This window comes from Nicotiana tabacum, chromosome 7, assembly GCF_000715075.1.
Source record: "Nicotiana tabacum cultivar K326 chromosome 7, ASM71507v2, whole genome shotgun sequence".
Classification (NCBI taxonomy): domain Eukaryota; kingdom Viridiplantae; phylum Streptophyta; class Magnoliopsida; order Solanales; family Solanaceae; genus Nicotiana; species Nicotiana tabacum.
Genome location: NC_134086.1, coordinates 137,493,942 through 137,566,030, shown reverse-complemented (window position 1 = coordinate 137,566,030; position 72,089 = coordinate 137,493,942). Strand labels below are relative to the sequence as shown.

At 37.7% G+C, this 72,089-nt stretch overlaps 3 protein-coding genes across 4 annotated transcripts; 2 read left to right on the top strand and 1 right to left on the bottom strand.

Annotated features, from left to right (window-relative positions):
* Nucleotides 1-15,319: 15,319 nt before the first annotated feature.
* LOC107830040 (protein HASTY 1) lies at nucleotides 15,320-30,896 on the top strand. Of its 2 annotated transcripts, none has more exons than XM_016657521.2 (22): nucleotides 15,320-15,690; nucleotides 17,994-18,095; nucleotides 19,204-19,347; nucleotides 19,461-19,541; nucleotides 19,644-19,713; nucleotides 20,158-20,228; nucleotides 20,303-20,466; nucleotides 20,760-20,831; nucleotides 20,919-21,150; nucleotides 24,268-24,330; nucleotides 24,426-24,704; nucleotides 25,669-25,782; nucleotides 25,876-26,002; nucleotides 26,090-26,259; nucleotides 26,354-26,455; nucleotides 27,114-27,217; nucleotides 27,302-27,590; nucleotides 27,676-27,920; nucleotides 28,707-29,210; nucleotides 29,316-29,610; nucleotides 30,384-30,567; nucleotides 30,681-30,896. In XM_016657521.2, the coding sequence occupies exons 1-22, from the start codon at nucleotides 15,583-15,585 to the stop codon at nucleotides 30,758-30,760; spliced, it is 3,600 nt and encodes a 1,199-aa protein (XP_016513007.1). In that variant the 5' UTR covers nucleotides 15,320-15,582; the 3' UTR covers nucleotides 30,761-30,896. The 2 variants fall into 2 exon arrangements, with proteins under 2 accessions (XP_016513007.1, XP_016513008.1); XM_016657522.2 differs by having other exon boundaries at nucleotides 15,327-15,690; nucleotides 19,465-19,541.
* Nucleotides 30,897-31,836: 940 nt separating this feature from the next.
* LOC107830038 (uncharacterized) lies at nucleotides 31,837-32,940 on the top strand. Its single transcript, XM_016657519.2, has 2 exons — nucleotides 31,837-32,303; nucleotides 32,744-32,940. The coding sequence occupies exons 1-2, from the start codon at nucleotides 31,837-31,839 to the stop codon at nucleotides 32,823-32,825; spliced, it is 549 nt and encodes a 182-aa protein (XP_016513005.1). The 3' UTR covers nucleotides 32,826-32,940.
* A 2,882-nt stretch (nucleotides 32,941-35,822) lies between these two features.
* On the bottom strand, nucleotides 35,823-57,994 carry LOC107830039 (uncharacterized). The gene is made up of 15 exons (XM_016657520.2): nucleotides 57,440-57,994; nucleotides 56,911-57,141; nucleotides 52,032-52,343; nucleotides 51,453-51,560; nucleotides 49,104-49,293; nucleotides 48,198-48,460; nucleotides 47,197-47,326; nucleotides 45,734-45,804; nucleotides 43,438-43,695; nucleotides 43,272-43,348; nucleotides 40,363-40,454; nucleotides 39,602-39,684; nucleotides 39,165-39,236; nucleotides 36,665-36,790; nucleotides 35,823-36,392 (listed from the first exon to the last, which is right to left on the bottom strand). Exons 1-15 carry the CDS (start codon nucleotides 57,587-57,589, stop codon nucleotides 36,354-36,356), a joined length of 2,202 nt encoding a protein of 733 aa, XP_016513006.1. The 5' UTR covers nucleotides 57,590-57,994; the 3' UTR covers nucleotides 35,823-36,353.
* Nucleotides 57,995-72,089: the final 14,095 nt, after the last annotated feature.

Sequence of the window (72,089 nt, the reverse complement as noted above, 5' to 3'; positions counted from 1 at the left end):
GTCGATGTTGTATTGAAATTGTTTGACAAAGGCCCATGCCATGTCATCCCAGACGTACCAGCAAGATGTGTCTTGATCCAAAAACCATTCAGATGCTACACCCGTGAGGCTTTCCCCAAAATAAGCTATAAGCAATTCTTCATTTCTTCCCACACCTCTCAATTGGTTGCAATACCTTTTCAGGTGGGCTATGGGGTCTCCATGTCCATTGTACCTTTCAAATTTGGGAACCTTGAAACCAGGCGGCAAGTGGACATCGGGGAACATGCATAGATCTCTGAAAGCAACGCTCTTTTGACCTGCCATTGCTTGCGTGTTTTTCAACCGTTGTTCTAATCTTTTCACTCTTTGGGTTATTTCTTCATGTACCCTCTTTCGGGAAGGCTTCTCGATGTTTGCGGGAAGATCAAACGAGTACAAGTGGTACTCGGGATAGTGGTACTGTTCTTGTTGTGTAGCAAATTGTGACTCGTGACAAGGCTGTCCTTGGCCATTGGCCCAGGCTTGACACATTTTGGTCATTTGTTGTTTCAGTGTTCTATTTTCCTCAACCACAGTAGACCCTTGTTGAACCCTCTGACCCTGAGTCTCTTGAGCACTCGTAACAGCTTCGATGTCAGTTATCATTTTTCCTCAGATCTTGTGTTTCCAGCTTACCACAAACCAACCACCTCAACTTTCTTCACAATTCAAAATAAAACATGTTAGAATGGATTGGGTCGGTCTTCATTATTCACAGCATCTTTTCCCATTTTTTCAATTCTTCTTTTCTATTTTTCATTTTTCATTTTTTTTTGGTTGCGGTCGAATCCTATGTGGATTGCCTACGTATCGTGACCCCACACGAATCAGACCAGGCGTAGTTCGTGCAAATAAAAGGTAAACGACAATAAAACTTTTTTTTTTGGAATTTTCCATTTTCATAATAACAACAAAACTAACCAACTTAACGATGAAATACAGACTCGAAAATCAAACGACCCATATACTCTAATCAAAAGAAATACAAACCCCAAAATGATAGGTTCCTTCCTCTATATGCCAATTTTGACCCAAAATCTGAACGGTATTCATTTGACCACTAACTCTTTTTCTTGTTTTTTTTTTCAAATTAAAATAAATGATCCGGTATTGCAAACACGGCCTTCCTGCGCCTCGGGGGAGAAGATTTTAAGGCCGTGAGGGTCAAAAATCAAAATACGACCAAAGGTGGCTGTTTATGCAAAGTCAGCCTTCCGGCGCAGAGTCTAGGGTTTTTGGGTTAAGGGGTGTGGGCCTAGGAGTTATGGGCTTGACAATTGTGGGCTAGGTCCAAAATTAGGCCTAAAGCTGGGTCGCTCGAGCCCAAGCTCTATTATTTTGCCGCGAATGAGATTAAAAATACGCGCCCATTTATTAATTAGTCCTACTATTAAAATAATTATTAAAACAAAACTGACCATTAAAACAAATCTATTTTTTTGTATTTCCAAACATTATATTAAAAATAAAAATACGATACTATTTTTATATATTTTTTAGATTAAGAATGACTACAAATATTAATGAACTTATTATTATATTATTATTATTTTTTGTTGTAATTATATTATTATATATATATTTTTTGTTGTAATTTTTGTTTTCTTGTACTAAAATAAAGTAAAAGAGTCAAAATTACTTAAAATATCTATATTATGCCTAAATTAAATATTTTACGCTAATATATAAAAGATCTTGGGGAGGGTCAAAAATCACATGTCTACAAATGGTAGGGGTGTTTTTGTGCTGATAGTATAACGAATGATAAAAGCGATCATTTTCTCATAGTAGAGGGAAATATTTGACCCTCATTCGTTGATACTATGCATATGAAATATATGTTGCTATTTGCTTTACAATAATCTTATTTTATGATTAACTAGTACTGTTTATATAATACTCTATTTTATGTGGTATCACTTTCTTGTTATTATATTTAAAGAATGATGACATATTTCTCTAGTTGAAAACTGTTTAAAATTAGCATACTAATTTATCCTTAATGACATAATTTACCTACTTGATAAGAATTTCATACTTTTTCTTTATACTAGTCTTAGGATACGCGTTTTACGCGTGTATCCTATATTTTTAAAAAATTACGTATATATTATTAGATTAAGTGTTTGAGTTATATATAAAATATAAAAAATAAAAATAATAAATATCGTTTCTATTTAGCTAGCTCAATAAATGAAGAAGTTCTGTCGCACAAAAATTTTCAGATGTCTTGTTGTAATTTACGAGGATTTATGTCGGAAAATTTTATGAAAATTATTGTTGTTTATATGACCTAATACTAAAAGTCAGATTCTGATCCGGAAGTGTATAACAAGCCATAATGTGACGACCCAAGGGGTCATCACCGTAATTCTTCCTTGTTTCGTGCTCCCGAGGCCTTGAAAACCTCGCTTTTAGTTGCCTCGATTGGCGTGCGCAGTTCGGGCGCGTAGCCGGAAAGTTTTTATGTTAGAATATGTGAATTATGTGAAACATTTGATGAATTTTGGTATTAATATGCATAATGTTGACTTCGGTCAACATTTTGGGTAAACGGACCCGGACATGTGATTCGACGGTCCCGGAGGGTTCGTAGAAAAATATGGGACTTGGGCGTGTGCCCGGAATCAAATTCTGAGGTTCCAAGCCCGAGAAATAAATTTTTGAAAGAAATTGTTTTTTCTGAAATTTGATATGAAAATTTGAAATGAAAAGGAGTTAGAAAATATAGGTATCGGGCTCGTATTTTGGTTTCGACGCCCGGTACAAGTCTTAAATATGTGTTAAGCACTATCTGTAAAGTTTGGCTAAAAACGGACGTCATATGATGTGTTTCGGACTAAAAATGGAGAATTTGAGTTATGAAAGTTGAAGAAAAGAAAATCATGTGTTTGAGGCTTGAGCCTATGTATATGATGTTATTTTGGTGATTTGATCGCACGAGTAAGTTCGTAAGATGTTTTTAAGGTTGTGTGCATGTTTGGTTTGGAGCCCCGAGGGCTCGGGTGAGTTTTGAATGGGGTCCGGGAGGTCTTGGACTTAAGAAAATGCAGGTTCAGGTGTTGCAGACACCAGCGCGGCCGCGGTCATTTCTGCGCAGTCCGCGCTGGAGCCGCGCGGCCGCGATGCATTTTTTGCGGTCCGCGTGGCTGAGTCTGAGGGCTAGGGTTTCAGGTTAGCCAGCGCGGCCGCGCACCAAAACAGTGCGGTCCGCGCTGGAAGGGTTCATAGAAGCCCCACTTTTCTCCCACTCGGCGCGGCCGCAACACATTTTTGTGCGGTCCGCGCCAGGTCCTCAGAAAGGTATACAAGTTCGGAAATCTCAGTCATTTTTCAATTTTCAAAAAACCCAAAACCTAAGAGGTGATTTTCCAAACAACTTTTCTTCTCCAAAACGATTGGTAAGTGATTTCTAACTTAATTTCTTTATCCCTTAACTTCTTTTAATATAATTTCAACTTCAAATCAAAGATTTTCATGGGGAAAATTGGGTGTTTTGGGTAGAATCTAGGTTTTCTACAAATTGAGAAGTTGGACCTCAATTTGGGGTCCGATTTAAAAACAAATCATATATTTGGATTCGTGGGGGAATGGGTAACCGGGTTTTGGTCCGAACCTCGAGTTTCGACCACGTGGGTCCGGGGGTATTTTTGACCTTTTTGGGAAAAACCTTGAAAAATCTATTTTCATGCATTGGGGATGATTCATTTAGTAATTATTAATGTGATTAAGTAACTTATGACTAGATCCGAGCGGATTGGTAGTGGAATCAAGAGGTAAAGCTATACTAGAAGCGTGAGTTGATTTTGAAGCATTTGAGATAAGTGTTTGTTCTAACTTTGGCTTGAGGGAATATTATTAGGATGATATTTGCTACTTGCTAATGTGGAGTACGGTGTATAGGCATGGTGACGGTTATCTATGCACCGGAGTCTAGCATGACCGTGAGTCTTGATTGCTTTTAATTCGAATAATGTGACACAAGCTCCTTGTTTATTTAATAAGTTTCATATAATGTGAACGGTTGAGGAAGAATGATTTAAAAGGAAAATGTGTTGTGAATACGCCCTTGCCGGGATGTGTAGACTGATATATATATTCTCCCTTGTCGGGATATTTTGGGCTGTTAGCTGTACCCTCGCCGGGTTAAAGGTATTAAGTTGTTATTCTCCCCTGAAGGGGTCTACTATATGAAGTCAGATATTATGAACTATATTGTGGGATCGTGTGGCACGCCGTCCACTTATATATGATATTATGGGATCGTGTGGCACGCCGTCCACTTGGTTATTGGCCTCTGTTGCCGGTGACATATTGTGCACTGTGATAAAGATGAATTGGGATCGTGTGGCACGCCGTCCACTTATATATGATATTATGGGATCGTGTGGCACGCCGTCCACTTGGTTATTGGCCTCTGTTGCCGATGACATATTGTGCACTGTGATAAAGATGAATTGGGATCGTGTGGCACGCCGTCCACTTATATATGATATTATGGGATCGTGTGGCACGCCGTCCACTTATATATATATGATATTATGGGATCGTGTGGCACGCCGTCCACTTATATATGATATTATAGGATCGTGTGGCACGCCGTCCACTTATATATATATATATACATCATGGGAGTCCACTTATATATATATATATACATCATGGGAGCCGGAGTCTCTTCTGCTTATTTCCGATATTTCATTTTTATCTGTTACTCCCCGATAGCATGTCCCCTCCCAACTTTACTTTGTATTATCTTGTTATTGTTTTCTTGCACTTGTTGTATATATATCTGTACAGGTTAATTGTGGTAAGTACTGTCTAGCCTCGTCACTACATCGCCGGGGTTAGGCCAGGCACTTACCAGCACATGGGGTCAGTTGTGCTGATGCTACACTCTTTGCATTTTTGGTGCATAGATCAGGGAGCAACTTACGGACCGCAGCAGTAGGACTTCTGGGAGCTATCTTCAGTCCAGGGACTCTCGAGGTAGCCTAGCTGGCGTTCGCAGGCCGAAGTCCCTTTCCATGTTTTTTTTTTCCGTTTGTTCATCTTGTATCAGACAAACATGATGTATTTCCTTTTCAGACATTGTTTGTAGTATTCTGCAGTAGTCCGTGAGCTAGTGACACCAGACCTTGGGTAGTGATGTGTATTAAACTTCCGCACTTTTGGTTTTCAGTTGCTTTAGATTTAAAGTCTTCTGCTTAGATTTTGTCTTGTTTATTATATTGTTTGAAAGAAAGCAGGAAAGGTGTTTTGAATATTTGGCTTCCCTAGCTCCGATAGTAGGCGCCATCACGACACCCAATGGTGGGAAATCCGGGTCATGACAAGTTGGTATCAGAGCTCTAGGTTACTTAGGTCTCACAACTCACGGACAAGCTCAGTAGAGTCTGAGGGATCGGTACGGAGACGTCTATATTTATCCCGCAGAGGCTACCGAGTTAGGAAAACATCACCTTGTTCATTCTTGTCGTGCGATTCTATTTCTCAAGTACCGATTGTCCTTCCACTCTACTCTTTCGCAGATGGCGAGGACACGTGCTTCCTCTTCTACTGTGCAACAGCCTGATCCCCCAGCAGCAGCCCCTATTAGGGGCTGAGGGCGAGGCCGTGCCAGAGGCCGAGGCCGGGGCAGGGCTCAGCCCCGAGCAACATTTCCAGCGACGGAGCCTCAGGTCGATTTTGAGGAGGAGGTTCTGGCCCCAGCTGTTCCAGTGGGCCCAGCTCAGGTCCCAGAGGGTTTCATAGCCACTCAGTGCTTCAGGACGCTTTGATCCGACTGGTAGGCTTTATGGAGGGCATTTCTAGAGCGGGTTTGCTTCCCGCAGCTCCAGCCATATCTCAGGCTGGGGGAGGAGTTCAGACTCCCGATACTCGTACTCCAGAGCCAGTAGCTCCTCAAGCTCAGGTTCTAGCAGTTCAGCCAGCTGTGGCAGCCCAGCCAAGTATTGCGGCTCAGTCCAGTGATGGTGCGGCTATGTCCGCGGATGCTTTGTGAAGGCTTGATCGTTTCACCAAGCTCTTCACTACTACATGTAGTGGCACTCCCTCAGAGGATGCTCAGGATTTCATATTCAGCTGTCATGAGGTTCTACGGACTATGGGCATTGTAGAGACCAATGGGGTCGACTTCGCCACTTTTTGCCTGGCAGGATCCGCCAAGACTTGGTGGAGGGATTTTTGTTTAGCCAGACCAGCAAGGTCGCCATCATTGACCTGGGATCAGTTTTCAGAGTTATTTCTGGGGAAGTTTCTTCCAGTTACTCAGCGAGATGCTCTTCGCAAGCAGTTTGAGCGTCGCCACTTTTTGCCTGGCAGGATCCACCAAGACTTGGTGGAGGGATTTCTGGTTAGCCAGGCCAGCAGGGTCGCCATCATTGACCTAGGATCAGTTTTCAGAGTTATTTCTGGGGAAGTTTCTTCCAGTTACTCAGCGAGATGCTCTTCGCAGGCAGTTTGAGCGTCTCCAGCAGGGTCCTATGACGGTCACCCAGTATGAGACCCGGTTCATTGATCTTGCTCGTCATGCCATTGTGATACTCCCCACCGATAGAGAGAGGGTGCGGAGGTTTATTGATGGGTTGGCCCAGCCGATCCGTGTTCAGATGGCCATGAGTGCCGGTAGTGAGATTTCATTTCAGGAGGTGGCAGATGGTGCCCGCCGGATAGAGATGGCACTTGCTTAGGGAGGTGGTCATGGGTCTAATAAGAGGCCCCGTCATTCTGGTAGATTCAGTTGTACCTCGTCTAGAGGTAGGGATTCTTATGGTAGAGGCCATCCTTCGAGGCCCTTTCAGTCAGCTCTCCAGGCTTCTCATGGTACACCAAGTGGTCGTGGTTCTCAGCCGCAGTATTCTGACCAGCAGCTCTTCAGTTCACCATCAGCACTTATCAGTGCACCACCACTTCGTTATTCTCAGCAGCCGAGGGCTTGTTATACTTGCGGCGATGTGAGTCATATTGCCAGTTATTGCCCTCGAGTTTCCAGCAGCTCGCAGCAGCAGGGTTCTCGCTCGATGATCCATGCACCAGTTGCCCCACAGCCTGCCCAGCCAGCTAGAGGGTAGAGGACATAGAGGTGGAGGTAGAGGACATAGAGGTGGAGGTAGAGGTTTTAGAGGTGGAGCTCAGACCGCTAGAGGTAGGGGTCAACCAGCAATAGATCATCCCAGGGATATGATTCAGGGAGGTGTGCCCCAACCCCATTGTTATGCTTTGCCAGCCAGGCCGGAGGCTGAGTCATCAGATGTTGTGATTACAGGTACTATTCCGGTTTGTGATAGGGATGCTTCTGTGCTATTTGATCCCGGATCTACGTATTCATATGTGTCGTCCTATTTTGCACCATATTTGGTTATGCCTAGTGACTCGTTGAGTATTCCTGTTTATGTGTCAACACCGGTGGGTGATTCTATTGTGGTCGACCAAGTTCATCGTTCTTGTATCGTAGTGTTTGGGATTCTTGAGACCCGTGTTGATTTGTTGCTTTTGGACATGGTCGACTTTGATGTTATATTGGGGATGGATTGGTTATCCCCGTACCATGCTATCTTGGATTGCCATGCCAAGACCGTGACCTTAGCCTTACCGGATTTACCCCGTTTAGAGTGGAGAGGGACTTCTAGTCATTGTACCCATAGTGTTATCTCGTATGTGAAAGCTCGCGGTATGGTCGAGAAGGGATGTTTGGCCTACTTGGCGTATGTTCGCGATTCTAGCGCGGAGGCCCCTTCTATTGATTTTGTGCCCGTTGTTCGGGAGTTTCCTGAGGTTTTCTCTTCAGACTTGCCGGTATGCCGCCCGACAGGGATATCAACTTTTGTATTGATTTGGCCCCGTGCACTCAGCCCATTTCTATCCCGCCATATCGTATGGCCCCGCCGGAGTTGAAAGAGTTAATGAACAACTGCAGGACTTGGTTGAGAAAGGTTTCATTAGACCCAGTGTTTCGCCTTGGGGTGCGCCGGTGTTGTTTGTTAAGAAAAAGGATGGTTCAATGAGAATGTGCATCGATTACCGGCAATTGAACAAGGTTACAATTAAGAATAAGTATCCACTGCCGAGGATCGATGATTTATTCGACCAGCTTCAGGGTGCGAGGGTGTTTTCAAAGATAGATTTGAGATCTGGCTACCACCAGCTGAGGATTAGGGCGTCTGATGTCCCTAAGACAGCATTTCGCACTCGGTATGGGCACTATGAGTTTTTGGTCATGTCATTTGGATTTACTAATGCCCCAACAACGTTTATGGAGTTGATGAACCGAGTGTTCAGACCTTATTTGGACTTGTTCATGATAGTCTTCATTGACGATATTCTTATATACTCCCGCAGTCAGGAGGAGCATGAGCAGCACCTCAGAGTGGTCCTTCAAACCCTAAAGGATAGTCAATTGTATGCTAAGTTCTCAAAGTGCGAGTTTTGGTTGAGTTCGGTCGCATTCCTGGGTCATGTCGTATCAGTAGCAGGTATTCAGGTAGACCCGAAGAAGATAGAGGCAGTCAAGAACTGGCCTCGACCAGCTTCAGCTACGGATATTCGGAATTTCCTGGGGTTAGCAGGTTACTACCGTCGGTTCGTGGAGGGGTTTTCATCCATTGCAGCCCCTATGACCAGATTGACCCAGAAGGGTGTCCAGTTCAGGTGGTCGGACGAGTGTGAGGCGAGCTTTCAGAAGCTCAAGACGGCTCTGACTACGGCACCGGTATTGGTTTTGCCCACAGGTTCAGGGCCATATATGGTCTATTTTGATGCGTCTTGTATTGGGCTTGGTGTAGTGTTGATGCAGGAAGGCAAGGTCATCGCTTATGCTTCGAGGCAGTTGAAGATCCACGAGAAGAATTATCCGGTTCATGATCTCGAGTTGGCAGCCATTGTTCATGCCTTGAAGATCTGGAGGCATTACTTATATGGCGTGACGTGTGAGGTTTACATTGATCACAAGAGTCTTCAGTATCTGTTCAAGCAGAAAGAGTTGAATTTGAGGCAGAGGAGGTGGTTAGAGTTGCTAAAGGATTATGATGTTACTATCTTATACCACCCGGGGAAGGCCAATGTGGTGGCCGATGCATTGAGCAGGAAGTCCGCCAGCATGGGTAGTCTTGCTTATATTCTAGTCAGCCAGAGATCGCTTGCTTTGGATGTTCAGGCCTTAGCCAATCGTCTTGTGAGGTTGGATATTTTTGAGCCTAGCAAAGTGTTAGCTTGCACGGTTGCTCGTTCCTCACTATTAGAGCGTATCCGCGAGCGGCAGTTTGAGGATCCCCATTTGTGTGTCTTGAGAGACACGGTGCAGCGTGGAGGTGCCAAGAAAGTAACCTTAGATGATGATGGTGTATTGAGATTGTAGGGGCGAGTTTGTGTGCCCAATGTTGATGGGATTCGAGAGTTGATCTTAGCGGAGGCCCACAATTCTCGGTATTCTATTCACCCGGGCGCCGCGAAGATGTATCAGGATCTAAAGCAGCACTATTGGTGGTGTAAGATGAAGAAAGACATCGTTACGCACGTGACTCGATGTTTGAATTGTCAGCAGGTTAAGTACGAGCATCAAAGACCTGGTGGTCTATCTTAGAGGATTGCACTTCCCGAGTGGAAGTGGGAGAGGATTACGATGGATTTCGTTACTGGACTTCCGATGACTCGGAAAAAGTTTGATGCAATTTGGGTCATTGTTGATAGGCTGACCAAGTTAGCGCATTTTGTTCCTGTTGCAGCCACCTATTCGTCCGAAAGGTTAGCCGAGATTTATATCAGGGAGATTGTTCGCCTTTATGGGGTGCCGCTATCTATCATTTCGGATCGGGGTACGCAGTTTACCTCGCATTTCTGGAGAGCGGTTCAGCGAGAGTTGGGCACCCAGGTTGAGTTGAGTACAACATTCCATCCCCAGACGGACGGTCAGTCCGAGAGGACTATTCAGGTTCTTGAGGACATGCTCCGAGCCTGTGTCATTGATTTTGGAGGCTCGTGGGACCAGTTTTTGCCTTTAGCAGAGTTTGCCTACAACAACAGCTACCAGTCAAGTATTCAGATGGCTCCATACGAGGCGTTGTATGGTAGGCGATGTCGGTCTCCAGTTGGATGGTTTGAGCCGGGAGAGGCTCGATTATTGGGTACGGATCTGGTTCAGGAAGCCTTGGACAAGGTCAGGATTATTCAAGATAGACTTCATATAGCTCAGTCCAGACATAAGAGTTACGCAGACCGCAAGTTCAGAGATGTTGCCTTCATGGTTGGTGAGCGGGTATTGCTCCGTGTATCGCCTATGAAGGGCGTGATGAGATTTGGGAAGAAGGGCAAGCTCAGCCCTAGGTTCATCGGTCCATTTGAGATTCTTGATCGTGTGGGAGAGGTGGCTTATAGACTTGCCTTGCCACCTAGCTTGTCAGCTGTGCATCCCGTGTTTCATGTGTCTATGCTCCGGAAGTATCGCGGAGATCCATCGCACGTGTTAGATTTCAGCACTGTCCAATTGGACAAGGATCTGTCATATGAGGAGGACCCGGTGGCTATTCTAGACCGGCAGGTTCGACAGTTGAGGTCGAAGAGTTTTCCTTCGGTGCGTGTTCAGTGGAGAGGTCAACCTCCTGAGGCATCGACCTGGGAGTCCGAGTCCGATATGCGGAGTCGTTATCCTTATTTATTTCCCGACACAGGTACTTCTTTCTTTTGTCCGTTCGAGGATGAACGGTTGTTTTAGAGGTGGAGAATGTGACGACCCAAGGGGTCATCACCGTAATTCTTCCTTGTTCCGTGCTCCCGAGGCCTTGAAAACCTCGCTTTTAGTTGCCTCGATTGGCGTGCGCAGTTCGGGCGCGTAGCCGGAAAGTTTTTATGTTAGAATATGTGAATTATGTGAAACATTTGATGAATTTTGGTATTAATATGCATAATATTGACTTCGGTCAACATTTTGGGTAAACGGACCCGGACCTGTGATTCGACGGTCCCGGAGGGTTCGTAGAAAAATATGGGACTTGGGCGTGTGCCCGGAATCAAATTCTGAGGTTCCAAGCCCGAGAAATAAATTTTTGAAAGAAATTGTTTTTTCTGAAATTTGATATGAAAATTTGAAATGAAAAGGAGTTAGAAAATATAGGTATCAGGCTCGTATTTTGTTTTCGACGCCCGGTACAAGTCTTAAATATGTGTTAAGCACTATCTGTAAAGTTTGGCTAAAAACGGACGTCATATGATGTGTTTCGGACTAAAAATGGAGAATTTGAGTTATGAAAGTTGAAGAAAAGAAAATCATGTGTTTGAGGCTTGAGCCTATGTATATGATGTTATTTTGGTGATTTGATCGCACGAGTAAGTCCGTAAGATGTTTTTAAGGTTGTGTGCATGTTTGGTTTGGATCCCCGAGGGCTCGGGTGAGTTTTGAATGGGGCCCGGGAGGTCTTGGACTTAAGAAAATGCAGATTCAAGTGTTGCAGACACCAGCGCAGCCGCGGTCATTTCCGCGCGGTCCGCGCTGGAGCCGCGCGGCCGCGATGCATTTTTGTGCGGTCCGTGTGGCTGAGTCTGAGGGCTAGGGTTTCAGGTTAGCCAGCGCGGCCGCGCACCAAAACAGTGCGGTCCGCGCTGGAAGGGTTCATAGAAGCCCCACTTTTCTCCCACTCGGCGCGGCCGCAACATATTTTTGTGCGGTCCGCGCCAGGTCCTCAGAAAGGTATACAAGTTCGGAAATCTCAGTCATTTTTCAATTTTCAAAAAACCCAAAACCTAAGAGGCGATTTTCCAAACAACTTTTCTTCTCCAAAACGATTGGTAAGTGATTTCTAACTTAATTTCTTTATCCCTTAACATCTTTTAATATAATTTCAACTTCAAATCAAAGATTTTCATGGGGAAAATTGGGTGTTTTGGGTAGAATCTAGGTTTTCTACAAATTGAGAAGTTGGACCTCAATTTGGGGTCAGATATAAAAATAAATCATATATTTGGATTCGTGGGGGAATGGGTAACCGGGTTTGGTCCGAACCTCGAGTTTCGACCACGTGGTTCCGGGGGTATTTTTGACCTTTTTGGGAAAAACCTTGAAAAATCTATTTTCATGCATTGGGGATGATTCATTTAGTAATTATTAATGTGATTAAGTAACTTATGACTAGATCCGAGCGGATTGGTAGTGGAATCAAGAGGTAAAGCTATACTAGAAGCGTGAGTTGATTTTGAAGCATTTGAGGTAAGTGTTTGTTCTAACTTTGGCTTGAGGGAATATGATTAGGATGATATTTGCTACTTGCTAATGTGGAGTACGGTGTATAGGCATGGTGACGGTTATCTATGCACTGGAGTCTAGCATGACCGTGAGTCTTGATTGCTTTTAATTTCGAATAATGTGACACAAGCTCCTTGTTTATTTGATAAGTTTCATATAATGTGAACGATTGAGGAAGAATGATTTAAAAGGAGAATGTGTTGTGAATACTCCCTTGCCGGGATGTGTAGACTGATATATATATTCTCCCTTGTCGGGATATTTTGGGCTGTTAGCTGTACCCTTGCCGGGTTAAAGGTATTGAGTTGTTATTCTCCCCTGAAGGGGTCTACTATATGAAGTCAGATATTATGAACTATATTATGGGATCGTGTGGCACGCCGTCCACTTATATATGATATTATGGGATCGTGTGGCACGCCGTCCACTTGGTTATTGGCCTCTGTTGCCGGTGACATATTGTGCACTGTGATAAAGATGAATTGGGATCGTGTGGCACGCCGTCCACTTATATATGATATTATGGGATCGTGTGGCACGCCGTCCACTTGGTTATTGGCCTCTGTTGCCGATGACATATTGTGCACTGTGATAAAGATAAATTGGGATCGTGTGGCATGCCGTCCACTTATATATGATATTATGGGATCGTGTGGCACGCCGTCCACTTATATATATATATATATGATATTATGGGATCGTGTGGCACGCCGTCCACTTATATATGATATTATAGGATCGTGTGGCACGCCGTCCACTTATATATATATATATACATCATGGGAGCCGGAGTCGGAGTCTTTTCTGCTTATTTCCGATATTTCATTTTTATCTGTTACTCCCCGATAGCATGTCCCCTCCCAACTTTACTTTGTATTATCTTGTTATTGTTTTCTTGCACTTGTTGTATATATATCTGTACAGGTTAATTGTGGTAAGTACTGTCTAGCCTCGTCACTACTTCGCCTGGGTTAGGCCAGACACTTACCAGCACATGGGGTCGGTTGTGCTGATGCTACACTCTGTGCATTTTTGGTGCACAAATCAGGGAGCAGCTTACGGACCGCAGCAGTAGGACTTCTGGGAGCTATCTTCAGTCCAGGGACTCTCGAGGTAGCTTAGCTGGCGTTCGCAGGCCGAAGTCCCTTTCCATGTTTTTTTTTTCGTTTGTTCATCTTGTATCAGACAAACATGATGTATTTCCTTTTCAGATATTGTTTGTAGTATTCTGTAATAGTCCGTGAGCTAGTGACACCAGACCTTGGGTAGTGATGTGTATTAAACTTCCGCACTTTTGGTTTTCAGTTGCTTTTGATTTAAAGTCTTCCGCTTAGATTTTGTCTCGTTTATTATATTGTTTGAAAGAAAGCAGGAAAGGTATTTTGAATATTTGGCTTGCCTAGCTCCGATAGTAGGCGACATCACGACACCCGATTGTGGGAAATCCGGGTCGTGATAATTTATTAAATAACATAAATTGAAGATTGAATCTTTTGGTTTTTAGAGATTGGAAATGTAAATATTGGAAATGAAAAAATTAATAATGACAATGTAAAATTTAAAAAATAAGCATAATTATTAAGTTAATATTTTACATTATAACTTAATATAACAAATAATATAATGAGATGTTTCTTTGTTGGACCAAATGCAAATGACAATTCATTTATATTCTATTACTTTATCCTAGTTGGTTAAAATTTATTAATTTGGCTTTTTTATACTATCCTATAATTGATTTTGCTCAATATTCTTCTTGTCGTAAGGGTTTTGTCAACTTGAAAAATAATTTTATTTATATGATAAATTTAGAAATAATTAAATTGGATTCATTTGCTAATTAGTTAATTCAAAAACTTAATTATTTATTTCATAATTAAAAGAAATGATAGATATTTTTAGACCATTTATTATACGTCTACAAAAAGAGGATATACAACAACTTCCTCTATCTTATATTATATTTAGTGAAGATAAGTTGATATTTGAATTCAGTTTGATTTTTTTTAGGCACTAACTCTTGCCTTTCTTATTTCTTTGGGACTCATAAAACCATATAGATTAACGTCTTTCAATATGTTATGATAGCTAGAGTCTAAAAAGTAGGATTTCTTATTTAGTTCACTAAGGAAATATTTAATAACCAAAATATTAGGTGATTTAAATGTCCTAAATATTAGGAAAGTAATTTAAATTATAATTATATCCAATATAATTTTTTTTATAGGGTAATAAAGTTCATTTCGTTAAAGGCATTCGTGCTTTTAATATAGTATAAATATAAATATAGCTAGATAATAGAAAAAATAAATAAAAAATATATGGATCTCAACACCACTCATTTAATTTATTAGCAAGAGCAATTTCGGTACCTTACATATATTTATCTTATATGAGAACATCTTCCTTTATTTCTTAAAATGAGACACAGAGGGTATTTATTTATATTTACTTCTTATGAAAAAAAATATCATATGACTTAGAAATTCGTAGTTTTTATTCAACTCAGTCATAGTAATATTACATAAGCTTAGTCAATAATCCGATATATTTAAACTAGTAGATTTGTTTGAATAATAACTCTAAAGCTGGGGGATTGTTAACACAATCTCGTGCAATTGTAAGTGTCTGTTTGGCTACTCAACCAAGTTTTGAAAAACAAGAAAAAAGCCTAAATGCCGGCATAAGATCGCACTCTTTTATTATTTATTGCAATAAAAACCTGTAGCGATACGTTAGCTAGTACATCATAATACTTTTGTGTGGTTTAGAAGTAAATCAATTATGCAGGAATTAATAATGTAAAAGTTAAAATACAGATATGCAATATTTTTGTATAAATTAAAAATATTTATTCATTTCTAACAATTAAAATGAAGTTCATTTTGTGTCATATGAATTGTAAATGCATTCATTACATTAATTATGAAAAAAATAAAATTATGAAGCAAACGTCAATAACATTATTATATTTTACATGAAAAAGGAAAAGAGTTATTAAACGTTATAAAAAATAGTAGTACTAGATTCAAATATATAAGAAAGTTAAAGAGCAAATCATGAGAAGATTCTTAATATTAAGGGGAGAAGAAGAAAATAGAAAACAATGGGAGGACCTGAGTAAACAATTCAAACCAAAGGAGAAAGAAAAAGAATACCCAAAATTACTCAGCACCTTTCCTCTCTCCCCACTCTGTCCACCATCGCAGAGTGCAAGTAACTGACATATTTGCTAAAACCCTTTTTCAAGTTTTTTTGAAACCCTTTTCAAAGCTGAATACTGTATAACTTCAAGAATCTATTGAAGCATTAATTAACAGCTAAAAAAGATGGAGGAAAATGGCGTAGCAAGCAATGTAGCTCGTGCTATTGTGGCTGCCCTTGATTGGAACTCTTCTCCTGATGCTCGTAAAGCCGCTTATTCCTATTTAGAATCCGTAAGTATCTCATAGTTCATTTTTTTAACCACAACCTACTTTGTTGTATTTGAATTTCGTGAAAGTAATGGGTTTGTTTTAATTTTTTATTTGCTCCATTTGAATTGGGTATTAAAAAGTTTGATTTTTAATGGAATCTTGATTTTGAGTTTTCAAAATTACCATCTTGATTTTTGAGCCATGATGTTTTTGTTAAAGGGAGGAGAAACTGTGATTCTTGATCACCCTTTTTGAGTTGTATGAAGTCTTCTGAAAGAGTTGGGGTGTTTACTTGCTAAATGTTTATATGTGTCTGTGGGTTGTAGTTTCACCATATTGCATTGATTTTTTTGAAGAAAAGGTAGGGTTTTGGTGAGCTTCTGGTTTATTGAGCTACTGACTATGAAAAGGCAATTCCTGCTAAACGATATAGGGAGTTCTGCTGATAGAAATTGGTTGGCTTTAATAATTTTACTTCATCTAAAAAAGGCTTGAATATGAGTATTCGAAACAGCAGTTTGATCTTTGAGTATTAGGGTTCTGCTGAGGGGTTTAGGTTCATGTGGAAGGGAGGAAGGAAGGGTGGTTTTTGATCACTTTTCTTGTACTTTCCTTCTTACTCGAGTTATTTGTAGGCCTCTGATGAAAATTGGGGTGTTTCAACTGCATATATTTATTATTTTATTTATGTAGCTTCAAAATATTGGAATTATGATATTTTTCCAATGACCTTTTCATTTTTGAATATTTTGAAAACGATTATATGGGTTTGTAGAGTCTTATGAGTTACTGAATATGAGTAAGTGCAAATCATGCTAAAATAGGTAAATGAGTTTTGCTGATAGGGTCAGTTCCATTTCATGGGATTTCACTAGATAAAAAGAGAAACGAGTTTGCTTTTGATGCAGTTGAAATTTCATTAAAAATAGTCATTTTGGGTATTGTAAGATATACCTTGCAGTTTTCCAGGAGTAAAAAGAGTTGTAAAGCAATTGATATGGAACTTCTAAGGCCACTTTGTGGGATGAATGGTTCTCAAAATGAGATTTGGGTAGGATGTATGTCTGTATTGGTGAATATATTGATTCTCTCATTGGCCCCTATTGGTCTCCTTTTTTCTCCCAATATCAATCAATCAGCTATGCTCAATTCCAAACTAGTTAGCGTTGTCTTTATCAAATCCTCTATATTTCTTCCTCTATTTTCGAGTTTATTTCATTCCAATACTGGTAAACAACTTCCGTTTAAAGGCAAAGTAGATATTCTCTAACTCTTTCACTTATCTGTACTTGGGCCTAATGTAAGTGTGATAACAACAACTTAGCCTTAATCACAATTGGTCTGGTATTGCCTATATGGATCATTGGCTTTCGTGTTCTCTGTTTTGTCAATCTACATTAATTACTAGAGGTTACAAGACTTTTGAGATACCTTCCATTCATATGATTTTAAGTTTATCTCATATCCTTTGAGCAAATTCAATCATCATGGTACTTATTGATTGGTGTGTTTAGAGGTCTATATACCATATGACCGAACCATCTTACTCAACTATACCTTATCTTATCTTGCACCCTACGTATGATATGATCATTTATGATTTTGTTCAATCTTTTATTAATTCACGATGTATGCATTTCTACAATACTCATATCCATATGCTGGATCATAGGGGACAACATTCACTTCCATATAACATTGCTAGGCTTGTAAACATTCTACAGAAGTTAATTTTCATTATTTTCTTTTTGTTTGGTATCTTCCTATCACATAATGCTCTTGATGCAATCCTTCATTTTATGATTTTAACCATCCTATTTTGATTTTGCGTTACATCTTTATCTGTCATTCCATTCTCTTAGAAGATTGAATCTAAATATCTTTTTGTCGAAGGCTAAATCTAAATATTGAGGCATTTTTTGTATTTAGGCACTACAATCCCATCATATCTCACTGCACTTTTGTTCTTCTCATGGAGGCTAATCTTGTAGCCCCGATTCTCCATCGTACTTTTATTTATCCTAAAACCTATCTCTCTAGGTTGCTCCTCAAAGTTATAGTTTTTTGTTGACTCTTTTGCTATTTTTGTCAATTAATACAATATCATTGGCTAATGACATGAGCCACGAAGTCAGTCCTATTTGCTGTTGGTTAGCTCATTGTTAACTAGGGTACGCAAATATAGTCTCAAAGCGGATTACTCTTCCCTAATCCATCCATTGATCTCCCTAATTATTACTATCACAACACCATTATGGCTGAATTCTATTTTTATTCCTTATTTTAGCATTTATGTTGCTGATAACTTTCTATATCTTTTGCAGATAAAAGCAGGGGATGCACGTATCTTGGCGAGCACATCATTTATTTTAGTAAGGAAAGATTGGTCTTCAGAAATACGACTACAAGCCTATAAGATGCTCCAGGTTACATTATGATAACTCTGCATTTAGTTTCTTAGCTTTTTATCTTTAGTTAGGCCAGCCAAAAAAGTGGGTAATGTTGTGATAAATATCACATTATGGTGGATGTCTACTCTTATTCCATGATCTTCATCTCAAATGCTTAATGACATATTCAATGATATATTTTGTATGTTCAATGACATATTCCATGACATATTTTCTTCACTTTTTATGCCTATATTAAGGCCTTGTAATAGATAGGAAAATACACACAATTGAAGAAAAAAATCTCTTCCTGCTCTCTTTCTCTCTATATCTCTTAACTTGTTTTTCCTTGTTCTATATTGTTATTTTTGAGCTACAATCTTTAACAGGTAATCTTTTTAGCTTTTCTTTTCACAGTGTTTGTCTATTTTTTTTCTTCCTGGAGATTAAAAAAGGTAGAACTTAATTTCTATTAGTAACATTCTTCAATAATGAATTAAAGGGATTCATTCTCTTTATTCAAAAGTGGACGCAGATTTACAAAGTTACGCTTTTAACCTTCTATTGTTCAAGGAAAGAGAAAAAGACTCTGGTAATTAGCTTTTGTCTTCTATACAGAGGTGAATAAATAAGGTTTTAAAGCTCCACTATGCCCTATCCCCCCTTCTATTGTTCAAGGAAAGAGAAAAAGACTCTGGTAATTAGCTTTTGTCTTCTATACAGAGGTGAATAAATAAGGTTTTAAAGCTCCACTATGCCCTATCCCCCCTTTATACTCATGATATCCTTCTCCAGAAAATTTAAGCCCACCTGTCCGTAGAACAGAGGACAAAGATTAGCTGCTGGGGAAATCATAATGTCCTGTCCTAAGTGAGCATAAAGTACTTGACAACAAACACCAAATCTAGAAGAAAAAGGCAGAGTTTCTTTGCTTCAATATTTTTGTGATTGAATTCTGCAAAGAAGGCTTGCCACTTATCCTTATATATAAGGATTGTAAATGTCGACTCAAGTGTCCTTTACGCTCTTCTTGTTGAAATTTCATACAAGTCCACTCTGTGATTTATATGTCCAAGTATTGCCTGCAGGACTTAAACATTGAGCTCCTTCTATCCTTGTTCTCAAGTTTTAATTAATTTTGTAGCATTTGGTGCGGTTGCGATGGGACGAGTTAAACCCTGACGAGCGAAGGAACTTTGCAAGTGTAGCTGTTGATTTGATGTCTGAAATTACAAATTCCATTGAAGAATGGGCTTTGAAAAGTCAGACATCGGCTCTTGTTGCCGAGGTATTCTGCTGTTTCTTCCTCCCTCCCTCCCTCCCCTCCCTCTCTTTCTCTCTTTAAATTTTAATTTTGGTCAGTATATAGTTCTTAGGATCAATCAATTGTACTTGTTTCAGATAGTTAGGAGAGAAGGCTTAAGTTTGTGGCAGGAGCTTTTTCCATCTCTAGTATCTCTTGCTAACAAGGGTCCTGCACACGTAAGTTTCGTCTTTTTCCTGCTTGGTTCTGTAGTATATCTTTTTCACACTTATTTGAGGTCTGCCTCAGTTAATGCAGCTGGATTTTCTTTCTCCTTGCAGGCAGAACTGGTATCAATGATGCTAAGGTGGCTTCCTGAAGATATTACTGTCCATAACGAAGATTTAGAAGGTCTGTGCTATCCTGTGAACTGAATACATATTCAGCAACTTAGTTCTTGCAAGTAAAAGAGGCAGACTACATAGTACTGTTATTTCCTTGATTGGGGTGCTTAGGTGGGTGAGACATGGTGTTCAATATTTAGGATGTTGTAGCTCAACTCATTTCCGCTGCATGCCAATAGCAAAACTAGTGCCGGCAATATGAATGCTCTGTATCCATTCTGCTCCATATCCTGCACATCGATATTGTATTAAAAGGATTAATCATAGTTTGACTCTTTTTACAGTGACAAATAACCTACGGTAACCTTTCACCTTTACCCTGGCTTGGGACTGTCATATAGGCGGAGTGTAGAATGTTATTGAACGTAGTGTGTGTTTTATGCTGGAAAAAAGCTTGATATCTTAATTATATCCATTTTCTTATTACCTGGTACCTTTTTTGTTGATTCAGGTGATCGCCGTAGGCTATTATTACGTGGACTTACTGACTCTTTGCCTGAGATTTTTCCCTTACTGTATAGTGTAAGTCTTTGGCTGGGATTTTTTGTGCAGTTGGGATATTCTTGCATCATTCTAACTCTTTTTTCCATAACCAGTTACTAGAAAGGCACTTTGGAGCTGCACTAACTGAAGCAGGAAGACAACAATTAGAAGTTGCAAGACAGCATGCTGCAGCTGTAACTGCCACTCTAAATGCTGTTAATGCATATGCTGAATGGGCTCCCTTGCCAGATCTTGCAAAACATGGAATAATACATGGGTATGCTCTCCGCACTTGCAGAGTGAATAATACTCACTCCGTTTCAATTTATGTGAACCTATTTCCTTTTTAGTCTGTGCCAAAAAGAATGACCTCTTTCCCTGTTTGGAAACAATTTACCTTTATGCAATGATTTATAGCCACACAAAATATATGTGCTTCATTTTACACCACAAGTTCAAAAGTCTTCTCTCTTTTCTTAAACTCCGTGCCCAGTCAAATGGGTTCACATAAATTGAAACGGAGGGAGTATGAGTTTGGCAATAGTGTATTTATTCCTCTTTTTCAAATAGCTGTGGAATCTTGCTCTCCTCACCGGACTTCCGTCTTCATGCATGCGAATTCTTCAAGCTTGTCTCTCTGAGGTATGTTGCACTAATGCTATCTGGTACTATGTGAACATACATGTTTAGGTCAAGCATTTATAAGTTATTTCCTGAAACTACTTCCAGGAAAAGACCAACTGATGCTGCTGTCGAGTTTGATTCTGTGATGAGTAACATTTTTCAGATTTTGATGAAAGTCTCTGGAGACTTCTTGCAAAAATCTGACTCTGGTTCAGTCATTGATGACAATGAATTTGAGTTTGCTGAGTACATATGTGAGAGCATGGTTGCTTTGGGTTCTTACAACTTGCAATGTATAGCTGGTGATAGTTCAGTTCTATCGTTTTACCTTCAACAGGTGATTAGTTGTTTCTTATATTTTACTCTGACTGCAACATAACTTGAACTCATTGGGACCTCAGTTTCAATTTCCTTAATCTGTTCTCACTTTCTTTTGGTAGCGGGTGGGGGGTGGGGTAGAACTTGGTTTGGCTTCACAATTCTGGATCATCTTCTGGTTGACTGGGTTGTTCAATGTTATTTTTAAGGCAAAGAGGATGCCGGATGAGTGGAGGTGGAGTACGATGGTTCCACTGTATAAGAACAAAGGTGATATCCAGAGTTGCAACCATTATAGGGGTATCAAATTGCTTAGTCACACTATGAAAGTGTGGGAGAGGGTGGTTGAAGCGAGGGTGAGGATGTCGGTGTCTATATCCGACAACCAGTTCGGGTTCATGCCGGGTCGTTCTACTACAGAAGCTATACACCTTGTTAGGCGGTTGGTGGAACAGTACAGAGATAGGTAGAAGGAACTACACATGGTGTTTATTGACTTAGAGAAAGCATATGACAAGGTTCCTAGGGAAGTTCCTTGGAGATGCTTGGAGGTAAAAGGTGTGTCGGTTCCCTACATTATGGCGATTAAAGACATGTACGATGGGGCTAAGACTCGGGTAAGGACAGTGGGAGGTGACTCTGAGCATTTTTCAGTTGTTATGGGGTTACACCAAGGCTTTGCGCTCAGTCCGTTCTTATTCGCTCTCGTGATGGACGCGCTGACACACCATATTCAAGGGGAGGTGCCATGGTGCATGCTATTCGCCGATGACATAGTTCTGATTGATGAGTCGCGTACCGGTGTTAACGAGAGACTGGAGGTTTGGAGACATGCTCTTGAGTCTAAGGGTTTCAAGCTGAGTAGGACGAAGACGGAATACCTGGAGTGTAAGTTAAGCGTTGAGCCGGGAGAAGTAGGCGTGGATGTGAGGCTTGACTCACAGGTCATCCCTAGTAGATGTAGCTTCAAGTACCTTGGGTTGGTTATTCAAGGAGGATGGGAGATCGACGAGGATGTCACACACCGTATTGGGGTAGGATGGATGAAGTGGAGGTTAGCATCTGGTGTCCTGTGTGACAAGCGAGTGCCACCGATACTCAAAGGTAAGCTTTATAAAGCGGTAGTTAGACCGGCCATGATGTAAGGGGCTGAGTGTTGGCCTGTTAAGAACTCACATATCCAGAAGATGAAAGTAGCTGAAATGAGGATGTTGAGGTGGATGTACGGGCACACTAGGATGGACAAGATTAGGAATGATGATATTCGGGAGAAGGTGCGTGTGGCTCCCATTGATGACAAGATGCGGGAAGCGAGACTCAAATGGTTCGGGCATATACAGAGGAGAAGCCCAAATGCTCCGGTAAGGAGGTGTGAGCGGCTAGTTGTGGAGGGCATGAGAAGAGGTAGAGGGCGGCCTAAGAAGTATTGGGGAGAGGTGATCAGGCAGGACATAGCGAGACTTCAGATTTCCGAGGACATGACACTTGATAGGAAGATGTGGAGGTCGAGTATTAGGGTTGTAGGTTAGGAGGTAGTTGGATTTTGCACTAGTTCGTTCCGTTGCTAGAGTAGTCTTGTAGGGTTTTGTCTAGGTAGCGGGTGGCAATGGCGTGTCTTTCTGTTTCTTTTTTTATTTCCAGACCTATTTACTAGTTATCGCTTTTGTTTTGCAGCTTTCTTCTGGATTTTATGTTCCTGTTTTTCTTATATTTTCTTATGATTTCTGTGATAATACTGATATTATCTCCTTTTGTCTTTTTGTCTTCTTGAACCGAGGGTTTTTTGAAAACAACCTTTCTACCCCTTCGGGTAGGGGTAAGGTCTGCGTACATACTATCCTCCCCAGACCCCACTAGTGGGATTTCACTGAGTTGTTGTTGTTGTTGTTGCTTTTGGAATCGTATACATTATCTTGCCAAACAACCAAATATCTACTGGTTCCACCGAGCTGGTGTTCAAACATGGGCTTAAGCTTGAGATCACTTAGGTGTGGGGTTAACTTGGAGGGTAATTTCGTGAGGCAAGAGGGGTTATGGTTGTTATGGAATTTCAATAATATTCTTAAAAATTATTCATAGAAAATAACATCTTTGAATTTTTTAGCAGAGAGGACAACCTATTCTTATACAATTGAAGGAATTCATAGAGTGTTTCCCCGTCTTCGATGATTGGAACGCTAGGTATCAATAATGTCGAATAGAGAACTATAGGTCTGTTTAAGATAGTGAAGCATTGTCATCTTATCTTCCAGCAGAATGATGCTAGGTTCTCGTGCAACAAGTTAGTCGGATAGATTGGGATATGGTGTAAGGCTGCAGGTTTACTTTAGGGTTACCATTTTTCACCATTGACAGTGCGATCTAAAGAATTTGATATGTATATCTTTTGACATGAATAACAGTTACCTTCTTGTCCTATATCATACATTGGTTTCTTTTCAAGTGAAAATTCTTTTGGTTCTCCCGCCCAAAAATAAAAAGGAAATAAAAAGAAAAACAGAAACTTTTGTTTAATAAGAAAGTATGGAATCTTAGGGGACTCAAGTATGGTGGGTTTATCTTCTTTTACGTTGTCATGTAGCTACACGTCTGTGCCGGAAATTTTTGAGATGGTTTGGGTTACAATTGCCAATGCTGGGGAGCTTGAAGGAGGCACTATTTAACTGCACTTTTAACAGAGGAAGAGAAGAAGCAGGGCATGGGAGATTGCTCCACTAGCACACTTGTGGGTAGTATGGGGAGAGCAAAATATTAGAGCCTTTGAAGGGAATGAGAAAGACTTTATACAGTTGAGGATGAGCCTCTGCTGCACCCACGAGGTTCCAAGTTATACAGAAGATGGGTGTCTTTAGTAGAGAATTATATGTTTTTGTTGATCTTGTACTTTTTGGTATACCACTTGTCTATGGGAGATCTCCTCATCTTTAATAGAATTATTTACCTTAAAAAGGAGACTCAAGTATGATTGGTAGTCTGAATGATATCCAGGATGTGTAGCATGTCATTTTTTTGAATGATTTTTTTTTTATGCATCTCTTGACTATGCGTGTTTATCACAGCTCATTTTATTAATTTATTTTCTACAAATTTCTAAATTTTTAATTCATTGCTAATCTAACTTCTCAGTACTTCTCAGATTCTCGGATTTTTCAAGCACCATAAGCTTGCTCTTCATTTTCAATCTCTACCATTTTGGCTGGTGGGTACCCCAAGTTTATTTGTCACTGATGTGCATGAAATCTTTGTACAACTTATGTTTCGTATGACCTTCTTTCACATTTTTTCCCTTGATAGACGCTTATGAGAGATTTGCTGTCAAAGCCAAAGATTATTGGGTCTGTGGAGAACTCAGCTACCAATCCCGCAGTGGGATCAGGACATGATACTGAGAAAAGCAAGATATTGGCTTTAGTAAATGATGAAATCTGCAGTTCTATATTGGATGTATCTTTCCAGCGATTACTGAAGAAGGAAAAAGTTAATCCTGGAACATCGCTTTCTGGTGGGACATTAGAGTTGTGGAGCGATGATTTTGAGGGCAAAGGAGATTTCAGCCAGTACCGTTCGAGGCTGGTATATTCCTGTGGCTCCTTTCAAATTTTTGGTGTTTTCTGTTTCCAAATGATTCTAAAACTTTGGTGGCAAACGGCAGGAAATGATTAGGAACAATGACACTTTTCGTTTCTAAAGCTTTTCTCCTTTTCAAAAGAGGGAAGGAAGTGATAGGTACCATGCATCAAGGTTTTACAGGAATTGCTTAAACTATGACTATTGTTATTCTGCTCATGATTGGTAAACAATATATCTACTACTTGATGTTTGAATAGAAGCCATCTTCCTTCCTTTTGAAGTTAAAAATGCTTTAGTTGAGAAAAGAGATTATTATTGCATTCAGAGAGAAGTATCTACTCCAAGTGTGCTGACGTTCTCCTTTCATACTTGCGCTTGTCCTCTTAACATGAAGGATACAACTTCTAGTATCTTCAAATTATAATTGACTAGTTTTATATTCTTGAAAGCATCAGTAATGAGAAAGATTATTTTCTTCTGCAAAACAATCATGTTGGGTGAGAAAGCATCACCAATACAACTATTTTTGTTCGGTGATTATTCAACTTATGGATCTTGGAAAAAACAAGTATTAATTGAATGGTTAGCTATGCATGTAGCTATCAAAGTAATTGCTGTGTCCAATCCTTTGATGGGATGAAATCTAAACCAATAGCCTAAAATACTTTAGCCCTACTACAGAGTTGTAAAATCGCATGTAGACTCCATAATCACTCGCTAGTTAACACTTCATGGAGCTTCAGACCATTGATAAAGTCTTTTCCATGTAAAAAAAACTCTAAGAAACCTCTATTCATTTTCTTAATATTCTAGTTAATCTAACACATAATTGCTATTTACTTGACAATTTCTCCTTCAGAACTAGTTATATTTCGTGATTTGCCTAGCTATGTGTAACTGTACCTTTCAGCGGTAAATGTGCATAATATTGAGTCACTCTCTTACTTTGCTCAATCATGAACTGCAGTTGGAGTTGATCCGTTTTGTTGCAGCCGCCAAGCCTATGGTAGCTGCTGCTAAAGTTTGTGAGAGAATTATGACTATTATTAAGAGTCTCTTCCTTGTTCCTTATCCTGCTCAGGTTGGTTCACAAACAATTGTCTTGAACTTGTAATAGCTAACAATGTCCCTTATTTTTCCTTTTTCAAATCTCTCACATCCTTCGTTAATTCAGGAATTGGTTGTACTTGAGAGTATGCAGTTGGCTTTAGAAAATGTTGTAAACGCCGTGTTTGATGGATCAAGTGAAACTGCGAGGAGCAATTCTGAAGTTCAACAGTCATTGTGCAGAATGTTTGAAGGTTTGCTGTGATTTCCACCTCATTTTTAGAAGTTTTTTTACTTAGCTTTCTTCTTATCCTGAGAAGTTGGGTTACTGTGAACTGAAGGTCTGCTTCAACAACTTCTTTCTTTGAAATGGACTGAACCAGCACTTGTAGAAGTTCTCGGGCACTACTTAGATGCCCTAGGACCCTTTCTGAAGTATAATCCAGATGCTGTTGGCAGTGTAATTAATAAGTTGTTCGAGCTTCTGACCTCACAACCCTTTGTTGTCAAGGTCAACTACCGTGTACCATTCTATTTATTTAATAGTGTGATCTTATTTTCCGTCCAAAACAACCACCATGACAACTATTGAGTAAAATTGGCAGGATCCTGCTACAAGCGCTTCTCGACATGCGAGATTGCAGATTTGCACATCATTCATCCGGATTGCAAAAGCTGCAGACCAGAGCATTTTGCCTCACATGAGAGTAAGTTACACTCGTTCTCATTAATTCGACATGGCACTTGCTTTACCAAATTTTCAAGTCAGTTCCTTTAATTGCTGTAGTGTTGTGCCTTTGACTTGAACAAGTTTCGAACATGTGCACTGACATTTTATGATCTGGGCAGAAATATGTAGAGTAGCTACATACTTTTGACAAAAGGACTAGGGTATCTTAGTTTTCCCAGAGATGCCCCTTGCAGAATATGTTACTTGAAAGCCCAAATCACATCTTGATCTGGCCTTTCTATATGGAATATTTTAGACTCTTTAGATATACCGTCATCTCGGGTACAAAAGGAGTGTGTACGTTTTGTTTTCTGGCAACACAGTGGAAACCAATTTCAATTGAAAAGAGAGCCTTGAATGTATTATTAGCTATTTTCCAAATTGATCCGACTGTTTTGGGAATAGTCTTCATCTTTCATAATGGGACAGGTTCTAGGAAGTACAGAATGGCACGTGAATTTCTATTCCTGGTTCTTTGTAGTTATTATGTTTGCACTAAGTTTTTACCTACACAAGACTACTTTATGATTGTATTAGTCATTGTTTTGACTGTGAGAGATGTTGGTTTTTACATTTGGACATGAGTTTGTTTGGTTGCCTTGGAATGTGACTGCATTTTCTCTGTTGTTTTTCAGGGAATTGCTGACACTATGGCATTTTTACAAAAGGAAGGTCGTCTACTTCGTGGGGAGCACAATCTCTTGGGTGAAGCATTCCTTATTATGGCTTCTGCTGCTGGGTAGCTACTGGTCTTAATGGGTTTCAAATGTATGTCTAGTATATCATGGGCTTTGACCTTTATGAGTTCTCAAAAATGGTGCAGGGCGCAGCAGCAGCTAGAAGTTTTAGCCTGGTTACTTGAACCATTGAGCAAACAGTGGACACAGCTTGAGTGGCAAAATGCATATCTCTCTGATCCGACAGGTTTGATTCGACTGTGTGCTGATACACCATTTATGTGGTCCATTTTCCACACAGTTACATTCTTTGAGAAGGCTCTTAAACGGAGTGGTCTAAGGAAAGGCAATGCTAGTGTACAAACCATGCCAGCATCTGACTTTTTGCATCCAATGGCATCTCACCTCTCGTGGATGCTTCCTCCTCTTCTTAAAGTAAGCAAGTTCTTAGGAACTGTTTTGCATCACCCATTTCCTTAGTAAAGATTTGTTAAAATATGTAAATGTCTTTGATTTTCAGCTACTCCGTGCCATACATTCGCTTTGGTCTCCACCTGTTAATCAAGCATTACCAGGAGAGATAAAAGCTGCAATGGCTATGAGTGATGTTGAAAGGGCCAGTCTTTTCGGGGGAGGTAACGTTAAATTGCCTAAAGGCGCTCTAAGTTTTACTGATGGATCTCCTTTAGATATGAATAGAGAAGGCTATGCAGAGCCAAATGAAGCTGATATCCGCAACTGGCTGAAAGGTATCAGAGATAGTGGGTATGTTGCTGCTCTTCTGAATCTCTAAAACAGATAATGAAAATATCATCTTTTCAAAGCTGTCATGAAGTTCTATCTTAGTTGACATGGCAATTCTCATTTAAAGCTTTTGTTGATGTTTTAGGATCCTTGTAAGGACTTAAGAATCTTCCTGTACCACCCCTTGTAATTATGGTTAACCATACCTGTTTTGATACAATTAATATATATGCAACAAATGTTACCTTCTCAACAAAAAAAAAAAGAGGGAGGGAGACGAGAGGGAGAAACAGGAAATGGATTGATCTCCAGTTCCTCTCCATAATAGCAGGAAAAAAAGAAGAGAAAGAACATAAATAAATAAATAAAAGATTACCTTGCAAGTTTTGTAACATCTTTTTAGGTTTTCTAGGAAGCCACTGCATTCTTAGTATGGATTATTTTAAGCCAATCTCTAGTCATTTTACATTGTAGATGCTATATTATCTTTTGCTAGCAGATTAATATTGACATCTTGAACTGCACTAGTATCTGTACTAATTAGAATATATATATTGAAGTGTCTTGTTTTCCAGAATTCTCCTTTCTCTATTTAACTTCCCACTTGATTGTCTGTAAAGTGCCTATAAGATCTGTCATTAATGCTCTGCAAACTCTAGTATGCTATTAAAACTATGATCTGCGATCTGCCTCTCTCTATTTCTACATGTGATATATGCCTTTACTCCATGCTCTTGTGTCTTGGGAATTAGTTTCATGTTTCCATTTAGTGCTCTGGTTTTGTTAATGAAGTTTTCTTGGCTTTAGGTACAATGTACTGGGCTTATCAGCAACCATTGGGGATTCTTTGTTCAAATGCTTAGACTCTCCGTCTGTTGCTTTAAGCTTGATGGAGAACATACAACATATGGAATTCAGGCACTTAAGGCTGCTTCTTCATTTAGCCTTGATCCCATTGATCAAAAATTGCCCTGCCAATATGTGGGAGGCATGGCTGGAAAAGCTCCTGCACCCATTACTTGTCCACTCTCAGCAAGCTCTTAGCTATTCATGGTCTAGTCTCTTACAGGAAGGTAGAGCAAAGGTTCCTGATCTCCATGGCATAGTTGATGGCTCAGACTTGAAAGTGGAAGTAATGGAGGAAAAGCTTCTTCGAGATCTAACTCGTGAGACGTGCTCAATCCTCTCAGTTTTTGCTTCATCTGCACTCAATGCTGGACTTCCTTCATTGGAGCATTCTGGCCATGTGAACCGAGTGGATGAGTCATCACTTAAAGACTTGGATGCATTTGCCACTAACTCCATGGTTGGGTATGTGGAAGTTGTCAATTTAAGTTTGCTTAGTTTGTGGACGAGTAGACCTCTAGTCTACATTCTTCTGTTCTTCTCAATCTTGACCTTGTGATTTACGTGCAGATTTGTGTTGATGCATAAAAGCATAGCACTTCCAGCCTTGCAGATCAGTTTAGAGGCTCTGAGATGGACAGATGGTGAAGCTGTAACTAAAGTTTCTACATTCTGTGGAGCTGTAATCCTCTTGGCCATTTCAACAGCTAATGCGGAGCTTCGGGATTTTGTTTGTAAAGATTTGTTCCCTGCTATAATACAAGCTTTGGCTCTGGAGTCAAATGCTTTCATCAGTGCTGATTTAGTTGGTCTTTGTCGCGAAATTTTCATTTATCTTGCTGATAGACACCCAGCACCGCAGCAGGTTATTCGGATCCCACTCTTTTCAGTTGCTTATAGCATCAGATTTAGCTGTAGCACTTGACACCTATGTTCATTGCAATTCTTTTTTCTTCCTTTTCGTCTGATGTTCTTAAAATAGAATTCCAGCGGTTATGCTTATCTATTTGCAATAATCCTCATATATATCTATAATATTGTTTAAAGGCCAAGAGCTTTTGGGTATGACAAATTATTTTGATACAGTTCATATAAATAAATAATGATAAATGGCATTAGTCAAAAAGGTGGCAATTGCCATGCAAGTTTAACCCCTAGCATATTAAGAAACACAAGATACTTACTGTTTACATAGATACATGTATTCTTTTTGATAACCTTGTTGTCCGGACCATATTGCACACACCTCGACTAATTTCACGGGGTACCTGCTACCCTCACCATCACATGTACTGGCATTCTGTCCTCCAAGGTTTGGATTGATGGGAAGTAGTCACCTAGTGTTTTTGCCTCCGCTGGGATTTGTACCCGAGACTTCATAGTTCTCGACCCACTTCATTGACCGCTAGGCCTCACCCTTGCATTAAACAATATATTTGCAGGCATTCTTAAAATTGCATCTTATCTTTTCTCTTTTTTTCTGTTGATATATTGGAATTGAGCTTATCTTACATTGTTAGTTGTGAAGTTTTTATGCTCTATCCTCAATAGCAAGCATAATGAAGTTTACCTTTCTGAAAGCATGCACGTCTTTTATCTGCTATTCGATAAAACTCATACAAATTTGAACGGCTGCAGATTTTACTTTCTCTCCCTTGCATTACATCCCAAGATCTTCAAGCCTTTGAAGAAGCGTTGACCAAGACTCTTAGTCCCAAGGAGCAGAGACAGCATATGAAGAGCTTCCTGTTGTTAGCAACAGGAAACAAATTAAAAGCTCTCGCTGCTCAAAAGAGCGTTAATGTCATCACAAATGTTTCGGGTGAGTGCACTTCAATCTAATGCTTTGTGTTTTTCTCCTGTCCTGTGCATACTAACCAAGAATTTAGTTTTTGAGCTGCTCATTAACTGGTGATTCTGACTTTTATTCTTCAGCAAAACCTCGAAATGTAACTCCCGCTTTTGAATCCAAGACCGATGAAGGAGATACTATTGGATTGGCTGGAATCGTGTAAGGAAGTTTGTTTGGCATATCCGCTTTCTGTATAGAAAAATCACGAGTATATTATCAAAAAGGTCCGAAATGTCTCCCATTGTAATGATTTGGTCCTCAATGTTGTTTTTCATTCTTTTTCTGCCCCTGGTTGAGAATATTGGTTTCCAAGTAGTCCTTTAATCTCATTGGTCGTAAACTCTAGGGCAAATTCCTACCTCTTTTTTACAAAATATGCAAAAAAAAAAAAAAAAAAAAAAAGTAATACTAACAACAAATGTTGCCTTTCTTTTTTTGGGTTCAGCATAAATTATTAAATTTGCTTTCTAGTCTAACTGGAAATTGCCCCTTTCACCAGCCTGTTGAGGTTGGTTCAATCTGAAAATACTTATCAACCATTGACGATGTAGCAAGACGAAATGAACCTTAATGCAACTTTCCACCCTCTAACTTATTCATTAAAAAGAAAATAAAAGGGCAATCTTGAAATATATTTAGGGAGCATCACACGCAACTACTATATTAGATTACTTCTGTGCGAGAAAAATGTATGTGAAAGTATATTGTTTCTTCTCTCTTTCGTATTAAAATACAACACAGTTCCTTTTGGCTCTTAAAAATCGCAGTTCATGATGCCCTTGTATATGCTTTAGATCACGTAAAAGACAAAAATGGTAATAATTGCACCTATTAGTCCCATTTTTGGTCTTAATACTTAGTCGGATTCGTCATTTATTTTCAAGAATAGCTTGATGAATACAAACTTGCTAATTGTACCAAATAATATAAACGTGAGGAGGACTGAAAGAGCAGATTGACATCTCCAAGTAATAAACATACATGTGAGAGTAAACCAAGAAATTAGTCACCTAAACTTCAAGAAAATTTTGTCAAATTTTTATGCGTAAAAGAAAGGAAGATGGGGTCAGTATTTACCATTTTGACTAGTAGCAATACAGATTGGCAGACAAAAGTTTTAAGTCCTAGGTGAGCAGAGTGAGTGTAACTTATGGAAAACTATAACTAGTCTATATTGGCTTTCTATAAAACCAAACAGATTTTACTCTTTTCCCCTATTAAAATTAAAAAAAAAAAAAAATGGCAGGAAGAGGACGTGGAGGAATACATGGAGGATTTATATCTGGATTTGGTCCTCTCGGCTCTGCAGGACTACTGGGAAGTGGAGGCATTGCATCCCAACTTGGCTCAGGAGGACTACTCGGGGGTGGCGGACGTGGAGGTGCTCCACGTATTCTCCGATGGACACCTACAAATGAAGGCAAAGGGACTCAACTTGGCGTAGAAGGACTTCATGGTGGTGGAGAAATGCATGAAGTTGCAGCCATGACAGGGGAACTTGGAGGTATAGGGCCTTCACCGAGTCGTGGAGAGTTACCTGTTGTTGGAGGTACCGAAGGTCAGCTTAGCCATGGACGTGGTGGTCCTCCTCATGCACCTAGTCCTGGAAAGCTACCAGAATTGAGGCCTAAACCTGGCTCAGGAGTGCCAACAATGGTTGGACATGGCAAGGCATGTGGGGGTTGTTACCCTGTCCTAACCTGTTGGTAAGCATATTCAAGCTAATTATGCTACAAACAGTGGCATTGACCATGCTTTCTCTTTCATCTAATTTCACATGCATTTTTCTACTTCTTTCTCCTCTCACTCCACCCAACGAGATCAGATTTCTAGAACAAAGTGAAGTGATAGACAATGTTACTTAAGACTTTCATATTCATAAGCGACGAGAGCAATTTTAGATCATCTGATCCTCTCATTCCTTGGATTAAGCAGCTTTTGCAGGAGTATATCGGTCCGGCATAATATGCTGGAGTTCATACACAGGTGCACCGAACTCCAGTATATTATGCTGGACCGGTCTCTGTTGCAGCAAAATAGTGGCTATTTTTCATTGACTTCGTAAACGCCGACTATTTTTGAATGACTCCGAAAACTGGCTATACCGTGCTATTTTTATCTAACTGTGTTGTTTACACTGGTGCAGCCTTAACTTCTTTTGCTGTTGTTGGAGAGGCCCAATGGGCTTACAAGGGCGTTCAGGACCAATGGGGCCTCCTCGACTCTGATTTATTATTTTAAAATCCTTGCATTAAATTCCATAATGTACATACTTAAAACATGAAAAATGGTCATTCTGTAACGTATTCTTTTAAACTAAACTGGCATACAAAGTGACGACCTCATCCTATTCCTATCTGCATTCAAAGCTGAAGTTGATGCTTTCTGAAATATGTTCTTTTACAATAGTTAACAGAAAAGTAAGGAAAACTCAACTGGTTTAGCAATGGATTCAAGCTCTGTGCCATTTCACATTGCACTTTAACTATTCGGTCATTGAATTGTCCGTGCAGGATGTAAAAAATAGATTCTCCTTTGCAGGGCTCGGATTTATCATACAAACTAGTGAAATTTTCCGCGCTTCACGCGATTATAAGAAATATCTCTAAATTTTAAAAAAAGAAAAATAACAACATATAGTGGATGAGAGAGATAATTTTTAAAAAAAAATTAATATGGATATAAAAGATAATTCTACATATTGATAAATCATATACTTAGCATTTTAATTAGAATTAGATTTTAGGTAACTGCATTTTTTCCTGATTTTCTTTTTAAAAGGAAATAAAAGAGAAAGGATTTTTAAGAAAAAAATTTCACTTACATATATTATAATTAATGAGGAGGAAGTGAGAGGTTAATACATGACTCTTTAAGTACAATTATATGTTAGAGGCATGTAAATAGAAAATTTTTTAATTAGATAGTAAAATATCGACTTTGCTAAAATTTCTCCTATTCAAATAAAAGAATTATGAAATAAGAGTAAAGAAACTAATAACGAAAAGAAAATAAAACAAAACAAAAGAAATATGTGAAAATTGCGGCGTATTCTTTTTTATATTCCTTCTCGTTAGGCCCTTCTTAGCCTTCATCTTTGTCTTTTCTTTTCTATTCATTAGTTTCCCTCTCAAATTCTCCATTCCAAGGAGAATAGAGTACTTCACTTCAGAATACTTGCTCAATTATTTTTATCCTATCAGCAAAATAAAAAAGTTTTTATCTCAAATAATAGGCAATTCAAAGAAGAAAATCAAAACATAACTTTCAAAAAGAAAGATAATTATCACATTACTTCAAAAAGAATCAAATGTTACAAAGTAAACCAAATACTTTATTTGGTTTTGTCGTACATATAATACATGATCCAATCATACGAATAAAATGAAAGACAATTTACTACTTATTTTATAAAAATCACAAGTAGAAAATAATTTCTATTTTACAAGAAACAAACATGCCCTTGGCTCAGCAAAGAAGAACTTGCGCCTGCTCTGTGACTTTTAGCCCAAACACTTTTTACTGACTAAAAGAAATAAGAAGTGTTGCTGAAATATCCAATGAATGGCGTATTTGAATGTTTAAAATTTATCCCTTCTACACAATGAGTTGTTATTGGTTAGTAGTTAGTAGACTTCCAACGAAATTTAACTCATAAGTAATTAATTTGAGTCCAAACGAAAATACAAACTTGCGACAAACAAAAGTTCATAGAAAATAAAGCGAAAGAGAACACACGAGAAAGTAAATAGAGAAGAAAAGATACAACTTGAGACCTTAATCTTAAGAAAATAGAAATACAAAATCAATGTATAATTTTTCGAGTTCTTGTCGACACCCCCTCCCGCAATATCGATCATTATTCAAGAGCCTTCTTCCTCGAGCCAAACTAAAACATGAATCAAATGTTGTAGTAAATATTACAGCATTACTATTTCAAGTAAAGAATAGAAAGGGTAGTCTTGGGTAGGAGTCTCATGAAATAATGTTATGAATTTATATAGGAAAAAATAGATGAGTACCATAAGGTATTTTAATTTTTAAATTAAATATGTGGGGGTTATAAATATGAAAAGCATGAGAGTTATGAATATTATTAAAAGTAGAAGTTAAGGGAGTATGAGTTATGAAAATGAAATTTTAAATTTTAAAGTAAATAAAGGACAACAAAGATAAATGGAAATGGTATTCAATTGCTAAAGCTAGAGCAGTGTTAAGGGATTGGAGTTATTGAGACTATTAAAAGTAAAAGTTACGAAGATAAAGAGTTGTTTATTATTATTATAAAATAAATTGAAAGAATGATGAAAAATCCCCCAAGAAGGAGAAAAAAGATGTAAATATGTTTCTTGGCCTAAGAGAGGGGAGAAATTCAAAAATAATCGGATTTACAAGTGGTCATTCAAAAATAGCCACAGTTTCAAAAGTAATCGAAATTTAGCCACTTTTCATGTAAAGATAAATCTGAACGAAAACACTATTCAAAATCCGGAAAAATACTCTAGCATAATATACTGGAGTTCCAGTATAATATACCGGTCCGGCGTAATATACTGGAGTTTAGAGCATCGGTGCTCACTGCTCCAGTATATTATACTAGAGCCAGCAAAGTATATCGGCCAGCATAATATGCTGAAAGTTCATACACAGGTACACCGAACTCTAGTATATTATGCTGGACCGATCTCTGTTGCAGTAAAATAGTGGCTATTTTTCATTGACTTGGTAAACGTTAACTATTTTTGAATGACCAGTCCGAAAACTAGCTAGACCGTGCTATTTTAACCTAAGAGAGGTGAAAAAATAGATTCTCCTTGCAGGGCTTGGATTTATCATACAAACTAGATGCTTTTAGAAACTACTCATTTTTGTTCGCCAACAAACCCACACCAATAAATAAAGTATGCTTTAACTTCTATGCCTCTCTAGTGTAAAATATTCTACAAAATCACTCCTCTTTAAAGGCAATTAAAAGTAGCAACACATACCACTGAAATTAATAACCTGAATAAGATAAAAACCTTCAACAGAAATAAATTGTGCCGATTATGTGAAAATACATTGACACTGCCAGTGGAAAACACCAACAAAATAAATAAATGAAGTTGTTCCTACTCAACTACTATAATAGTCCAGGGAATGTTTAGCATGGTAATGAAGATTTCAGAAAAAGATAAATGAAGAAACTATAAACAGAAAAGAAAAAGGAAAAGGGAAACAATATGTAACAGCAACAACATAACGCAAGCTCTTATAAAATACTCAAGAAGACTCAAAGAGGTATCACAGTTCCAATACAAGCCGTTTTGCCGTTTCAGAGAAAATTAATATATAGGCCTAAGAGTTGTTTTATGGCATAGAAATGCCATTTACCTAGTAGGAAACAATGTCTTCAACTAACAGTAACCCTTCACTATATAACATTTCCACACACAGTTGACATGTGAAGTGTTTCCTCAGATCAAAAATTCTATTGAAACAAAACTTGCCTCTCCAATTGCAGCAGAAGAGACTACAGACTAAATTGGAAGTCAGTTCCAACTGTAGATGAATTATCTCGAAGTCAATGATTATACAAGTGATGAAAAATGTATATAAATGACACATTTAGGTTATGGAACGGACAAAGGGATTAAGGTTTGATTCTCAGCTGTTGCAGGTTTCTGAATGGTGATTAACATGTTCATCCAAGGGCAAACTGTGAGGTAGCTACAGGTAGCTGGAGCAGCTTTAAATATACGGTCTCTACTACTGTGTCAGTCCTCATCCTCTTCTTCAGATGCTTCTTTGAGCCACTGCAAATATTTTTAGAATTCATAATGTGCATGCATGATTCAAGCATGACCGTAACGCAGGCAATATTAAAAAGACGAACTTTGCTTTTCTTCCCTTTTCATTGTTTACGCTAATTCCTAAATCTTTTTTCCTGAGCATTGGGGATCAGGGGGCGGGGAGAGGTTGGGATGGAATGACAAGATAGGGTAAGTAGATCAATGAATCTTCTAGGTTCCTGTGTACTACAGGCAGGTCTTCGACCTGCAAAGGTTTAAGTGCTGTAAGTACGTACCTGGATAAATTTTTCCGATTGCTTGACAAAAACCTTATCTGACTCCTCTGCTTCTTCCTTTTCAGAAGCCCAGTCAAGTATTGCTTCTTCTTGTATAATGTCCTGATCGTACAGATGATGCAAAACCTGTGGAGGGATAAAATAGAGTAACAATATTTAGATTAGATTCAATAATGGATAATTAAGTAGGTCAGAAACATTTCTTGACAAATGCACAAAAATGAATCAATGGGATTTCCCGTAGCCAAACAAATGAAGCAATTGTTTTGAAAGGCATTTCTGGGGCGCCTCGGGGCAAGGTACGCACAAAAAGTCCTAAAGTGTTGGCGAGCGTAAGAGGTGAGTGTATGCCCCAAACAGTTGGGTGTTCACCCAGGGGCAAGACACCTCATTGAAGAGGCCTATGACCAGCAATTGGTACTAGATTACGCTTTAAAATTGCTAGTACAGCTCAGAGCACACACCTCCCCCCCCCCCCCGCCCTCCAAACAAAAAGAATCAGAACTTCCTAACAGTTAATACCTATCCTATTCCCAGGTGAGCGCAAGATGTACCCTTTCTTGAGATCTTTCTCAAAGTCATGACCTCCATATATATATGCAAAAACGTTTCAAATGTAAATGTGAGCTTGTGGGGGCGACTGACCGACCATTCTCCATGTCTTCAATGAAAACTATGTTTTATGCTATCTTAAGAATGTTATTACATGCTTTTGTGAGATACATGACTCATTATTAGAAATATGAAAATAGCACCACATGTTATGTTTCATAAATGATTTGTGAATATATTTTCATGAACGATGAATATGTTTATGTTGAAAGACATGCTTTATATTTATGATATGGTTTCTATATCAACATTTCAATTGAAGTTATGGTCTTCATGCAAGATCTAAGACATTTTCCAAAGTTATGTGATGTTTCATGAAAGGAATGATATATTCAGTTATCAAGGCCATTTTAAAGAATACGTTTAAGGCCTAAAGGGGTCAAATGATATTGGAAATGTTTTTGGTAGTATCCTTAAGCCATGGAAATTGTATTTGGGCAAAAGGGACCTAAGTTTGGAAACTACACATGCTGGTGTAAGCTTGGTGCTTATGTTGCTCACAACCTTCATGTCAGATCAATACGACGTATGGTGGGATGGCTCAACCGATCGATATCCCTAGATCAGATTCACGTACGATCCATATGGTATTATGGTGAGACGGATTTCCCAGTCGAGTCGTTACCCGCGTTTGGATGCCATATTGCCCATATGGTGACTATGTACTATGTAAACGTCCATAGATGCTCCCGATTAAAGTTATAATCTATGTTATGTTATGAAGAAGGGCTAAGGCCACATGTGTAGTTTTCAAAATATGTTCAGGTCTTCAAATATTTTATGATTCATGAAGTGTTTTCATATGATTTGTTTTGTATATCTCTCGCGTGATGTTTTCTTTAAGATCTTGTCCCAGTCTTGAGTTAGGGAGTCGATGGTACATGCTAAGTACGATGTGGATGTACATGGTTGTTTGGCCATATTATTGTTTTCCTCTTGCAGGCCCAGATGGAAATTTGAGGAAGCAGATTGGTAGGCATTCGACTCTTCCAGGTTGTATGGCAAGCCCCGCTACCATACGAGTGGGTGTCTTCATGTCTGGTTATTTGTATGCATTATGTAATCATTGTCATTAAAAGCTCCATGTACATTGTGGGTCATGTAATTATGTTCAGAATAATATCATGTGTATTTGGATTATGTATAAAAGTTCAATATGATATTAGGCAAATGAGCCACATGTTTATGGTTTCAAACTATGACATTTCCGTTATCACGATGCACGCACTGTCTCTGTCTAAGTATAAAATGAATGTTGGTTTGCTCTTATGGTAAGTCTAACGCACTGAGTGCCCGTCACCGTCCTCCAGATTTTGGGGGGCGACAACAACTGCATATCTTCAGAGCCACTTACCCTTCAATGATCCTTGTTTCTCGTATTTAATGTGGAAGGCAGTAAATTGCTAATGGAGACTAAGGTGCAAAGCCTTGTCGGCAAGGGGACAAAAACAAGGGAACTTCAACTTTCTCCTGGACAACATTTTCAACTGTCGTCTCAGTAGTAGTTCAAATCAAACTAGGACATTCAGCTAGTAGTGGAATATAAGGCTCTTCGGAACATCACACATCATGTCAGCACAGCGGAAGCAAATGTATAATCAGAACTTGTGACAGTTTCATATAGGGTTTCGTTATAAGTATTATTCATATAGATTATCTTGAACACTAGCAACTTCTCTTGTTAAGACAACAAGATTGCTGATTGCCTTCCAAAATGCAAGACGGAATTAGTATTTAACCATATCAATTATTTAGTGAATTAGCAATACAGGTTGCCTAGATCTAACCCTTTGCTCTGCACATCAAACAGCTAAACAACTGGAAAGACTAATTCAATCCTCTAGATGGACTGCAAAAACAGTGCAACTTCTAGAGCGAAACAACATACCTGTACAAATAATGGAGAAAACTCCTTTGCAGACTCCAAGCACATTTCTTCAAACTTCAATATTACTTCAATCTGACAGATCCAATATCAGAATATTCACGAGAACTGAACATGCGAAGTACTTTCCAAACATCACAACTGATGGAAAAACATTACTACTAAGATTTCTAAGAACCGACATTTCTTCGGTAAGACAAAGAACCAACAGATAAGTGCCATGTTAACACACCTTTGATCAAAATTTATTTAATTAATTCTCTTCCACAACCTACATGCCTCAGGCTGGAAACTTCTTTTTTTTTTTTGCTTTTAGAGTGGTAACATCCTCATGCTGGTAATTAATTTCATTTACTTTTTTTTTCCTTGGGGGGGGGGGAGGGGGGGGAGTTGGTTCATCTACACACCTGAGTAGCAATGTATAAATAAAATACACTAACCTCTTCATCAATGCTTGGCAAGTAATATTTCAGAAGTTTTTTCCATTTTTTAACTGCGGTAGCAACATTCTTGACCAATTCAACTGGGGAAAAAAAGCATATATATGTGATGAATACACAAACTATACAACATAAGCAGAAAAAATAAGCAGAAAAATATTAGACAAATAATATAGCCACTTCCAGAAAGAAAAGAGGTTGAAGTAAATATGAAAGAAAGTGCATCTAGCTATATTCTTTATATCTTGCCAAATATTAGTGTCTGAGATTTAAGAGAAGGATGAAAATGAATAATTAAAATTCAGTATCTAAACCATATCATATTTATAGAGCAAATGCACATACATAGCAAACAACTGAACACCAGCAAAGAGTAGAAAATTAATATCAGAAACTGGAAGTGGAAGCCATAAGACCATTACCATGTTTTTTACCTTAAGAAAAGTGCCACTATTTGTAATTGGCTTATAGCTCTAAGGGCATATAGCTTCAACACTTGACATGCATATTAAATGATCTTTCAATTAAGCAACAGATCTCCATTTGGTGTTGATATCCAAGTTGAATAAGGGAATATGAATCTACACTTTAGAAAGGAATTTCTCTCTTTGATAAAGAAACAGGAAAATTAGCACCGCTCATCACAAAATGCCAAAAAACCGGCACTCAATGTCAAATTGCAATAGAAAAAGCAACCTACAGATAATTACAATTTACAACCACCTTGTGTAGTGTGAAACACAAATAGAAGGAAAACTTACTAGGTGAGTCGTGCGGAGCATCCAATGCCAATTTCATCACTGAATAAAACAAGGCACCAGCACAGTCTGCAGATGTCATATTGTATGACAACCTGCAATGAAACAGAGAAGGAACGCATAAACAATCTGAATTCCACTAGTCTGTGTACACTTTCTTCTTATGACAAAATGTTACTCCGTCTACCCTCAGAAATAAATAAGTCTTCGACCAAAATAAAGACTCCTGACAAATAACACATAGTGCATGATCTCACGAATTACTTCTGAATAAATTCAGAAATGTAAATATAACAACAATCACCAAGCCTCAAGGCCACTAGTATGTGTACACTTTCTTCCTATGACAATATGTTTCTCCGTCTATCCTCAGTAGGGGTGTGCATTCGGTTTTTCAATTCTATTTTGCACTGTTCGGTTTTGGTTTTTCGGATTAGTTTGGTTTGGTTTGGTACTCTTTTCGGTTTGGCTTTTTCCGGTTTGGTTATTCGGTTATTTGATTATGCCATACAAAATAATTTGGTTATTCGGTTATTTATATTTCATGGCGAAAAAATAAATATTATAGAGAATGAGAAGTAATATTAAATCTTTTAATAAAGTTTCTAATATTAGTCACAGGTAAATCTTTGAAAACACATTTTTAAAAAGTAACATGTCCAAACATAAAAATACAAAATCCAAACCATAATCCAAGTTCAAATGAGATTAATTCTTGCTTGCAAATATTAGAACCTGAAGAAAAAGTGAAACTTTTGATGAAAGCTTCACAATCAAAATACTACTTAGTAAAGATGAGGAATATAGGGTTATATTGTAAAGATGAAGAATAAGGCGCTATTTCCCCAGATCCTAGTACAAATAGTTCAATAAGTAAGCAAGGCTGGAAGTGATAAAACACTCAAACTCTAACTCCCACAAATGGTACTCCATGTTAAATAAAATTAATGTATATTATTGAATCTTGGGTGTGGGTCTTTTATCGAAATGGAATGGCTTTTCTTTTTCTCTTTTTATTTATTATTTATCGTTTCCGGTTTTTATTTTCTTAAATCCAAAAGCATACCAAAAAAAAAATCAAAAATTTTAATTTCTCAATCCGAAACCAAACAAAAAAACCAATCCAAACAAAATTTTCGGTTTGGTTCAGTTTAATTCGAGTAATGTACACCCCTAACCCTCAGAAATAAATAAGGACGGTGCAGAGTGGTAGCAAATGTGAAAACATACAAGAGATAAATGCAGGTTGTTGATATAAAGGCAGGCGGCCACAAATTTCCTTAGCAATATCTACGTATAATCTTGAGGCTTCCGTATTGATGTTTACGTAATACTTTCTAGAACTCAATTCATCTTCTTACATACTTTCAATTGTACTCTGCAATCTAGGGTCTAATCAGAGTAAGACAAACAACACGAGACTAGGGAATTCGACCACAGTAAGTCCGCATATACAGTGTAGAGGAGTACAATAATAAAAGGAAAGGACAAAGGCAAAGAAGCATTACACTTTCTCGCAGGAGGTAGGCATAAAAAGTACGAAGCAAACTACATACTTGAAGATGGTAAGATGTACAAAAATACTCTAAAGCAATATGATGGTAAGATGTACAAAAATACTCCATAAGAGTGAACAACGGAAGGAACACATCATTCTGGAACGATAATTGGTTAGGAAACGGAAGCTTAAAGGAAAGATACCCCGACATGTTTGGTTTAGCACAAAACCAGCATAAGACAGTAGCTGATATGAGGAGTCATCAAGGATGGGAAATCGCTCTAAGAAGACAGTTGAATGACTGGGAGATAACAAGATTAGCTGACCTTTACAAAGAGCTGGAAGCATTTAAAGGATTACAGGAAGGTTTTGATTCACTTTGGTGGAAGAGGCACAACAGAGGGGTATACCGGGTGAAGGATGCATATAAGATTTTGAATCATAATAATCAACAGGTGGACTCATGACCTTGGAAACATATATGGAAAACAAAGATTCCATACAAGGTAGCTTGCTTCACTTGGCTACTAGCAAAGAAGGCGGTATTAACCCAGGATAATCTCATAAAAAGGGGAATTTCTCTGTACTCAAGATGTTTTCTGTGCGGGGAAAATGCTGAAACTGTCACACATTTGTTTCTACATTGCAAGATTACAGACCAACTATGGAAAATCTTTATTAGTCTTAGGGGTATTTCATGGTCAATGCCATACAGGCTTAAAGATGTCCTTTATAGCTGGGAAGAAGCTGGAGCTGAAGCAACTAGTAGAGATAGATGGAGGACTGTCCCGGCTTGTATCAGGTGGACAGTTTGGAGGGAAAGGAACGCTAGATGTTTTGAAGATAGAAGCAATCCAGTGCAGAAGATCAAACTCAATTGTATTCTTCTTTTTTGTTTTTGGTGCAAACAGATTTACATAGAAGATACATTGACAATCATAGACATACTAGGATCTTGCTAGGTCTCGAATTAGAACATCTACTAATCCTCTCCATGTAAATTTGGTTTTCAGTGCAACCTATGTACTGATGTTTTTAATATATACAATAGTTACCAATTCAAAAAAAAATATGATGAGATTTTAAGTAAGAAGAACACTGAAAGAGGAGAGGAAAGCTGCTGCTTTAACCTTGCAAAGATAAACTAAACCAATTAGCACTTCAACCCTCTTTGGTTAATAGAAGCATAAATTAAGAAACTATCCAAAGGACAAGAAATGGAACTTTTGGGTGCACACTTATCACCCTACAGAATATACAGTAAGTGGAAATTCTTGTAGTAAAAATGGCATGAAATAATGCACCAACTGGAGCCAACAGGAGGGAAGAGCAAAAGTTAATTCAAGGTAAAAAGCTTTTCTCCAGACACAATATTCAAGAATATAAGATATAAATTGAGTTCTAGTCAACATACCGCAATGCATTAACTTCTAAAATTACATGGTCTTCTGTTACTTCTTCCTCTACAGCCCTTTGAAAAGTTGCTTCAACCTGCAATGACAAATGGAAAGGAGATCTTAATCTACGACACAGTTTAACGTAACTGATCAAAAATATAAGATAGTCCCATCAAAACCTACTTCTCTCTCAAAAATTACAGAGTCATCTCTAGTGTCTTCACCATCTTCATTAGAATCATTAGTGATAGAGTCAGGTCCCAGTTCTCCGGAAGGTGGAAGAAAGGCACCATCTTCATTTGATATATCTGCTTCATCATTAGTTATTTGCATGATCCCAACAAGTTTATCCACAGGAATTGGTGCAACAGAATGTCTCCATTCTTCTTCCTGCCCACCCTCACTGACTAACCATATGAAACCTACTCCACCATCACCAACCTGGAAAATCAGGATAAAGTATAAGAAAACACAACAACAAATGCATCATAATATCTTTGGCTTTTCAAACTAGATATCAGACAGGTGTGTTAGAATAACTGCTTCCATTTGTTTCTATTTTGGACACCTAAGAACAGCAACTCAAAGATCGAATTACACCTAAACGACTTCACATTGTTGCTTCACAGACCCGCACCAATGTCACAGATAAATTGGATCGGAACTTTTTATGGGATTCAACAAATACGGTAGGAAGTTCCACCTAGCCAGCTAGGAGGACGTTACATCTCCAAATAAATTGGGTTGGAAGGGGGAGGGGGTCCTTGAGGTGACAGATCTCCGATTTTTCAACAAGGCCCTGTTAAGGAAATGGTTTTAGAGATTAGGGATTGAGCAGCACATTCTGTGGAATGGGGTGGTAGCGAAAAAGTAGGGAACTGTGGAAGGGAGATGTTGAAGTAAAACTATCACATTTCCAATTAGGTTCGGATTTTGGAGGAATATTATAAAAGGATGGGGAAGACTTCATCAGCAACATAACTTTCAGGGTAGGGAATGAAAGCAGAATCAACTTTTGAAATCACAACTGATGTGGCAATGGGACTCACATTCGCGAACATTTACAATATCTTGAAGCAGAAAGAGATGACAGTCCGACATATCCGGAGATTACAAGAAGGGAGAGTTCATTGAGACATAAGGGTTAGCAGGAACCTTCCGGACTTGAAAGTATTCCAAGGTCTAGTTGAACTGCTATACAAGCAAAGTACAATTGAAGCATTGTAGTGAGTTACAAGGATTTTAGGATAAGTAAAAGTATGAGAGAATAAGTTCACTCAAGTTTAGCTCCCATAAGAAGAATGAAGTTGATGTGAGATTAGACGGGACTGTGGTTCCAAAATGCAGACAAATCAGATATCTAGGCCACAGTCTACCATGAGAAAGGCATGATAGATGAAGATGTAACACAAACTAATTAGAAGGTCGAAATGGAAAAGATATGAAGATGCTGACAAAGTGAAAGCAGATTCTATAAAACAATAGTGACATCAACAATGTTATATTGGGAGTGTCTACTGGCCACTAGAAGCCCAACATATCTACAAGATGAGTAATGGAGAAATACATGTGTTAATGTGGAGGTGTGGGCATACAAACCGGACAAGACTACAATTGATCACATCCGAGAGGGGTGCAAGAAGCTCGCCTACAAAGTCCATGTCCTATATATGCCTGATTAATATGTGCGAGAAAATGATGACTAAAGGTGCTAACAAGGGACGAGAGACCTAAAATTACATGGAGAAAAGTTGCCTGAATGACCTATAAATTCTCATTATCGATGTGAACTTAATAATTTCTCATAATCAATGCGAACTTAACTTAACCTTCAAGGACATCCGCTCTATATCTGCGAACTTAACTAAGAAGTAACCAATTGGAAAAAAGTATCCATAGAAACTACGTAGGATTATACTTAGTTATCGTTGTAATAGTTACATTCAAGTCTTGTTTTTTACAGGAGTGCATTTGGTAAAATTAGAGACTTGCATCCCAGTGTTAAAACAAGTATGAATTTTGAGAAGATCCACTTTTAAAAAAGCCTTGTTCACATTCAAGCAAGTTATTTAGCATTGTAATGAATTTGGCCCAAGTACAGTGGAAAGGATACATAGGATTTACATATCCGATGACATCAACTAATTTGGCATTGATGCGATTGGGCAGTTGATTGATTGATAGCAAATCCCAGAGATTGTCATATACTCGATGGTGAAATTATTGGCTCTGTATTTGTGTCCATGACTACTATTTAATTAGCTAAAATTGCAGAGACATTTAACTCTTGACACGAAGAATGTAGACTAGAATAAGTTATAGCAAGTGAGTGAACATAAAGTCAAACAGAAAGAAAAAAGATAAATCTCATGATAACAGTAACACCAAAGAAATAAAAATTACAGATAGAGACAAATGAAAAAAAGGCGATATAAAGTCTCTCGTATATCGAGGGAAAGTAGCAAGCCTTGAAACCAACCTCATACTCTTGCGAGTCAGGTAACTCGGTCCTCTCTTCCTCCTTCAACTCATCCAAAGTACCAGAGATAGCTGTGTATAATTCAATTTAAGGGTTTGGTAACTCATAAATTATATTAGAGAATATTAAAACCCCTACTATAATAATAACAACAACAATTTAAGAAAACACCAGAAGATACCGTTTATGAACAAGCACAAGATGCACATCTTAAGACTCTTAGTTTAATGTCTAGCAGACACGAAACTAGTTTGACTCCGCAAAACTGGGAATTACATTTGACTCAATTCCCTTCTCCAAAACCAAAATAGAAAAAGAAATTTACTTACAAGGGGCGGGCCATTAGCCCCAAGGCAGTTGGGTATGCCTACGAATTTTTTATTTTTAATATCTTTAGCAGATAAAAATATGAATATTATGGAAAATACGTAATATATATGTATATATCATAAATATACGTAACATATGTGTGTGTGTGTGTATAGAGAGAGAGAGTCCAAAATGCACAGAACTTGATTTAACTAAGCACATTAATATCTACAAACAATAATCTAACAAATTCTTCATTATAAAACAACACACCGTATATACTGAAATACTGAGAAGAAATTAAAAAATATATATTCTAGTGTGTACAAGACAGACAATCGAAGGTATAAGACGTGCTCAGGACTCATTTGGACATACAAGACAGACAATCAAAGCCTAGAGTGTACATGGAACGAACATCACCTATCAAGGTGCTTTCAAAGTACGTCACCTATCAAGGTGTTAGCCCCATGAAAAATTTAGCCCTCCATGGTCGCCTTAGGGTGTTTAGAGGCACTTCATCTCATTTTGAAGTCTCGAAATGAGTCCAATCTTTACTTTTAAAACAAAAAATGATAATAAATGGAAAACATGTTTTATGTATACTATATTGATTTGATTGTCTTTCCAAATTTTAATCTAGATTGCAAACATCCAACGCAAACCTCATAACATTGCCAGACGCCTTTCAGGTGGCCATCTAATCATATTTCTCCATGCCAAAATACTTGACCTAGTTTTGTTCCTAATACGTCCTAAATTTGAGTGTCACAACTATTGGAGATTTTGGACTTCCCTATTCTGGGAAAATCTCAAATTTAGGGGGATTAGGACGGAAACTAGGTCAAGTAATTTGGCATAGGAGTCTATGATGTTTATTTGCATGACTCGGAAACCATTCTCAAGCATAGACAAGAATTGCTTTCTTTACCATACTTCAGATCTAAGTAACAGTTTAGGAGTGCATTCTTGTTTGAAGTGCATATTTGTTTGGAAGTCCACGGGGCAAATCAGAAAGTGTAAACTAAGAGGCAAGAATGAAGCATAAAAAGGACAGTATCTCTCCACCCGGGTATCGTATACAATTTAGAAATTACGAGCCAAATTTATTATCACTGCACCAAAATACAATATAAAAGAGTCAAAAAAGTTACATGGAACTTCAGTTATCCCACTACTATTGTCAGCATATTCCAGTTCCTCGTCACTATCTTGCTTTATAGGTTGCTGAAGCAAAGATACCTTGGAGTAAGCAGGTACAAGGAAATTCCTGCCAATCACAACCTGAAGACAAAAGCATATATGCTATGATTGATTGGTTTCAAAGTATAAAAAAGCGAAAGGCTGGAATCATCAAACAGACAAAATTGTTGGTGCAGCCTAAAGCAAGGAGAAATAGGTATGTGACTGTGCAACATTGGTTTGCAACAGTTTTAAGTACAACCAAAAACCATTACAAGGAGGCAAAGGCAAATTATGAGAAAAATAATAGAAAGAACATATTGTTGTAAGCAGAAACAAGTTAAAAGTAACCGAGTGATTAAGAAACATTGATGTTTAATCAAGAATTTCAATTTGACATATGATCTCTGCCTCAATACTGATTTTGCACGGTCTAAACCCTTTAAGTTAGAAGTGCTTCTTCCATGTTCAAGTGGAATAACCCTCTACGCCACAACTCAGTTATATCAGTTTAGCATAAGATAGAAGCCTGATTTTCAGATCTGCTTTCAGTTTACTATACATCCCTTTGACGATGAGGAGTTTCCAAAGTATTGAGGAAGGTTGGAAACTCCTGATACGATTTACCATAGCTTCATTCAAACTGACCAATTTATAGACAAATAAATGCTTAAAGAAGCAGAATTTTTTTTATGAAGTAAGATGTCATATTAAAGGCATTTAAAGAAGCCGAACTAGCCTAGATCTTAGTCAAAGGCAAGAAACATATAAAAGGTAAACTGCATGTTTGGAAAGATGCGCCAAGAAAGCTTAACATGAATAATCTACTATCAGCCTCCTGAGAGATGAATGTCTTGAGGAAAAGTATACGATGCGTGAGTTGCTTAATTGAAATTCATCAAACCAGGCGTCACTAGTACATCCAGAAAAAAAGAAGCGTCTTTTCTTGTTTTGCTAATGGCACTTCAAATACCTTAAAAGACAAGACAACACCAGGCTCTAAAGCTGCTCCAGACTTCATTGTCACACCGTCACAAACTATTGAGTGCTTCAATTTGCAGCCATCTTCAATCGTAACGTTATGCCATATATAGCAACCTTCAATTGTGACATTTGACCCAATTGAGCAACCTTCCCCAACAACTGAGTTTGAAATCTCTGTGTTGTTCCCAATACTGGTTCCAGTTCCAATTACAGTAAAGGGACCGATTTTCGCTGAGCGGGATTGCTTAATTTCTGCGAAATGACAGGTAAACAACAATGTCAATAGAGTCCAAAAACTGAAGATCTACATCTGCACCATTTTTCACATAAAGGTCCATGCAGGATGATATGAGCATAAACTATCACATGTGAACAAATATCAATGAGGAATAAAGAGTGGACACAGCTAAAATACATAGTTTCCTTCATAATATCTAGTAGCGCACATATTCTAGCTTGCTCTATTATACAGCATATGTTCTAGGCTTCTAGCAGCAAAACCCTACAACTTACAAGGACATCAGATTCTATACAAAAACTACTACACCTAAATCTCAAACTAAATGGGGTCAGCTACACGAATCCTCAATGACAAGCACGTCAGATATTAAAGCAACAAAAGCCAAATCCTGCAAAGAGCAAAACCCATTAGATTACCGTATTTTTTGAAGCCATTACGTGTCCTTTAAAATTCCATCCATCAGTCTTGTTCAGTAGCTAAGTTAGCCACAGCTTTGAAATTGATATTCAATAAAAAAAAAACTCGTGTATACAATCCATCTACCAAAAAGTAGAGAATACCAAATATTGATATTCAATATTTCCAAAATCTCAATCATAAGTTAATAGCAACATGTTCTAGTATGCGAGAAGATAAGATGGAGTCGGTCCTAACCAGGTGCTCGATACATGCCCTGCCTTTCCAATTTAGTAGCAGAATTTCCAAAAAAATGGACATCAGGCACCAAGGGATATGTCCATCTCTGAATTATGTCCTTGCTAATGGTGTCATAACTTCTATAGTTATCAATTCTTGCCGCATAACTTGAATGAATTTCATGGGTGTAGATTTTATAACCCATAATCTGAAAGAAAAAGTAAGTTGAGAATAAAGAGATGGATGTACAGAGCAAGAAGAGATGCTCACCTGCACAAACATGGCGACAGATTTCAATTGATATATTAATACCTAAAGAAGCTGACCATGAAAGATGGATAGTACCACGCTTCAATTGAAGGAAAGCGTATACTACACAATTTCTCTTTTCTGCCTTTTAATTACATGACATAGTACATATTAGGTATCTTTTGCTCAACACAAAGAAATCAGACACATTTAGACCTTATAAAAAGAAGGGAGAATTTAGGTGGAAGAGAAGGAAAAATTGAGCATTCATGAGTCTCCAATTTGTAACATACTTCAGAGTTCACAAGCCAAAAGACATTCAAATCATGTTTCCAGGTCCAACATAAGATACGCTAACACCAAAATGTGTTTTGTCAATTGTGATTTGTGAGAGAGGGACAGAGACATTCTACAAGTGAACGATATATATTTTTTTTATAAAGTAAATAACTAATTAGGACAACTCTTGTATAAAAGCAGTGTACTAAAAGGCGAACAACCTACACAGGAATATGATCCTCTACAAATGACAGACAATCTCCCATACAAACAGGAACTTCTATGGGTGCACCAAAAGCTGACTAAGAAAAATACGCCATTCCATGAATGTATAAAATCATTTTCTATCCCCTTAAAAGATTTCATGCTTCTCCTTCCACAAGACCCACATTATGGCTAAGGGGGGACAATTTTCCATGCTCTGCATTTACTTTTCCTTCTAAAGCTCAAGCTATGTAACATGTCCTTCACTGAACCAGGCACCATTAACCACATCCTAAACCAGTAATACAACCCACATAGACGAACCACTTGACAATGCAATAATACGTCATCAACAGTTTTGCTTGAACATCTACACATAAAGCACCAACTAACGTATATAATCCTCCTCAAATTCTCAACTATCAGATCGCCCTCCCCCTGCTTCCAACCAGGCGAAGAAATACACCTCCTAGGCACTCTAGGCATCCAAACTGAAACAAGAGGGAAGCCTGACGCCTACCTCACCAAAAGATTTTGGTAGTATGATTTTTACTAAGAATGTACCATCATTTCTCGCCCCCACTTCCACGAGCCCAAGCTAGTGAATGAAGTGTTTTGTTTGTAGAGTATTTTCACCAAACTCTAAACTTGTAAATCCCTTCTAAATCTCAGGACCTAGTAAATGTCTCCCTCTTATGCACTTTGAATCTATTGCATGCTCATCTCTCTCTAGCTCGAGATCTATATAAATAAAGAAAATATACTCAGTCTGTCTTAAGCTAAAACTTTCAGGAGCCCAACTACATTAGATGCACTTGACTATGTTTCCACTTCTTTAAGTCGTAAATTGCAAGAGGTACACTGACATTCTTTCTTTAAATGAGTAAGCTATTGTGAGTAGTATCAAAAGGTAAAACTATTTGAAGCACATTCATTTATTAGTCAAGTCTCCAACACGCCTCCTCACATAAGTTCCAACACGTCTCCTCACATAAGGACCAGATTCTTTTCAATCGTTCCATACACATGAAAGGTGTCGGTAATACTCGAATACAACACCTCTACGTACTCTCATACTATGTGAAAGAACATAAGAATCCAACTAAACTTTAACAATTGTGGAATATGCTAAAGGCCTTTGTATACCTTCTTATGTATTATTCTACACCAGATGTGGGTCATTATAGATTTCTAACCCCCTTCCTCACGCACGTAGAACACAATTTTAGAATTTAAACATGAACTAAAGTGTTCATGAGCTTACGGGCAAGAGAACGGGTTCATCAAAATTGGATACAATACAATGTTGGATTATATATACCACTTGATTTAATAGTTTAAATTGTTATGAAATGAACATATTTATTTATTTACTTAGTCCAACAAAGTGCAAAAATTATGACATATAACTAATTCATCTGTTACACATAGCAAAAATTTACAAATGAAGATATTGACGCCCTGCATAGACCATTCACAACCAATTGTAAGATTATAGGATCAAACTGCACTTGGAACATTTTTTCCAATGCACACTTGGAATTGTTTTTTGGTTTGACCTTACTCTCTTTTTTCTTGGGACTAGCACAGCATTGCTCAAAAGAAGTAGTATAAAATACAAACGGAAATACATACATCATCGACGAGCAACCCCTTGACAAAATCACGCCGCAAATGTTGATAGTCAAAATTATCAGTGAAAAGACTTAAAACTTCTGGGGAGCAGATGTCAATGTAACAATCCTGCAACCAACGCACCAATCATTAATCACAAGAATAAATAGAAAGAAATGACAATAACTAGAAGCCTTCTCCAAAACAAGATAATGGAAGGAAATAGCATCATATGTGAGGAGTAAGCAATGAAATCCAAAACCACAAAATAGATAGCAATTAACTACAAGAAACTAGGCTTTTCTTACTAGTCATCTGTTAATGAAGGCATTTACTAGGAAAGAAGCAACCATACATTGAAAAACATAGCAAATAACAAATAAGATTAGAATAGTGAAAAAAGGAAAGTTAACAAAACTCACCAGATGCGATACCTAAACTATGTTAAACTCTACCAGTTGTTGTTGAGCAAAAAAAGCATATAAACCACAAATATTTGAGTATTGCAATTAAAACCAGATCATGCAACACACCTTTACAAGAACATTGCTGAAACTAGCAGCTCACTAGCAACAATACAACAAGAGTAACTAAACAAACCTGCTTGTCATTCTGAAGGGAAATGGATGTATCAGTAAGCAATGCCTTATCAAGAGACAAATATCCTTTTAAATTATCTCCCCTGTCTTCATAATACAGCAGCTGCTTACTCTCTGGATCAATTACCATGAACAGCTCTTCAGTTCCAAGACGAGATTGGCGAGTTATAGGTGAAGGCTTTGATTGTTTAATCACCATGGTCATTACAGCATTACTATCCTTTCTTCGTCTCTCCTTATGTTCCTTAAGTGCCTGTGAGAGTGACATGTTGCTCACAGTATCTCCACTGACGAGGATAAAATCACCGCGTATCTTCAAAATCCCACAATTTATGTTAGCTAATCACATTGACAAAAGATTACTCCAAATTCAACAATATTTAAGTCACAAATTTAAGCAAACAGAGAAAAGTGAATGCAAAGAGGACAGCACAACATCTTCCTCATCTCCGAGAACAAACATGGACTGCACACAAATGCTTAAGGCCTGATTTAATTCTCTTCTCTTTTCTATAATGGTGGTGTTAGGACCAACTTGTGCATACCTCAGCTATTTTACCAGGCACCTACTACTTCCCACCAGCACAAGCACCGGGTAACTCTATCCACCAAGGCTAATATGGATAGGAAGAAATCACCTTAAAATTTTTTGCCTTTACTAAGTTTGGAACCCTGGTCTCCCATGGTTTCATCTCTTGTCTGATTCATTTTACAACTCTATTTCCTAAGAAAACAATTTTTGCATCATGAATTGCCAAAACACAACTTCATAATGATTAATTTAGGAATCCAACCAAGTCCAGTTCGGATAAAGTCATTCAAGATTAAGCATTGATACAGCTATCTTCACAGAAACATCTTCATATATGCCCACCCAAAGAAAGGGAAAAACATCAAGAACCAAGTATGCTCTTGCTTTTCTATTTCCCATTTTGATAGAAGTCATTAGAGAGAAAGTGTCTGTAGAGTTTAAAGAGAATATGCTCATTGCCTCATGACCATCTTTAAATCACTAGTGCCACAAAAGACAACAACAACAACAATAACAACCCAGTATAATCCCACTTAGTGGGGTCTGGGGAGGGTAGTGTGTACGCAGACCTTACCCCTACCCTGGGGTAGAGAGGTTGTTTCCAAATAGACCCTCGGCATCTTTCCCTCCGAAAACTTCTCACCTTGCTCTTGGGGAGACTCGAACTCACAACTTCTTGGTTGGAAGTGGAGGTTGCTTACCATCAGAGCAACCCCTCTTGTCCCTGATCTACAATTTGCACATCTATTGTTCCTTGCTCCAAATGGTTTGTGCATCAAGCGAAAAGCTACTCATTTTGTCCCAAAAGAATGGCAATATAATTATTTGGGGAATGGGGAGTCCAATAAAATTCTTACTACAAAATTCTCAAACATTTATAAATGCCTTTAACATGAAATTCGATCTCTGTTTTAAAAGGCAGAATTGGGACTCGCCCCGGGGCGGAGCACTCGTAAAACGCCCCTGGGCTTATGTGTGGGGCTTAGTTCCGTGAGACTTACGCCTCGGCCGTCAGGGCTTACGTCCCAGACACGCCCAACGCCCAGCGTATTGGGCTTGCCTAATAGAACTTTATGCAATTGTGTGTAACGAACCTTGCAAATCCTCAAATTTTCTTAATAAATCATTGACTATTCAAAATTACTTTTTTCTTAATCAGTAAATTAAGAGTATTTTATGTCATAATTAAAATTAAAATTATTCCACGTTATCCACTAAGACTGCTATGATAATAAATTTTAAATAAATCTTTCATTTAAAATTATTTATTTATTAACTTTTGTTATGTCTTTATTATATAATAGTCCATATTTTTTTTTTAATAATTATTTTCCCAAATATTATTTTTTTCACGTTTACGAGATACAATACTTATTAATTTAATAGTCCAGTATTAGTTAGTAACTATTTACAAATAATTAGTTATCATGGTATGGTATGGTGAATTATATGTCACTTTATTAACTTGTTGAAACTTAAAAATAAATTATGCTAGAGAATCATATTTAAATCGTGAATTATATTTTTACATAAATTCTCTTTCAAATAGAAAGCATATTAATTAAAAGGAGTATTTAAAAAAATATCAAATTATAATATCAAAATTCTTTCAAAATTCAATACTCCTTAAGAGATACAGATAAGATTTCGCATCGAATATATTACCTTTGTTGTTTGAGTTGCAACGACATTGCAGCTAATTTGCATATTATGATATATGTCATACTTTTTATATTATTCATAGTTAAATTTTATTTTTTAAATTCTTTAAATAGATTTTTTATTATAATTTTTTGATTTTAATGTAATTTTTATTAATATTTTTTTATTTTATACTATATTAAAATTCTTGAAATTAGTAAAATTTAAAGATCCGTGGGACTTACGCCCTGTGTCTTTAGGGCTTACGCCTCGCCTCGTCAGAGGTAAAACGCCCCGCCTCACGCCCCCGCCTTTTAAAACATTGAATCTGATTTATAGAATTTAAAGATTATCAATCGATATCCGTATTCAATACTGAAATTTAGATAGCGTTAACTCGGCATACCCGGACCTGGCCAATTTCAAGTTTGGATGGAGAAAGTAATATAATAATTACATTTCAAACATTGAGAGCAATTCGCTTTTGGTAACAAGAAAATCCCCTGTGAGTTAGCTGACTCAACCCGGTTGGTCCGTAGGTTTGAACATCAGGGGAGTATGGCCACGCTTCTCTATCCTACTCCCACTTAAATACTAGGTTTCAGTCAGCGATAGAGTTTAAACTCATGATGTGCGCCCAATCCACACATCTTGCAGATCGTCCTTACCACTGAACCAAAACCATGAGCCCCATACATGTGAGGAATTGGTGACATTGCAGTGAGAGTAAAATCTCTAGGTGAAATAGAGCAAGCTAGCTGACCAGTTGTTAAAGGAACTTAAACACATGCATCTTTTTGTAGAAGAACACATAACTGAGATGTTACAATATTTGAGCAAGGACAATATGGATCATAAACTACTAGAAGAGCATATTACTCATGCTTGTTTAGTGAGCATACTGTCGTGTATCCGATACCTTGGATGAAAGCTTATTGATCATCCAGAATTTGAGTATTCTCCCCTATGCTCTCAATCATTCTTTTCTAATCTTTCAAAAACCAGGTTTTGATTTCCACCAAAACTTGTTGGTGCAAGTTTTATCCTAGTTGTTAACCAAGAACCACGGGGTAACTAAGGAAACCACTTATTTTTGTTGTACTACTTCCACATTTTACTTTTCCCACATAAATACTTTACTTTAACACCAGAGATAGCTGTAAAATAGATTATCCCTGTCACTTCTCTGTGACAGAGGTAATCACTATTGCATGGGTAGCTACTGACAATGTAAATGTGACTATAATGTTTACCAATCTTTCACCCTATTCTTTTTTTAATAAGGTAATGTAAATATCATTATTAATGTACCAAGAAGGTACTGCAAACATACAAAACTACAGCACAGCTGAAGCTGTTACAATTTCAAAACTTCTATAAAATCCATGTACTGATACATATCAAAAAAGAAAACATGTACAGATCTAAATCTTTCACCCTATTAGAATAGGGTAACTGTCTAACATTAAAAATATTACCCACCTACCGCAAGGGCTTTGGTTTAGTGGTAAGACTGCAGTACCTGATTGTCAGTTACGCGCACGTTAAGAGTTCAAACCTTGCGGTAGACAAAAGCTTGGTATTTAAGTGGTGAAGGGTAGAAGGGCGAGTCTATTATCCACCGAGTTTCAAACCATGTGGCACCCACTCTCAACGATTTCTCGGTTATAAAATAGAAAAAGATTTTCCACCCATACTAGCAGCTTTTTGTACTTTTCAAAGTAGGAATCTCTTGACCCTAACTACAAGAACGTCTCAAAAAAAGGTTAGGCTTTCTTTCACACTCCTGCCCCATTCGAACCATCACAAGATTCCTTCAAATTATACTTGTTCATGTCACCTGTCAAGAGAATTTTGGTATGGCATCTCTGCTAAAATGAAATCCTATTTATTCTGACTAATAAAATGCCTAGTTCTGTTTCTATGTTGTTAATGTGTGCTCAAGTCATCTAAAGATACATACTTAAATACCACTGTTTCCCAAGCTGACGTACACTATCAAGACAGAAAACATGACTGAAGCTCAGATTGTTTAGAAATAAAATTGATAAAAAGCTCAGACTCAAATTAACAAGTTAAAGACTACCTTATTTGATCACATCGCATAAATGCAATAAGGTTAACTAGTAGTATTTTCCACACTTCTCAAACACAAAAACATAGTAGTAACAATTTATCCAACCCTAAGGCATCTATATGGTAACTAAGAGTCAGTTTGGATTGGCTTAAAAAAAGTGATTTTTCAGCAGAAATAGCTTTTGAGCCAAAAAGCAATAAGTTGAGGTTGCCCAGCTTATTGCTTTTGGCTTGTTTTAAGCACTTTTTAACTTATTTCAAGCACTTTTTAATTTTGCCGAACACCGAAAAAAAGCTAAAAAGAGCTTAAAAGTCAATCCAAACACCCTCTAAGTAATGACCAATAGGATGCCACTTGTGTGATAAAGTCTAAGGCGTTAGGATTAAACTTCTCTTTTACCATTTCCCTTATTTTCCTGTACCTCTTTTTTTTGGAACAAAATCCCTAATTTCCATTTGATCCTAGAAAGATCTAGAAAGATCATGGACTGTATAAGAAAATAACTTGAGAACCATAAGATAAAATGTACTGTTTTCTGTTCAAGAAGTACGATAAACTGTTAAAATCAATTAACAGAGTTTTTAATTTGAGGGGAGGATGGCAACTGGATATGCAAATGTCATTACATACCACATGTTGCTCATAGATGGAGCGCAAAGCATCTCCAGCACTAATAGCATTGTGTGATTCAATCGTTGTGACTGAAAAGTTTGGTTGGGCAAACCAATTGGAGTTATCCAAATAATCAATCACTTGCTTAGAATGAGCAGAACAGAAAACAAAAACTTCTTCCACACCAGCTGATTCAAGCCATGCCAAGGTATAATCTATCATAGGGGCATTCACCAATGGTAGCAGTACCTGTAACGCAAAAACCATTGAACTGTAGTAAATACTAGTAACAATACATGTGCCAAAACATATACTTGGAATTTGCTTTAACAATTAATGTTGTTCATACAATTAGGACTGTCACAATTCCATGGAATGAAATTTCATTCCTTGAAGATTGAAAATCCTAAAGTAAGCTCTTGCTCAATAAAATAGGACAAACAAACAAGACAAATACGTCTAACATGTACTCCTATTTATCATTAACCCGATTAAGATAGTAATAAAAACGACAAAAGGAAAAGCGGGTAAGCGTATTGAAGCTTACTTTGGGACGTTCAAGAGTGATGGGTCGGAACTTAGTGGTGAAACTATCGGCCAAAACAATAGCCTGCAACGGGGTACGAGCCAATTCCTCTTCAGCATCATCTGCTCCCCCCATTCCTCCTCCTTTGCTTCCTCCTTTCTTTGCCACCATTGCAGTGCGTGTGTGTGTGAGTATGGGTCTACAAGGGGGTTTGAGAATATTTTTCGCTTGTGAAACCCTCGCCTTTCGGTTCTAAAAAAGTAATACCTCTCTTCAGTTGCGTAGAAGTTTGAGCTGATTTGGGTTCGATGCTCAAAATCAATGTCGGGTTAACCGGGAGTAGGCTATTTGGAACCGGGCTATCAATAGTATGTTACTAGGAGTACTCTTAAATTTTTTATCACATATGTCGTTGATTAGACACGAAATTTTAAAAAAATAAAAATAGAAAAATATCAATTCAGTGAAATTACACTCGTGGGTATAGAGTGTATGCATACTTTGCCCCTATCCGGAGGAATAGAGAGGCTATTTTTGGGAGACCCTCGACTCAGAGACAATAGATCTGTGACAATAACAGAAACCAGAAAACTAATCATATATAAATGAGAAAAAACCTTTGAAAAATAGCATTATTAATTATTCGAAAGATGTATTTGTATTACATCTCTTTATTTTCACTGTCTCGATTCGATTTTGAAGCCGAATAATTTTGATAGCTTGCGGTCTTAGATAATGAGGATAATGATCGTCACGTGGACCTATATAAGAAGTTAAAACAATTCTTTCATGTAAAATAATTTATTTAATTTTTAATTTTTTAGTTCGGTCACAGTAAATTTATGTCTTTTGTCATTAAAAAAGAATATTTCTTTTGTCGATTGGACTTGAGAACATTTTGGCGCAAGCAGTCATGTAGCCATGTATTTTATGATTTGTTTCATAGTATATTCTAACTCCTAACAAATATATTTTTTTAATTTGCATGCAGTAAGAATATAATTTGATTATTCATTGTACGATCATGCATGTTTTGAATATTCTTGGCTCATTGTTTTGGATAAAATTAGCAAATAAGTATATTTTTATAATTTTCTAAATTTTGAGTACCCGCACAGAAAATAAAGCTACATATCAATTGTGAGAGTATTTCATATCAATAATATTTTGAATGAGCAACCCGGTTGCTTTGTATATTGTTACTTTGTGTCTACTTTTGGAGCATCCTCCTAAAAGAATCATCAATGATATTTAAATAATGATAATGATAATAATAATAATAATAATAATAATAATAATTAAACAAGTAAACTTTTGTAGTATTACTTCGCGTTGATGATGGCAAGGTTTTGTGGTGTTAGTTTTTTTGTGGCTCTTTAGCTTCGCTTGAGGGGTTGGTCTGATGGTGTGATGATCCAAAAGGTCATCACTTGCTTTAAATTAAATTTCGTATTCTGGGGCCTTGAAAAATCTCATTTAAAGTCACCTCGATTTGCGTGCACAGTCCGAGTGCTTAGCCGGAAAGTTTAAATATGAAATTCTATGAAAAATGATAAAATTTGATTATAAAATGAGTTAATTTGACTTCGGTCAACGTTTTGGGGAAACGGACCCGGACCCGTGATTTGACGGTCCCGGAGGATTCGTAGGATAATATGGGACTTGAGCGTATGCCCGGAATCGAATTCCGAGGTCCCAAGCCCGAGAAATAAATTTTTTAAAAGAAATTGTTTTCTGAAACTGTTTAAGAAAAATTGAAATAAAATTTGCTTAGAACATGATGGTATCGGGCCCGTATTTTGGTTCTGGCGCCCTGTACAGGTTTTATATATAGTTTAAGTCATTTCTGTAAAGTTTGGTTGAAAACGGACGTCGTTTGACGTGATTCGGACCTAAATTGCTAAATTTGATACTTGATGAAGTTTGAGAAAAAGTTCTTGATTTTGAGGTTTGATTCATTGTTATTGAGGTTATTTTGGCGATTTGATCGCACGGATAAGTTCGTATTATGTTGTTGAGTTAGTACATGTGCTTGGTTTGGAGTTATTTCGGGTAGGTTCCGGGATGTTTTATGCTTAAAACCAAAAGTTGCAAGTCTCTGAACCCCACCAGTGCGGTCTGCGGTCGACCTTGTGCGGTGCGCGGTGAAGGCTGTGCGGTCCGCACAGGGGGTCTGAGAGGGGTATAAATAGACGGGATTTTCAGTCATTTTTCATTTTTCAAAACACCAAAAACATAAGAGACGATTTTTCAAACAACCTTCCTTCTCCAAATCAACTGTAAGTCGTTTTTAACTAGTTTTCTTCAATCATTAACATCTTTTAACATGATTTCAACTTCAAATCAATGATTTTCATAGGGGAAATTGGGTGGTTTGGGTAGAACCTAAGTTTTCCAAAAATCGGGGATTTGGACCTCGATTTGAGGTCCGATTTTAAAACAAATCATATATTTGGGTTCGTAGGGGAATGTGTAATCGGGTTTTGGTTCGAACCTCGGGTTTTGACCATGTGGGCCCGGGGGCGATTTTTGACTTTTGGATAAAACTTTGGAAAAACTCATTTTCATGCATTGGGGTTGATTCATTTAGCGTTTATTGATGTAATTAAGTAATTTATGTCCAGATACGAGCGAATTGGCAGTGGAATCAAGGGGTAAAGCTATAATTGAAGCTTGAGTTGTGTTCGAGGCATCGAGGTAAGTGTTTGGTCTAACCTTAGCTTGAGGGATTAGGAGTTGTGTCCTATTTGCTATTTGTTTCTTGTTGAGTACGATGTATAGGCATGGTGACGAGTATCTATGCGTTGGTGTCAAGCGTGTTCCTTGCGCTTTTTATGGGGCGGTGATGAAGTTGGACCAATACTTGCAACATGTTTCTTCTTACATTGAAGCTCGAGTGTGACCTATGAACATTGAGGAGCGTTGACTCCAGTTGTATAACAAATTGTGAAAGTATAAGTGATAATCGAAACTCTAGAGCATTGGCTCGAGTTGTGAAGTAAATTGTGAAGTAAAAGCGAGAAAGAGAAGAGATCATTGTATTGCCCCCTTACAGGGCCATTGTTGAGTTGAGATTCCCTTTCATTGTGTTCTTAATTGATACTACGGACTCTTAGGTTGATGATTCTTCGTGTTAGGTGTTGTAACAAGTTTAGTTATAGCTGAGGTAGTTAGATGTTGAAACTAGTCGAGTTATAGTTGAGATAGTTAGATGTTGGAACAAGTTTGGTTATGGTTGTTTCTCCCTTGCCGGGACGTATATACTTGTACTGTTGAGTTCCCTTGTCGGGATAGTGTAGTCTATTGTTCCCTTGCCGGGATAGTGTAGTCTATTTTTGATCCCTTGCCAGGACAGTTAACTATGACTATTGATGACTGTATATTTGGAACGGGTTGCGCGCCGCAATATTTTTAGATATTATATTGGATCGGGTTGCACGTCGCAACAGTTATATATGTGGATCGGATTGCACGTCGCAACAGATATTATATTGGATCGGGTTGCACGCCGCAACATATATTATATTGGATCGGGTTGCACGCCGCAACAGATATTATATTGGATCGGGTTGCACGCCGCAATAGTTATATATGTGGATCAGGTTGCACGCCGCAACAATGTTAAACGATAAGGGGTCGGGTTGCGCGCTGCAATAGAATTGTCATTGTATTGATTGTAGACATCGAGTGTTCTTTCATACTTTATTAAGTTTCTGATAGAATTGATATGTTTCCCCGAAGCATGTTCCCCCTCCCCTTTAAACTGTTATTACCTGTTTATATTTCCGTTGTATATTTTATAACTGCACAGGTTTATCTGGAGTCTAGTCCTAGCCTCGTCACTACCTCGTCGGGGTTAGGCCAGACACTTACCAACACATGAGGTCGGTTGTGCTGATACTACATTCTGCACTCTGTGCAGATACTGGAGCGGCACTTGATCAGCAGCAGTAGGGGAGCCAGCCTTCAGTCCACCGAGACACCGAGATAGTCTTGCAGGCGTCCGCAGGCCCGACGTCTCCTCTATCTTATTTATATTCTGTTATCTCAAGTATTCGAGACAAACAGTGTTATATTTCTTTCAAACGGTTGTATTTAGTACTCTTAGTAGTCCGTGGATGTTGTGACACCAGGTTCTGGATAGAGGCGTGTATTGACTTTCGAAACATTCTAGTTTTATATTTATTTAAGATTTCCGCTAAATTTCATATTCCGCTATTATTTAGCTGTTTAGTTCCTTGTTAATCTAATTGGTAAGAAGTTTTAAAATAAAGTAGTTAATGATTTCTAAGTTCATGGCTTACCTAGCTTCTACGAGTAGGCGCCATCATGACTCCCGAGAGTGGGGAATCCGGATCATGACAGATGGTAAGCAACCTCCACTTCCAACCAAGAGGTTGTGAGTTCGAGTCTCTCCAAGAGCAAGGTGAGAAGTTTTTGGAGGGAAGGATGACGAGGATCTATTTGGAAATAGTCTCTCTACCTCAGGGTAGGGGTAAAGTCTGCGTACACACTACCCTCCCCAAACCCCACTAAGTGATATTATACTGGGTTGTTGTTGTTGTTGTTGTTTAGCTTCGCTTGAGATTTGCAGCTTTAAAGGGTTTGTTATATTGCCTAGCGAAGAGAGAAAATCTAAGTTGAGGGATTTATTATACATTGCAGTCTTAAATTAGGCTAAGTATTAATTGAAGTTGATTTGAAAATTTTAAATATTAGGAAGTTAATTTAAATTACAATTTAATCCCTTGTAAAATCTATTTCTAGAGGGTAAAAAAGACGAATGACATTTCGCTAAGGACCTTTGTGCTTTTAGTGTCTCAAGGTACGCACGATGTGCATGTGTACCTCGTATCGGTGAGTACCAATTTATTTAAAAATTATGCTTGAGTTATAAATAAAAGTGTAAGTTCCTGAGGATGATCATGAACTTTGATAGTGTATAATTAACTCAATCAAGAAAAAATAGTCTCACAAAAATTCTCAATTATTAGTCAATAATTCAACTTAGAATTTGTTCCAATTTTATAATGTTATAATTTCACTTCTACAAATAATCATGTTTCCTTTTCAGCTTGAGCAAGAACACATAACTCTTGAAAACTTATATAGTATTGAAGAATAGTATTTAAAATATATTAATATGCAACTAATAATTTTGAATGTCAAATGAATACAAAATCAATGTGCAATAAAAATGAGAATCATAAATATAAGAACTTAATTCAAATATGAAGAATTTAATAAATAAAATTTCATTTAATCTCAAAATATTACGGAATAAATATTAGAAAAACAATATTAAAGAATTATAGTAATGTCACGACCCAAATTGAAGGGCCACGATGGGCACCCGATACCTTACTCAATTGAGTACAAACGTAACATATCTTTCTTATTGTACCATCGTGATAAATGGGCCAAAAGGGCCCTTATGAAATCTCTGGAATGAAACATAAGGGAATACTAGACATATGACGACCCAACATAATATAGAAACTTATACATGTGACATACTGGCCTATAAGACCGACATGATCATTCGTAAACTCAAAACATAGGCCGACAAGGTCATACAAGTATCCATATACATGACATCTGTCTACAAGCCTCTAAAAATATATAAACGTCATAAAGATCGGGACAGGGCCCCGCCATACCAATCTATACATATCCAAAACATACTGACCAAATAGGCAACTCCAGAGCAAGTGGAGTGCACCAACACCTTCAGTTGAGCTAATAGCCTACTAGGAGGACTGTCAACCTATCTATCGGGACATGCGGGCATGAAACGCAGCATCCCCAGGCAAGAGGGATGTTAGTATATATAAAGTACCGAGTATGTAAGGCATAAAAGCAGTATATAAAAGATATGAAAGAAACATAGAGTAAAGAACTCAACCTATAAGTCTGAATAGCTCTGTGAATCATGAAACGTTTAGAGTGTCATGAATATGCGTATAAATGTCATATCATGCATAGGTATATGCGTACATAACATCATCAAGCCTTTGAGGGCATCCCATCATATCATCTCGGCCTCTATGGGTGAAATCATCATCGTGTACCAGTTGATCAGGTGGTGGTGCGTTTATAATACCATAACCTTTACCCATACCCCATATACATATATTATATGCGTATATAACGTCATCTGGTCATGGGATAATATACATGTATAAATGAATGCAATGCATAATGAATTAAGTCAATAAGATCTCTCGGAATGTCATGAGACCCATGAACAGGCGATGATAGTAGGACATATGGGGAATCAAAAACATAGGCAACCCTAGTACTTCTAAGAATAGAATCATTTATGAAAGTTGCATGCTTGCTCATTTTGTTGTATCACATGGATCACGTCAAAAGGAAAGAATGGAGAGCTTTAACATACCTCAAGTCGTCATTGCAACTCAACAACAAGCTTACAACAACTAGCATGCCAACCCTATAACAAAGAAATACATGTACAACTTAGATGATGCTAGTATATCACGTATCTCAAACGATAACTCGATTCTAAATTAAAACAAGCAGTATTTCCCCTGATTTTACTGTTCCCCCAAGCCTACTATAGGCGAGATACAAAAAAATACAGTCAGCAACTCAAAAACAACCCAACTACAATTCGGGACCTTGACTACAATAAAAATCCCAAATATACCATAACACACCTAATCAACAAGTTATCAATTAGCCTGAAATTGTAATGACGAGCGACCAGCCTACTACCCTACCACATGTGGCATTTCTCCATGACCTTATCCCTCCAAACTCCATAAATCAGCAGCACAATAGGCCAACACGGGTGGACTACAAAACAGTCCACTAAAAGTAAAATAAATTGAACTCGCGGCTTCCGATCACCGTCCCGTAAGTTCTAACTATTAGAAAATGAATTTATCAACCTTTCTTGATATTTAAAAGCTTAAATACAGAAAGTAGATGTTTTTTTAACTATAAAGTACCTTCCAAAACTCAAACTACAAAGAAAAAGAGAGGCTATATAGCGATACCTACATTGTAGGGACTGTTCTAGTGTTATCGCTTTTTGATTTCGTACCCGGGATATTAATCTTATTTGAAACCCTAGATGAGAGCTTAAGGATATGTTTATGGGTGTTCTCTGGTTGTGTTATATGGAAAAATGAAGATAAATATGACCTAAGACCTATATATATCAACTTTTGAAAAGTCAAAGAGGTGCTAGTTTGGCACCCTAGCATTGGCCCATCTTCCGACGCTTATATCTTTTTATCCGGATGATGTATGGACGAACGATTAAGAGCGTTGGAAACTAAATTCTAAGAACTTCAATTTGGTATATTATATGTACCAAAAAGACTTCATATAACACACGAAATATATTGCTCAAAAAGCTTTAGTGACACACCTACTTGTCACCTATGCAGTCTGGCGAAACTGCAAATATATCTCTACTTCGATGTCGTATCGACAAACGGTTTAATGCATTAGAAACTAGACTAGTAGATCTTCAATTTGATATGTGGATCATATCGTAATTCCAATTATTTAGGGAGAAAAGCTCCACTGTATTTGACCTAATTTTCAGCACGTTTATGAATGTATCTTGTGATGACCTTTGCTAACTTTTGTTCCACAACTCGCTTGATTCAAACGTAACACACGACTATCATAAGACTAAATCACTCATAACATAACCTCTTTATCACGTTAAGAACCATAGTCTCACCCTAAAGTGCATGTTATAACATTCCAAACTTATCGACTTTCGACGTAACTTAGTTTTCGTTTAGCTTCTAAGCCTTCAACCCTCATGGTATTTGTTATTCATGATCTTAAAGATTTGTAACCACTAGGGTAACATAATTAACTTACTTTATGTACTTTCAAAGATGATCTCAATTCTGAGTTTACATCAATTGACTTACGACGTACCTTTACGTGCGAAAACATGGGGTATAAGAAGTAATTTTGCGATGAAACTTTTATGCTCAAGGAATCCTCTTTTACTTGTCTTTTTGACAAGTAACCTAACGTTTAGCCTTAAAAAATTTTGATTTATTAGTACTACCAATTATACTTATGTTGCCTACTTCAATTAGGAATGAATTTGTGTAGGGTAATTCTCAAGTGATTTTAAATTAAGAATTTATAAAAATATTTCAAACAAGGAAAGATGTAATACCAAATTTATTAATTTCAAAATCTTAAATATTAGGAAAATAACGTAAATTATAATTTTGTCCTATGTAAATTTATTTTTAAAAAGTAAAAAAGACAAATGACATTTCATTATGGACCTTCGTGATTTTAATATTATAATCATAGTCTCTATGCTACGTGCGTTGCACGTAATTGTTTAGACAATTATTTATGATAAGAGTAAAAATTGATACACACGGATCTTCCATTTGATAATCTAACGACATTATATTTGGCTACCCTCTTATGATTTCTAATGAAATTTTAGTGACTCCCAAAAGGTTGTGTTTCAATTATTCTGCAAACGGAAGTTAAACGTGAAATAATATCTCGAAGGTCGAAGATCCAAAACAACGCATGAGATATTCAAAGGCCTGCACGTTAATAGACTTTTGAAGATTATGAAAACCAGATATTCTCTAATCTTTCTTTGCCGTTAACTCTATAATATAAGTCCAAGTTATGATATAGCAAGGTAAGAAAAATCGCTAGCATTGACGAGCAAGAGAAATTATAGCATAAATCAACCATATCTTTGAAAATACAAGAAAACAATATGATCATTAATCACATATCTATCTACCATGTGTGCAATATTAACCTATATAAATAATAAAAAATTATACTATTTAAAAGTAATAAAGTCTTAAAAGAAATAACTATTCAGCCTTGCTTGTGTGTATTATACGTTATCAAGTTAAACGTTTTATTAATCTCGAGTAATTACCGTCAAAATTATAGCTTTAAAAACAAGGGTAGATTTCTTGCTATGCATGGCATCCACGCGACGTGATCATAAAGTTTGTTCAAAGAATCTATTGGTTAACTACAGAGATCTCATCTTCCTTGCAAATCTCGTGGTTATGGTTTAGGTATGAAAGAATACTAAAAGATACAAACAAACAGTTAGATTATTGGAAATATACATGCATCGACTTAGACTTAAGTATAATCCACTCTTTATCTTTATTCTATTCCAAGCCGTCACAATAGGCATAACGAAAACGTAGTGATAGGTCAATTGCCAAACCGATAAGAAAAAAAATTAATGTATAACACCGTTATTTGTGCAGTTAAAGTGTTAAACCAAGAGTTGTAGCAATAATATTTTATATGATTTGTTATTAATTTCTTAAACTTCCTGGTGGCATCTAAAATCTTTTCATCAGATTTATGACATAGATTTGTTATATGTAACAAAAGAAAGACAAAGTGAAAGTAAGTTATTGAATTGAGAGTTAAATATCATCAACACAATCGTGAAAACCTATTAATTCTAGGCAGTTGCAACTATAATATGAAAGTTTGTCTTTTATTAAAATCGTAATTTTAACTAAAATTGAGTGAACCGTGTTTAGTTGTTCCAAAACGATAGAAACTTGTAAATCACTTGAAAGACAACAAGAGCACGCATGTTTCTACTGCAACTTGGAGGCTGAGATATTTATTTTGAGCATACCAATTTTAGAAAATGAATCCTTGATGGAATTAAATATAATTAACATAAGAGTACTAATGTCTTTCTAATAGATGTCCTATACCAAACTTAGTTTGAACAGAAACGATTTCAATTCATGGTTGAGGCTGATCCACCGAAATTTGAGCATACACTTATAGTCACGTAGAAGGGTCAAAATGCCCTTGAACTATTGAAAAAGGTCTAAAAATATCCTCCATCCACCTATATATTGGACCAAAAATACGTCTCCATCAACCTTTTTAGTTCATTTATGCCCTTTGACCGTTTAATCAATGCTAAATTTAAAAAATAAGTATTTAAATTTCACGTGGTAACTTCATATTGGTCGAAATTAAAACATCTAACCTATTAGAAAGACCCACCCATATTTACCCGTTTTTCAAACTAACCCTCCCAAACACTAACTTGACGACCCGAATAAAATGTTCACAAAAAAAAAAAAAACACCCCACTTCCATGTAACCCATGGATATACATGTGTTCATTTTTTTGATTAATCTCATGTATAGCATTATCATCGAATAAAGGTTCATGAACAAATGAAACAAACAAAAAAGCCTAGCATGAATGAGCCAATGATTTTCTTGACAATAATGTGGGACAGAAAACTTGGGGTAGTCCAACGGTTTATAATATCTTGCAATCAATCTTCTTGTTATGTGAAAATGATTAAATTAAACTCATATTGAATATAATGTAATTTGTGTCTATCATGAAAATTGAACAGGATTCCATAACAAGAAAAAGAAAGTCACACAATAAATTTGTGTCTATATGTTCACTGCAACTTCCATGGAGCTTTTGTTCCATGGAGTTTGATAGAGGTGGGGCCTCTCTTTTTTAGTTGAACTTCTTGTTAGGGTCAGGTTAGTATTTGAAGCGGGTTAGTACAAAAAACTGGTAGATATGGGTAGGTTTTTTAATGGGTTAGATGTTTTAATTTTGGCTAATAAAAAGTTGCCGCATGGAATTTAAATAATTATTATTTGTCACGACTCCAAAACCCCCGCAATCGTGATGGCGCCTATCACAGTATTAGGCCAGCCGAATCAAAACTAACAACATAAAGGTCTTTTGTAAATTCATTTTCTAATAAGATATAATCTTAAATCTTTCATTTTAATATAACAAAATACGCGGAAAAACAAATACGCGATTACATCAACATTGCCCGATCCTGATGTCACTAGTCATGAGCCACTAAAATATAGTCCAATACCGTCAACTTAATACAAGATAAGACTGAAATATAAATACTAAGGATAGGAAGGAGGAAGGCAGTACTCTGAAGGCAAAGATTAGCTCTCACTCGGAGGCTCTGGCACCTGGATCTGCACATAAGGTGCAGGGAGTAACGTGAGTACGCCAACTCAGTAAGTAACCAAAGTAAATAAAGGTTGAATGCAGTGACGAGTATTTAAAATCATATACATACTCTAACATAGAATCTCAACAGAAATATCAAAGTCAAAATCTGTAGTTCAATTTCCGAACATCTCGTAAAAACTCCAGTTTCAATGAGAGTTATTCAAAGCATTTGTTCAACATTTTTTCAATAGAGTCTCAGTATAAAATAAGGGTGCAAACAGTAATTTCATAAATAAGCCCCTCGGGCAAAGTATTACTAATATATATAGCCCCTCGGGCAAGCCTCTCAGTCACTCGTAACTCAACTCTCATCAATCAGCACTCACACTCAGCACTCCCGCTCAATAGATATCTCATAATACTACTTGTTGCGGCGTGCAGCCTGATCCATAAATATACATATAGTCGACTGCGCTCACTGGGGGTGTGCAGACTTCGGAGGGGCTCCTACAACCCAAGCGATATATCGTTGCGGTGTGTATCCCGATCCAATATATCGCTGCGGCGTACAGCCCGATTCATATACATATAAATATCACTGCGGCGTGCAGCCCGGTCCATAAATATATATAATCTTTACCATCAGGTCCTCGACCTCTCTCAGTTATCAACCTCACAACCACTCAAGCATTTCAGTAAAAAAATCAGGAAACTCAGCCCAAACAGTTTTCATATAATTGAAAGTAGAGTAATGAAACTGAATCAAATAATAAACAGGTAAAAAGCATGACTGAGGATATGCTTTTGAATCAAAACAATGTGAGGATAGTCGTAAAATAACCCCGAGGGTCCAAACAGTTCGGCACAAAGCCCTAAACATGGCATTTACCCCAAGTTAACAGAATCATTTCTAAACACATAGATTTCATATAGAGTTTATCAAAATATGCAACTCTGCAGTCGCCACGGGACGGACACGTCACAATCCCTACGGGTGCAGCCCCACACGCCTGTCACCTAGCATGTGTGTTGCCTCTTTTATCAAAATAGTACGAAATTCCGAGGTTTCATACCCTCAGGTCTAGATTTACAATCGTTACTTACCTCAAACCGGACGAAAATCTACTCTACAACGCCCTTGCCTCTCGACTCGGTCTCAAATCGTCCCGAATCTATCCAAAATTAGAATCATATCATCAATACAAGCCAAAGGAACAAAACTCATGCAAAAATTATCAAATTAAACTCAAAATTCCGAAATTGGCCAAACCCGACCCCGGGCCCACGCCTCGAAATTCGATAAAAATCACAATACTAGGATTCTTATATATCCTCTCACGAGTTTATACATACTAAAATCATCAAAATCGGACCTCAAATGACCCCTCAAATCCCCAATTTTAACTCTCCGATTTCAAGCCCTAATTTCTCAATTTTCACCCTTAATCTCTTCAATTTCCATGTTTAATCAACTGAAATTCACCATAGATACGACTATTAAGTTCAAAAATCTTACCTCAACAAGAATCCCCTTGATCTCCTCTTCAAAAACCTCCAAAAGCTCCAATCTCGTCTAAAAAATGGTGGAAATGGGCAAAAATTCGCGAAGGGTTTAATTTATACCTTCTTCCCAGGCATTTCCGCCCATGCGGTCCATATTACGCTTCTGCAGACCACATATGCGATTTTTCATTAATTCCTCAGATGTCGCACCTGCGACCCAGGTCTCACACTTGCGGGCTCGCAGATGCGGTTCAGACCTCCGCTCCTATGATCATGGCCGCTTCTGCGGTCTCCTTTCCGCTTCTACGGCTCGCACCTGCGGTCCCCAGTCCACAGGTGCAGTTATGATAGAAGCGACAACTTTAGTTGCTCCAAATTCAAGTCCAATCTTTCCGACAACCTTCCGAATTCATCCTGAGACCCCTGGTACCTCAACCAAAAATACGAACAAGTCACATATCACCATTCAAACTCATACCAACCCTCGGAACACTCAAAACAATATCGAAACACCAAATCACCCTCGGATTCAAGCCTAAGGATTTCCAAACTTCCGAATTCCGCAACCGATCCCAAAAACCTATCAAACCTCAACTGTATGACTTGAAATTTTGCACACACATCACAAATGATACAACAGACCTACTCTAATTTCCAAAATTTCATTCCGACCCCGATATCAAGATTTCCACTACCGACCGGAAAATGCCAAATTTTTAATTTCGCCAATTCAAGCATAAATCTACCACAGACCTCCAAATTGCATTTTGAACACGCTCCTAAGTCCAAAATCGTCTAATGAAGCTATCCAAACTATCAGAATTCATATCCGAGAACTTCTACATATAAGTCAACATCCAGTTGATTTTTTCCAACTTAAACTTCTAAATAAGATACTAAGGGGTCATTTGGTATATGGACAAAATAATATTGGGATTATAACCCCGGTAGGGCTGGGCATATATCGGGTAAAAACGATAGTCCGAACCGAAAAAAGTTTACTGGGTTATCGGTATTGGGTTAATGGTTCGGTAACAATTTAGTGCTTTTTTACTATTAGGTTATCAGCTCGGGCCTCGATTTTTCAAATTTTATAATGGGTTAACTGATAACCCAATAAAATTTAATAAAATTATGATTTTACCCTCAAGTATATAAATACATCTAGGTCTTTAACCTTCAGTTCATTCTCGTTTCCTCTAAACTTTTCTCAGTCACAAGTCTTCACTCTTCGTTCCATCAATGGTAACTGTGAGATGTACTCTTGAAATTTAATTTTGAGCTTCTTGAGTGATTTGAGGTAGGATATAACCTCCTTAACATTCACTATTCTTCCTTTTCTCACTTGCCGAATTAGCTACAAGATACCATTTGTGACGTTCAAACTCAGTGAATTGTTTGTTTCTTTTTCGCTTAACTGCATGTCAACTTTATGTAAAATTATTCCTTACTTGATTACTTCTTTTTCTTTGTTTGTAATATAAAAAAAGTGAGGGAACTTGTTAATGGTACATGTGGTCAAGTAAGCAACTTGCAATGAGTAAAACAAAAGTATGTATTTCACAAGAAAAATAGAATGGCGAAATGGCTATGCTTGGAAGCTGATTAAGCAAACTTCAGTGATTGAAGTTCGGTCCATGTGCATTATACACTATGCTTCTTATTATCTTATCGGGTAAAGCGATAACCGAACCGATAACGATCGATAACCGATTAACCGATAACTGATAACCGATAACGATATCTTATCGGTTCTGTTATCAGTTTAGCATATTTATCAACCGATAACTGATATGCTAAACCGATAATATTCACAAGCGAACCGAACCAATCGATGCCGACCCCTAAATCCCGGTATTAATTTATACCACATAAAAGATGGAATAATATAATCCCACAATTAATGGTCCAAAGTGGATAAGATGGAATAAATGGGATAAGATTTGGGATTATGTTTATACCTTGTTTAGTTGGAGGTACAAATTTATCCCAGGATAAATTTATACCTCTAACCAAACAAGGTACACATTTAATCCCAGCCTTTATACTACCTAATACCTCATACCAAATGACCACTATGTGTCTTATTTCACTTCAAGACCATTTCGAACACTGAACAACCAATACGATACGATGAAGTATAGCTGAACAACATGTAAATAAGCAGAAACATGGAGAACGGGACTG

Excerpts from the sequence above, each read along its gene's own strand:
- LOC107830039 (XM_016657520.2), bottom strand. The coding sequence starts at position 57,589 with ATGGTGGCAAAGAAAGGAGGAAGCAAAGGAGGAGGAATGGGGGGAGCA. Across the intron at positions 40,455-43,271 it reads TTAGAAGTTAATGCATTGCG|GTTGTCATACAATATGACAT; the intron begins GTATGTTGACTA and ends GTTTCATTGCAG. Across the intron at positions 39,237-39,601 it reads TGCCAAGCATTGATGAAGAG|ATTGAAGTAATATTGAAGTT; the intron begins GTTAGTGTATTT and ends TGGATCTGTCAG.
- LOC107830040 (XM_016657521.2), top strand. The coding sequence starts at position 15,583 with ATGGAGGAAAATGGCGTAGCAAGCAATGTAGCTCGTGCTATTGTGGCT. Across the intron at positions 20,229-20,302 it reads TTTTTCCCTTACTGTATAGT|TTACTAGAAAGGCACTTTGG; the intron begins GTAAGTCTTTGG and ends TTCCATAACCAG. Across the intron at positions 25,783-25,875 it reads TTGTTCCTTATCCTGCTCAG|GAATTGGTTGTACTTGAGAG; the intron begins GTTGGTTCACAA and ends TCGTTAATTCAG.
- LOC107830038 (XM_016657519.2), top strand. The coding sequence starts at position 31,837 with ATGGCAGGAAGAGGACGTGGAGGAATACATGGAGGATTTATATCTGGA. Across the intron at positions 32,304-32,743 it reads TACCCTGTCCTAACCTGTTG|CCTTAACTTCTTTTGCTGTT; the intron begins GTAAGCATATTC and ends ACACTGGTGCAG.